The sequence below is a fragment of the Sminthopsis crassicaudata genome, chromosome 1 (genome assembly GCF_048593235.1).
Source record: "Sminthopsis crassicaudata isolate SCR6 chromosome 1, ASM4859323v1, whole genome shotgun sequence".
Taxonomy (NCBI): domain Eukaryota; kingdom Metazoa; phylum Chordata; class Mammalia; order Dasyuromorphia; family Dasyuridae; genus Sminthopsis; species Sminthopsis crassicaudata.
In genome coordinates this window covers 609924321-609996325 of record NC_133617.1, presented here as the reverse complement: position 1 = coordinate 609996325, position 72005 = coordinate 609924321, and the positions used below count along the sequence as shown (strand labels likewise).

The window sequence follows — 72005 nt, the reverse complement described above, 5'->3', positions numbered from 1 at the left end:
AGTAGTAGTAGTAGTAGTAGTAGTAGTAGTAGTAGTAGTTGTTGTTGTTGTTACTGAAAACTATGGCAAGCATTTAAATTGAAAGAATTCATCCACCAAAGAACTAGTCAGGCTGACACAAGATTAATTTGCAGCTACTATAAAGGAAAACAAATTTTAGAATATAAGGTACAGTTGAACCTTTGCATGGCTCTGCTTCAAAATTCACCATGTTCAGTATTTGATGAATTTCCCTGAGGTTAAAAAAAAAAAAAATTGCTCAGCACTCATAGCACTTGGTTGTTGTCTTTTTTGAGCAGTAGGACTATGAGATTGATAATTCATCCACTGTTGCAATTGCTTCAACGATGAGCAGCTGAGGTCATAAGGCAGTTCCTGTGGGATGGCATGACTGAAGTATATAGTCTCCTAGCTCCTAAAATAGTAGTACTGGCAGGGGCACAAAAAGACCAGCATTCTTAGCAGGAGTAGAAGCAGTAGTGACAGTGAAGGTGGTATGAACAGCATGTACAAAAGGCTGAGACATGTGGAAGCAGGGAAGGACCCAAGATTTCTGACGATTCTGAGCCCAGGCAGTGGCCAGACTCCTTGGCTATGGAGAGTGGAAGATCATAGCTTCTGCCTCTACATCCAGCTTTCCCCACTTCAAAGAAGTTTGGATAGCATGGAGTGATAGGAGAGCATAAAGGTTGGGGCTCCTCTCAAAAAGTGAGGTGGATCAAGAAGGTAGGAGACTGGGGCTGGGTTAGGCTGATTTTTTTTCTCCAAAAAAGGAAGTTCCACTTGCCCTTTTGGAGAATTGGGTGAGGAGGGATATTTAGGATGCAAAGTGGAAATGTACTCCTTATAAGAAAAATTCATTTGGTACTCATCATTTTCACCACTCATCATGCCTTCTGGAATCAATTAACAGTAAGCACCAAATGATAAGAAATGAAGAAGAAGGATGCATAAACAAAAGACACATAAATAGAAAAAGTAGATAACTTTTCCCTCATCTTTCATTTTGTCATGTGTTTTTATTATGTAAGTTTATTTTTTCATTCTTTTAAATTTAAATTTTATACTTTGAATTTAATTTTTAGTTAACAAAAATCTATTTCTTCACCCTCTCATGAGCCCTACTCTATGAAAAAGAAAAAAGAAATAAAATACTCAAATTCATACTCAAGATAATTTGGCTCCATTGGTCATGTTGAAAAAAAATGAATTTATATACATATATATATATATATATATATATATATGAATTCTCAATAAATCAAAACTCTATTGTAAGGTATGTAGCATGTTTCATTAAGAGTCCTCTGAAATGGACTTACAAGGATTTGTATTAGAATACTATCAAATGTTCAAGTAACATACATATTATTAAAATATTTGGAAAAATAGAGAAAAAAGAAATAAATAAAAATAAAAATATTCTGTAAGATTAAAATGTTAAGAAATAATCTCCCCCAAAATAAAGCAAAGAAAGAAAAGTTAAAACAAACATCTTACTAATAAATAACAAAGGGGCCTCTCTCTCTTTACATATATATATATATATATATATATATATATATATATATATATATACATACATACATATGTATATGTATATGTATACATACATGTATATACACACAGAAAAATATATTTTTAAAAATATAGACCATAACAAGATTAAATGTATACCATAAATGCAAGTTTGTTCAACATAAGGAAAAGTATAAACATAGAAACCATATCAGTTGTGAAAAAAGTATATGATTATATGAATAAATCTGGAAAAAACTTTTGAAAAAAATTTAACTTTTATTTATGTAAAAACAAAAAGACAAAAAAGCCATGGCAGCAGTAGATTTAATTTATTAAATAAGTAATCTATCCAAACCAAGAATAAATATATCTTATTGAATTTTTTATTCCCCAACTTTTATACTATCTTCCCAATCCTACACTTATCTGAAAAATCTCCTCCCTTTGTTTATGATTTTCCACTCCCCTGGTGCCAGGTAACCTAAAAGTTTCTAGTACCCTTCTACTTCAGGACAAGTGACTTCTCAAGTATTAAATCCCTCAAACTTTATTCAGTAAGTCCTCATCTATTGCCAATCATAGTAACATTCATTAGTAGAAACATTCCAATTTTCAAATAAGACTTTTTTTCCCTTTTCCTCTTTCTTTTTTTCAACATTTTCCCTTCTAATTCACCCTTGCCCTATGACCTTTTCTCTTTCTGAAACTGCAAATACTACCTTTCCTTCATTAATAGCCCTTGATTAGACCTCAGCACAACACAATTCCTAAATCCTTCTTGTCATGTAAATGAAAACAATTCTGAAGTATCACCTCATACTTCTTAGATTGGCTAAGATGATGGGAAAAGATAATGATAAATGTAGGAAGAAATGTGGAAAAACTGGAACACTAATGTATTACTGGTGGAGTTGTGATACGATCCAATTACCTTAGAGAGGCAATTTGGAATTCTGGCCAAAAGGCCATATTATAAATTATAAAATTATATATATTCTTTGACTCTACTAGGTCTGTATCCCAAAGAGATCCTAAAAGAGGGAAAAGGACTCACATCTGCAAAAATGTTTGTAATAGCTCTTTCTGTGGTGGCAAGAGACTGGAAATTGAGTGGATGCCCATTAGTTGGGGAATGGCTGAATAAAATGGTATATAAAAACAATGGGATATTATTGTTCTACAAGAAATGCTAACTAGGCTGATTTCAGAAAAGCCTGGAAAGAGTTTCATGAAGTCATGCTGAGTGAAGTGAGCAGAAGTGGGAGCACATTGTCCACAGTAACAACTGATAATGTAATGAACAAGTGGATTTTCTGAACAATGCATTATTTCAAGGCAATTTTAATAGACTCAGTATGGAAAACACCAATTAAATCCAGAGAAAAAAATTATATAGATTGAATATGGATTAAAATGTTGAGGTTCAGAAAGTTTGGGGGTGGCAGACTGGTGTCATGAGGTGTCTCAAAAGAATTTGCAGACTTGAACCCACATCCAAGCCAAGGGGCAAAGTTTAATGTAATTTTAACTAAATTCCAAAAGAATTTAGCAGAGAACCAGGAGCAAGATGACAAATTTATCCAGTTTTTCATGGCACTTATTTGCTAATTTTATAGCTTACAGGTAGGTTTGAGGGAAGGTCTATTCACTATTCCCAGGAATGTGGTTATCACTGACCAAAAGATTAAATATTTGTCAGTAAGTAAAGTGTGTTAGGACAATTATAAGGCCAAAAGACTTTAGAATCATTGATAAATTGCTAAAACAGAAGCACTCTAAGATCAGGGGACCTTAAAATTATTTTGATATTTGCCCTAGATACTGTACCCTATCAGAAGCATAGTATTTTCAACTTTTTGTTTGTTTCTTCCCATTCATCTGTTTTTTGTTTTTGTTTTTTTTTTTAATCACTTTTGGTCTGATTTTTTTTGCACAACTTGACAAATAAGGAAATATGTTTAAAAAGGATTGTACATATTTAAGCTATATCATATTGCTTCTGTCTTGGACAGGAAGGAGGTGATGAAGGGAGGGAGGGAAAAAACTTTAGAACATAAAGTCTCATAAAATAAATGTCAAAAGTTATCTTTACTTGTATTTGGAAAAGTAAAATACTATTGGGGAAAAAATACTTCTTTCCTTGAAACTCTCATGTTTTCTCCCACAAAATAATATAGTCCCACAAAAAGAAGCATTCACTTGTCAGTAGAGTATCACTAGATTCTGTCTAAAATGTTATTATCTCTCTATTCACTATTACCCATATAGATTTCTTTATTCACCCCTTTCTCTTAGAAATAAGTTTCTTTATCTTCCTGTTGTCATGCTATTGCTGCTCTTCCTACATTTCCATCATTTGAAATGTTCAAAAAGCAAATGATTTTAGTTCTGGGTTTATTTCTAAAATGTTTATTTTTTTTCTTTTATCTTATATGCATCTGTGTGTGTATAATATATAGACATATATATTATATCTATGATTGATGCTGTTTAAGTGCTCTAGATTCCTGGTGGTCTAGAGGTTAGTGGCTATAAGAGTTATTAAGAATCCCCTTTAAATCAGCCGCAGGTTCTAGGAGTGAAAGAATTCACTCATTCCCGAATTATTAGTTGCAAAATGAAAAGTTATTGTAAGATAGAAATCAGTTTACTAAGAGACTGACTTCTATAGTGGCAGATCTATGGAAAATGGAGTTTTGCACTGAGAATGCAGTTTTCAGTGGACAGAAAGTCCTGGCAGTTGAATAGAGTTACTGAGGTCCATCTGTAAAAGACCTTCCTTGAAGGACACTATTATATTTAGTCTTAGTGGGATCTGGGACAGCCCAAATTGGCTCATCTACAATCTGAATTTCAGCTTGAGTTAGAATTTGAATAGAAATGAATTTATTTCTTTGATTCAATAGGGTTGGAATTCTTTTGCTCAGGATTGAATCAATCCCATCTAGATAACAGAATGACTGTCTTCTCCCCCCCCCAGAGGTCCCTCACTGAGGCACACTTGAAGATTTTCTCCTTCAAGGAGTTTTACAGTTTTATAGGTCTTTTCTTCATTCCCCTCTCAAGCAATCACCTCCAAATTCATTTGGGATAAAGGGGCAAAGATCTCTTCTTCATGTAACTGCTTCAAGCTGGCAAGGATCATAGAGATTTTGGGGAGTTCATTCCAGGAGGTGAGGTGTGAGGTGTGGGGTCTGAAAACGGCAGCAGGTCATCTAAGAGTTGTTTGTCCCCATCAGTTGTCCCATGTTCTCCCAGCTGAAGGGCAGTTGAAAATCCAAAGCTTGAAACCTAGAGAAAACAGATCTCAGGAGCAGATTGAAGGTGGGGTGCCCTCCAAAGTTGAAATGAGGATGTTTAGGAATAGGGCCTTTTGCAGAAAAATGCATCAGATCCCATCTGTGGACTGCCTTAAGAATGCTGATAGGCCACCTAACAAGACTGAATACCCCTAGAACTTCCTTAGCTGAAAGTAGTTAAGGTGTTTTCAAAGTGAAAGTTAAGGAAATTTCAAATAGTTTCAGTCTCTCCCTCTAACTCCTCATTGCCCTACCACAGTCAGGCAACCAGAAGAGAAAAGAAAGAAGCTATCTTTACTCTCTTAACAATTTAATTGAATTGCTTTGGAATTGTATTCCCCAACCATTATTCCAAAGGATATTCCTAAAGCTGCAATTTTGGCCAAACTTGGAGCTTATAGGAAAGAAACCTTTAATTGCTGGCAGAGTATAAAATGCCAATCCAGAAAATTAGGAGAGAATGTGCTAGGAGCAAAAAGTTATTGGGACTGAGAAAGTTAGGAGCCTGCTTTCCTCAGAGTGCTCACAGGAGTAATTTCAAAAGCTAGGCTATTTATCTCTCTGCAAGGAGAGCAAAAAGTTCCCACTTTTAAAGTTGGATAGGAGAGTGAGAGAAAGGACATAGCTTGCTTTCCCCAGGGGCTGTTTTGAAAGCTAAGCTATTCAGCACTCCACAAATTGCTAAGGAAGTTTAAGCAAGTGATTTGAGGCTATGAAAAAAACCGAGAGCAGTTTGGAATCCCCTGTTTTTTCGTGTCTGTTCTTGATGATATATACATTATATATAATGTGTGTATATAATATATAATATATATATATATATATACATATATATATATATATATATATATATATTATATATTATACACATCTTGTTTCTATTTTCATTCCATTATTCTCTCTTTTGTTTCTTTGGGGAAGTGGGCCATTCATTGCAGGGCGAAGTTTTTCTATTCTGCTTATTTTTGTTGTTCAGAACAAAAATATGGAAGAATAAGTCACCTTGGGTTGCATCCTGAGCTCCATTGCTTTTCAAAACACATTATTCTATTCTTTATTTTTTTTTTCTGGTGGGTAAGGAATAATTGTGCATTATTCTGATGTCCTTTCCTTTGTATTTAGAGATCTTTCTACTAATGCTTTGCATAACTTATTGTTTCTAAATGGAATTGTAAAATTCAACTACTGTGTATCTGGCAATTTTCAGCCTTATATTTTCTGGAGGTAATCTGTGAATTCCTTCAAATAGAAGGTGTTAGGATTACAAGGTGATAACTCAGGTTGTCTGAGCAATTTTCTAGCTAAGAATTCACACCTTTAGAGCATGAAAGGCTGCAAGTGCCAGGGACCCTCAGCAGCAGAGTCAGGCTGGAGATGCACTGGACACAGGTGAGAAGGAGGAACAACAGGAAATAGAAAATAAGGAAGTTGAGACAGAAACGTCGAGGATATACATAATTCTGAGAGACAAACTCTGTGACTTCAATCTCCCAGCCTAGCCTCTCTCCTTAACCAACTGCCCTCCTCTTTTATCCTAGAAGAGACTGGGCTATTTAGAACTCAACGGGGCTTGTGGGAAGTACTTCAACCAATGAACTTGCTCCTCTTAAAGGTGCAAACTCTTTTAAACATTTAAACTCTCCCCCAGAAGTCCAAAGATGCAAACTCCTTTCAAAGGCCTGAACCAAAGGTGTGAATTGTGAGCTAGAGAATTACCCAGACAACATGAGTTATCACCTTGTAATCCTAACAAGAAGGAATTCTGGAGTGTTCTATTTTTTCTTCCTTCATGTTGGGGTTTGATGGTTTTGGACCTCAAGAGTATTTTGGGATTACGGGGTGGTGATATGAAGTGTCTCAAAATAATTTATAGAGTTAGACCTTCTCTAAATCAGGAGGCAAGGATTTTGTCACTCTACTTGATGTGGACTTACTCTCTTTCCTTGTCAGGAAGAAGTCCTATCAGCTTTTACAGTTATAACCAAATCCTAGACTATCTCATTTGTATGAAGTTATTGTGAACATAGGAATCTATATCAACCTCTCCTGTCTATCCCCCAACCCTTGGGTATATGACATTGATGAGCATATCTATAAACAGATCTAGAACCTGATCTACCAGGTGCATTCCATCTAGCTCCTCCCTGACGCTTCTCTCTGGGCTACCAAATTCTTCCCTGGTTCCCCTGAGAAATCCCCAAGACTGTACTTTCTAAAAGATGTGCTGACAATGAAAATCTTTCTTAAGTCCTTTTCAGGACTAAGCCCACTGTGAGATACTCTCTTTCTCTCCCTTAGAATGCCTTCTATTGAAAGGCATCTTTCCACTTACTATGGCCAACTCTGGATAATCTGCTAAATTCCTTTATGAATCTAACTGGCCAGTCAATGTCATACTCAGACTTCATGCCATATTCCTTTATTGGATTCTTCCAAATTATTTTCCTTGATAATGATAACCCTGTTGCTCTCCAAACTGTTTCATATTTGCCACTCCTGGAGTCTATTTTACGTCTTATTTTTGTCTGTGACCTCTTCTCCTAAATAAATCTCCCTTTTGGCAAAGGGAATAGCCATTGTGAATTTGTTACATCATCACTACTAACAGCAGGATTCTCAGAGCCTCAGAGCACAGATTCAGTACAGACATTGCTGTTCTGTTAGTGGGTCTCTGCTGCCCTACCCCCAGTCTGTAGAGGAAGCCCATTAATACCATCCAGCCCCATCCCCCACAAAACAGACCTTGTTTCTCTTGTCAGTTTGTTTTCTTTGATTCCTACTCTGACAAAATGAACAAAAAATGCAAAAGGGCTCTAACCATTGACAGCTTCTGTGTGGAGAGGGAGCAGACTTCAAATGCTGAGGAGACTAGGAACAGACTGTCCCCAGATGTATCCCCTGGGAGGGATATAAGCTGCTCCTCAATACAAAAGAATCTCATTGAGGAAATCAAAAAGGCTCTCACAAGAGAGCTGGAAGAGAAATGGGAAAAGGAAAGGGAAGCTTGGCAAGAGAGCCTGGAGAAGTCATCCCATGCATTCAAAGACAGAGTGCATAAAGAAATCAAATCATTGAGAAACAAGATTAGTGAGCTGGAAAAGGTAAACAACTCCAAGGAAAACAGGATTAGTGAGCTGGAAAAAGAAAACAGCTCTCTAAAAAATAAAATGGATAAAATGGAAAGAAATTCCATAGAAGATAAAAACTCAATTGGACAATTACAAAGAGATATAAAAAAAGTGAGTGAAGAAAATACATCATTGAAAATTAGACTGGAACAAGTAGAAATGAATGACTCAAGGAGAAACCAAGAGGGAGTCAAGCAAAACCAGAGAAATGAAACAATTGAAAAGAATGTCAAGTGCCTTACTAGAAAGACAATAGACCTGGAAAACATATCCAGGAGAGAAAATTTGAGAATAATCGGACTCCCTGAAAAATGGGAGGAAAAAAAGAGCTTGGACACCATTTTCGAGGAAATTATCAAAGAGAACTGCCCAGACATTTTGGAAACAGAGGGTAAAATAAACATTGAAAAAATTCATCGATCACCTACTGAAAGGGACCCTAAAATCAAAACGCCAAGAAATATAGTGGCCAAGTTAAAGAACCATCAGACAAAGGAAAAGATATTGGAAGCTGCTAGAAAAAAGCAATTCAGATATGGAGGATCCACAATCCTGGAGGATAACCCAGGATCTAGCAGCGTCCACATTAAAAGAACGCAGGGCCTGGAACATGATATTCCGAAAGGCTAAGGAACTTGGTATGCAGCCAAGAATAACGTACCCAGCAAGAATGAGCATCATTTTCCAGGGAAGATGGACATTTAATGAAATAAATGAATTCCATCTATTTTTGATGAAAAAACCAGACCTATATAAAAGGTTTGATCTTCAAATACAGAACTCAAGAGATTTCTAAAAAGGTAAAAAGAAATCTTGAGAACTATACTTCTGCCAAAAAAAAATATGTAAAGAACATATGTACAATTTGTCTAAGAAACTAGAGGTGGAAAGGAAATTATATCATAAAAAAGTGTAAAGTGGTGGTACTACATCTCATGAAGAGGCAAAGGTAACCTATTATATCTGAGAGAAAGAAAGGAGGGAGATGAACATAGTGTGTATCAATAGACATATTCAATTTATGGTGAAACTTCTTCCACTTCATTGAAAAGTGAAAGGGAAGGAGTAAGCTAAGGGGAAGGGAAAACAGAAATTTTGAGGAAAAGGGGTAAAATAAGGGGAGGATCTTTAAGGTGGGGGAGGGATCCTAAAAAGGGAGGGCTGTGAAAAGCAAGTGGTGTCACCAGTTTAATACTGGGTAGGGGGGTAAAAGGGAACGAAAGGGGAAAAGCATAAGCAGGGGTTAACAGGATGGCAAGAAATATAGATTTAGTCCTTCTAACCATAAATGTGAATGGGGCAAACTGCCTCATAAAGAGGAAGCAGTTAGCAGACTGGATTAAAAGTCAGAATCCTACTATATGTTGTTTACAGGAAACACACCTGAAACAGGGTGAGACATTCAAACTAAAAGTAAAAGGGTGGAGCAGAATCTATTATGCTTCAGGCAAAACCAAAAAAGCAGGAGTAGCCATCCTCATCTCAGATCAAGCAAAAACAAAAATTGATCTAATTAAAAGAGATAAGGAAGGGCATTATATCCTGCTAAAGGGCAGCATCAATAATGAAGCAGTATCAATATTAAACATATATGCACCAAGTGGTGCACCATCTAAATTCTTAAAAGAGAAATTAAGAGAGCTGCAAGAGGAAATAGATAGCAAAACTATAATAGTGGGAGATCTCAACCTTGCACTCTCAGAATTAGATAAATCAAACCACAAAATAAATAAGAAAGAAGTCAAAGAGGTAAATAGGATACTAGAAAATTTTGATATGATAGATCTTTGGCGAAAGCTAAATGGAGACAGAAAGGAATATACTTTCTTCTCAGCGGTTCACGGAACCTATACAAAAATTGATCATATACTAGGGCATAAAAACCTCAAAATCAAATGCAGTAAGGCAGAAATAGTAAATGCATCCTTTTCTGACCATAATGCAATCAAAATTACATTTAATAAAAAGCCAGGGGAAAATAGACCAAAAAATAATTGGAAACTAAATAATCTTATACTAAAGAATGATTGGGTAAAACAGTAAATCATAGACATAATTAATAACTTCACCCAAGAAAATGACAATAATGAGACATCATACCAAAATGTGTGGGATACAGCCAAAGCAGTAATAAGGGGAAGTTTTATATCTCTACAGGACTACTTGCATAAAATAGAGAAAGAGAGGGCCAACGAATTGGGCTTACAACTAAAATTGCTAGAAAAGGAGCAAATTAAAAACCCCCAGACAAACACAAAACTTGAAATTCAAAAATAAAAGGTGAGATTAATAAAATTGAAAGTAAAAAAACTATTGAATTAATTAATAAAACTAAGAGTTGGTTCTATGAAAAAACCAACAAAATAGACAAACCCTTAGTAAACCTGATTAAAAAAAGGAAAGAGAAAAAGCAAATTTTTAGTCTTGAAAATAAAAAGGGTGAACTCACCACTAATGAAGAGGAAATTAGAACAATAGTAAGGAGCTACTTTGCTCAACTTTATGCCGATAAATTCGATAACTTAAATGAAATGGAAGAATACCTTCAAAAATATAGCTTACCCAGATTAACAGAGGAAGAAGTAAGTAGTCTAAATAGTCCCATCTCAGAAAAAGAAATACACCAAGCTATTAACCAGCTACCTAAGAAAAAGTCCCCAGGACCAGATGGATCTACAGGTGAATTCTACCAAACATTTAAAGAACAACTAACTCCAATGCTATGTAAACTATTTGAAAAAATAGGGATTGAAGGAGTCCTACCAAATTCCTTCTATGACACAGACATGGTACTGATACCTAAACCAGGTAGATCGAAAACTGAGAAAGAAAACTATAGACCAATTTCCTTAATGAATATTGATGCTAAAATCTTAAATAAGATATTAGCAAATAGAATTCAGAAAATCATCCCCAGGATAATACACTATGACCAAGTGGGATTTATACCAGGAATGCAGGGCTGGTTTAATATAAGGAAAACTATTAGTGTAATTGACCATATTAATAATCAAATTAATAAAAACCATATGATCATCTCAATAGATGCAGAAAAAGCATTTGATTAAATCCAACATCCATTCCTACAAAAAATGCTTGAGAGTATAGGAATAAATGGACTATTCCTTAAAATAATAAGGAGCATATATTTAAAACCTTCAGTAAACATCATATGTAATGGTGATAAACTAGAACCTTTCCCTGTAAGATCAGGAGTGAAACAAGGTTGCCCATTATCACCATTACTATTCAATATAGTACTAAAAACTCTAGCCTCGGCAATAAGAGCCGAGAAAGAGATCCAAGGAATTAGAGTAGGAAATGAGGAAATCAAATTATCACTTTTCACAGATGACATGATGGTATACTTAGAGAACCTCAAAGACTCTGCTAAAAAGCTATTAGAAATAATTCAGAATTTTAGCAAAGTTGCAGGATTCAAAATAAATCCACATAAATCCTCAGCATTTTTATACATTACCAACACAATCCAACAGCAAGAGATACAAAGAGAAATTCCATTCCAAACAAATGTTGAGAGTATAAAGTATTTGGGAATCCATCTACCAAAGAATAGTCAGGAATTATATGAGAAAAATTACAAAACACTTGCCAAAAAAATAAAGTCAGATTTAAATAATTGGAAAGACATTCAGTGCTCTTGGATAGGCTGAGCGAATATAATAAAGATGACAATACTCCCCAAACTAATCTATTTATTTAGTGCTATACCAATCAGACTCCCAAGAAAACTATTTTAATGACCTAGAAAAAATAACAACAAAATTCATATGGAAGAATAAAAGGTCGAGAATTGCAAGGGAACTAATGAAAAAAAAGTCAGAGGAAGGTGGTCTAAGTGTACCTGATTTAAAGCTATATTATAAAGCAACAGTCACCAAAACCATTTGGTATTGGCTAAGAAACAGACTAGTTGATCAGTGGCATAGGTTAGGTTCACAGGGCAAGATAGTGAATAAAAATAGCAATCTAATCTTTGACAAACCCAAAGATCCCAAATTTTGGGATGAGAATTCATTATTTGACAAAAACTGCTGGGAAAACTGGAAATTAGTATGGCAGAAACTAGGCATGGACCCACATTTAACACCACATACTAAGATTAGATCAAAATGGGTCCAAGATTTAGGCATAAAGAATGAAATCATAAATAAATTGGAGGAACATGGGATGGTTTACCTCTCAGACTTGTGGAGAAGGAAGGAGTTTGTGTCCAAGGGAGAACTAGAGACCATTATTGATCATAAAATAGAAAATTTTGATTACACCAAATTAAAAAGTTTCTGCACAAACAAAACTAATGCAAACAAGATTAGAAGGGAAGTAACAAATTGGGAAAACATTTTTACAGTTAACGGTTCTGATAAAGGCCTCATCTCCAAAATATACAGAGAATTGACTTTAATTTATAAGAAATCAAGCCATTCTCCATTTGATAAATGGTCAAAGGATATGAACAGACAATTTTCAGATGATGAAATTAAAACTATTTCCACTCATATGAAAGAGTGTTCCAAATCACTATTGATCAGAGAAATGCAAATTAAGACAACTCTGAGGTATCATTACACACTTGTCAGATTGGCTAAGATGACAGGAACAAATAACGCTGAATGTTGGAGGGGCTGTGGGAAAACTGGGACATTGATGCATTGTTGGTGGAGTTGTGAAAGAATCCAACCACTCTGGAGAGTAATCTGGAATTATGCCCAAAAAGTTATCAAAATGTGCATACCTTTTCACCCAGCCATACTACTACTGGGCTTATATCCCAAGGAAATACTAAAGAAGGGAAAGGGACCTGTATGTGCCAAAATGTTTGTGGCAGCCCTTTTCATAGTGGCTAGAAGCTGGAAGATGAATGGATGTCCATCAATTGGAGAATGGTTGGGTAAATTATGGTATATGAATGTTATGGAATATTATTGTTCTATAAGAAATGACCAACAGGAGAAATACAGAGAGACTTGGAGAGACTTACATCAACTCATGCTAAGTGAAACAAGCAGAACCAGAAGATCATTATACACTTCAACAATGATACTGTATGAGGATGTATGCTGATGGAAGTGGATATCTTCAACATAGAGAAGAGCTAATCCAATTCCAATTGATTAGTGATGGACAGAATCAGCTACATCCAGAACACTTATATTATTATAGAACTGTTATTTTTACCTTCTGAATCCAATTCTTCCTGTGCAACAAAAAAATTCGGTTCTACACACATATATTGTATCTAGAATATACTGTAATATATTTAACATGTATAAGACTGCCTGCCATCTGGGGGAGGGGGTTGGGAGAGAAAGGGAAAAAATCTGAATAGAAGTAAGTGCAAGGGATAATGTTGTAAAAAATTACCCATGCATATGTACTGTCAAAAAAAAAAAAGTTATAATTATAAAATAAAATAAAAATTAAATAAAAAAAAAAAAGTTATTGTCTGGAGAGCTAACAATAAGGAGTTAGAATCCTAATAAGTATTAGGAACCTAGTAAGGTAAAATAGGTTATTTTATAAGGGAAATACAACTTTGACATCATCACTTGACTTTCTGATTAGATACAATAAATTGTGAGGTCATAATTATCTTATCCAGATGAAGTATTTAACAAGGGTCAAAAGGCCCAGATGATTTTATCAGTACTCCTCCCTGTTTGAAGTAGCTAGGTTTTCAGATTGTTTACAGTAATCTATGCTCTCTCCAGTTGCCACTCCCTGCTATCTTGCTTGTATAAATAATAATAATAATAATAATAATCTGTTTCCATCTTCATCTTTATAGTGTTGAGTTTTTGTTTGTTTGTTTTTTTGTTCTGTACTTCTCAAAGGCCCAGGATCCTTAAATTGTCTCAGCATATTCTGTTTTCAAGATCAGCCTTGGTTTATAGTGTGAACATATTTTCTTTGAGCTTTTTTCCCTTTTTAGTAATGTTTTGCTTTGCTTATTTTTTTTCTTTATTTTCTAGGTCATCTTCAATTATTTTTGTTTCTATTTTCATCCCATTGTTCTTGTTGGGGATGTGCAGGCTTTTGATGAGACAAGGCTCGGGTGAAGTAAAAGAATTTACTAAATTATAAGTAAAAGTAGAAGTTTAAGTTTATTATAAATCATCAAGAGATCTCAAATGGAGCAGAACTCTTTGATGGAATTAGAGTTCTGTCCTTTCTGCTCATGTGCCCATTCTTCCCACCCTCTGTATATAGGATTTGAGACAACTCAGAGCTATTGGGTTTGAATAGGCTTCAGTAAGGATATAGAAAGTTTGATTAGTGATAGTTCAAATTGTATAAAGCTTAAGTGGAGGTACTTAAGGTGAATTCAGTTCTATTGATAATTAAGTAGATTATCTTAACTACTTAGCTTTAGTTCAGCTCTATAGAAAACTTGGGTGGTGTCTGCTGAACTCTATAGAAAGGTAAATTAGTGGTACTTAACAGAGGTGGGGTTGGGCTGGCTTCTAGGTCATGATAAGGTGAGAAATTATTCTTTTTGGGGTTTCCAGCCTCAGTTTCCCTTGCCAGATTCCCATCATTCTCTCCCTTGTTTCTTTGGGGAAGTTGGCCATTGCAGGATGGAGTTTTTCTATTCTGTTTATTTTTGCTATGCAGAACAACACAGCTCTCATCAGTCTAATTTGTCTTTGAACCATTCAGAAACAGTGCATTGTGGTTCCAAATTCCCCTCAAATTTCAACAGGTTCTTTATCCTATTAAGTTCTAGATAATTCCCCTTTATTTTGAAGCACTCATTCATAAATTCCTATCCTTATTCTGTTTTCCCTGTTCTTACTATTCATTTTTCTGTTTCTGTTCAAGGTCTTTGAAATTTAATTCCTGAAATCTTCGATCTTTTTAGACTTTACCCTCCCCTTATATGCATTAATATTCATTCCTCTACTCTTGATTTTGTTTTCTTCAGAGTCTGAATCAAAGCATTATTACTTTTTCCTACACGGACTAATTCATGACTAACCAGCCTAGGTTTCTGCACCAAAAGAATTTTTTTTGACATATAATTTGCAAATTATGGAAAGATTTAAGAGGTTTTGAAGATCAGAAAAGAAAGAAAGAAAGAAAGAAAGAAAGAAAGAAAGAAAGAAAGAAAGAAAGAAAGAAAGAAAGAAAGAAAGAAAGAAAGAAAGAAAGAAAGAAAGAAAGGAAAGAAAGAAAGAAAGAAAGAAAGGAAAGAAAGAAAGAAAGAAAGGAAAGAAAGAAAGAAAGAAAGAAAGAAAGAAAGAAAGAAAGAAAGAAAGAAAGAAAGAAAGAAAGAAAGAAAGAAAGAAAGAAAGAAAGAAAGAAAGAAAGAAAGAAAGAAAGAAAGAAAGAAAGAAAGAAAGAAAGAAAGACAGAAAGAAAGAAAGAAAGAAAGAAAGAAGCCTAGCTTCCCATTTTATTGCTCACATGATCCAGAAATGAGTATTATCTTCAATGGAAAAATGCTAGACAACTCCATGAGGTTAGAGAGAAAAAAATATGCACATTATCCCAACTTTGATTTGGCATATTTCTAGAAATAGCTGCAGTAAAAGGCAACAAATAGATAATAAAGAAATAAAGAAAAAGCAAAAACAAAAGAAAATGATCACTTTTGCTAATGTGATCATTTCCTTAGACCAACACAATTCAACTAAAAATTTAAACAATTAAATTCTGAAAAATCACAGGATGAAAAACATCTACCAGAAATAAATAGAAAAGTAATTTTCATTCACAATGATTTTATACAACACATATGAAATACCTGTGAAGATCCCTCCCAAGAGACTCCTGGGATTTATATGGATACAATTATGAAATACTTTTTGTAGAAATAAAAAAAAAAAGACAAACAATTGGAAATTGGCAACTTCTCATTTTGTCATACTAAAATGATAAAAACTAATTTTTAAATATACTGCTACTGAAGCTATTCAACCTATAAAACATATTATTTTATTGAATTGGACAACATTAGATAATAATGTAAGTAACAAATTATAGGGGCAGCTAAGTGGTGCAGTGGATAGAGCACCAGCTGTGAAGTCAGGAGGACCTGAGTTCAAATGTGGCCTCAGACACTTAACACTTCCTAGCTGTGTGACCCTGGCAAAGACATTTAATTGTGACTTGCCCCAGCAAAAATAATAATAAATTACATAGAAGAACACAAAGTTAATGATATCAAGGAAAATATAAAAAGTAAGAGAATGGGAACCCCATAGTGCCAGATTATAAACTTTATTACAGTAATTGTCAAAAATTGTTAGTTAAAAATTAGAAAAGTTGGTTAATGGAAGATATTAGGTAAATGTGATATAGAAATAAATTATCTAATAGCACAATGCTTAATAAATAAAAGGATAACAAGTATTGGGGAAAAGAATATAGAAAAAAAAACCAAAATCTTCAGGGAAAATTGGAAAGTAGTATAAAAGAAATTAACTTTAAACTATTATCTCACATTGGAGAAGGGAATGAGCCAGTTTTCATAACCATGCTGAAAAAACAAAGAAAAAAATGAGGAAAACAATTTAAATAAATAACAATGATACATAAAATTGGGCAAAGAGAAGAAATAGCTTTGCAGGAACAAAAACCATGCATTGAATAATTAATTAGAAGTAACACAATTTATGGGGGGGGGGGGGAAACTATGCAGTTAATTACTCTGACAATAGTTTGATATCCTGACCTTGGTTTTATGAACCTAAATGATATTAGCTTAAACTCACCATTTTGTGCCCCAGCCATCATCATGTTACTATGTTCTTGTGGCCTAGTCCCCACTTTTTAATCTAAGTCTGCCAGGAGAAGTTGTTAAGTTGTGGTATTGATGGAAATACAAAATAAATAATGCATAGAAAAGAGCACCAAAAAAAAAAATCAGAATTCACATAAATCAGAACAAGTTTGTGTAGCATGTAAAATCTGATGTACTTTTTTTTTTTTAAAGTCATTGGAGAAGTTAAGTTTTATACATAATCATGGTTTCATTCTGTACTGAAATATTCATGTTTCCTAATTTCATAAAAAATTGAAAAAGATATGTGGTAAATTTATTTTTTTAAAATGAACCAGGACATGATTTTATTCCTCTGTAATTGCAATATTACATTTAAGTAAGACTAATGGAGGTGGGAAATAATGGGGAAAGATATGAATGGGAGATCTATTCTTTTGAAGGTAAAACTAGATGGCAACAAATATAAACTACTTTGTTAGACATAAATGAAATAGAGCTTTATGTAAATCTTTTCATATGAGGAAACTATATGTAATGCAATTTTCAAGTTGTTTTTTCCTCTATCCTATTCACATCTGTATATCACCCAATAATTATTTTTGCACTTTGAAATGAATATATTTTTCTGACATTTCAAATCTCCTCATCTAATCATAGATTTTATTTATACTCTCTTTGTCTAATGACCTAAAAGTCATCATTTTAACTTAGACTTTGAATGCCATTTTCCCATTAAATGGAATGTTCCTGTGGGTTTGCAGTAAGTTAAATCATACATTGTGGGAGAAAGTGTTTATTCACTCATAAGACACCAGTTTTTAGATTTGTACCATCAAACTCAAAATGAATTTGTAAAATCTCATTCTAGTTATATCTTTTTTTTTTTTTTTTTAATAAGTCAAGAGATTTGGCATTTACCTCCCCTTTCCTCCGATCTGTTTCATTTATTCGATAACACTTCTAGAGTTTTTGGTAAGTATAGAGGTTTACTATCTTTGTATTTTATTCTTACCTTTTTAAAGTTAAACAACTCAATTTATGACCTTATTTCATTAGAAACTGAAAATAGACTTCAAAATGAAATTATTTCTTACAATTGCCTGATATTGACCTATAATTCATTTCTGCTTAATGGACAGAGGATATCATTGATAAAAAGCAATGTGAATCCCATGCCTGTAACAGACAAGATCTGTTTTTAATAGGTTGGGGTGCAATGTTAATGAATCTTAAAAGCATTCACCTCTTCATTATTTGATTTTTCTTGTATATCATGATAATTGTGGAAATATGTACAGAAAAATTATACATGTTTAACATATATTGGATTATTTGCTGTTTAAGGGAGGGACTGAGGGTCAGGAACACAAGGATGGCAAAAGTGAATGTTAAAAACTATCTTTGCATATATTTTTAAAATAAAAAAACTTTTATTATTTTTTTTTTAAAAAGAAAGAGATCCCCAAATGAAAACTCCCAGGAATATTATAGTGAAATTCCAAAACCCCCAGGTCAAGGAGAAAATATTGCAAGCATCCAGAAAGAAACAATTCAAATATAATAGAGACTCAGTCTGGATAACACAAGGTTTAGCAGCTTCTACATTAAAGGAGCAGAGGTCAAGGAAGCTAGGATTACAACCAAAAATCACCTACCCAGCAAAACTGAGAATAATCCTTCAGAGGAAAGGTGGTTATTTAGAAAGAAAGACAGAGAGAGAGAGAGAGAGAGAGACAGGGAGAGAGAACTGAATTGAATTGAATATGGAGGGACAATATCTTTTTTAGATATGTTGAAATTAAGGGGTGAGAGAGGAACTGCTGGGAGCAAGGGAAAGGGAGAAGAGGAATGATGCAAATTATCTACCATATAAAAAGGGGCAAGAAAAACCTTTATAGTAGAGGGAAAGAGAAGGATGAGAGGGTGAGTAAATGTACCTTACTCTCATTAGTATTGACACAAAGAGGAAATAATATGCATACTTAATATGGGTATAGAAATATATCTTATCCTGCATGGAAATAAGAAGGCGATAGGATATGGGAAGAGAGGTGGTAATAAAAGAGACTGCATATTGGGGAATGGTTAGCAAAACACTTTGAGGAGGGACTAGGAGAAATACAGTTAGCAGTAGTAATTGTAGAAATAAATTTGAAGCAAGTTTCTCTGATGTTAAGTAACATGCCTAGGTGAAGGGGCAGGTCAATTCTCCAAGAGCCTCCACAGCTGTGAATCATGACATCTGATGGAGTTGCAAAGCAGCCTTTACTGACACAGGTGTTGGTTGTGGACTGGGAATGAAATAAATTGGAGGCAGAGGGAATAGAAGAGGGGTCAGACAATGCAACTGCCTCTCAGTGGAGTTATCAGAGAACAGCAATTCCCACTCAGTCTCCTTGATCTGTTCACATGAAGAAATCCATTCTACAGGTCTGAGTTAGACTTCCAGCAGCATTGGCAAGTGGGTCCTGTATCACAAAACTCTGATAAAGTCTCATTTCTCAAACATAGAAGGAACTGAGTCATATTTATGAAAAATGTCAGACCCCAATTGATAAATGATCAAAAGATATGATTTATACCCAAAGGGCCATAAATACATGCTTATCTTTTGATCTAACAACACCATTACTAGGCATGCATGCCAAAAGCGATTAAAAAAAAAGAATATAACCTATATGTACAAAAATATTCATAGTAGCTCTTTTTCTCAGGGCAAAAACAAATGAAAATTGAGGGTATCCTCATAGATTGGGCAATGGCTCAATAAAATGTGGTATGTGTTTGTTATGAAATAAAAATTTTGTGCATACTTTTTGACCCAGCAATATCACTAATAGATCTGTCTCTCAAAGAGATCAAAAAAAAAGGAATATTACTTTTATGTACCAAAATAGTTTTAATAACTTTCTTTGTGGTGGCAAAGAATTAGAAATTGAGGAGATGCCAATTAATTAGGGAATGATTGCATAAGTTTGTTATATCATTGTGAATTAACACTCTTCTACAATTAGGAATGACCAGCAGAATGCTTTCAAAAAAACCTAGGAAGACTTATATGGACTCATGCAAAATGAAATTTACAGGATTAAAGAATCTTGCACTTGCACACAGTAAAAATAATATGGTAAGGTTAATTAAGTGTGATCAAATCAAATCAAATCAAATAAAAAAATAAATAGCAATAAAACAACAAAAAAGCTGATGAACATTCAATTCCAACAGTTCTCTTTCTGGATGCAGATGGCTCTGTCCATCACAGATCTATTGGAACTGGCTTGAATGACTTCATTGTTGAAGAGTCACATCCATTGGAATTGATCATTACTTAACTTGTTAGGTTCTTACTAAGGGCTAATGAGATAATTAGATATTAGGTTCTTACTAGGTGCTAAGTTGGTACTTAACAATTCTCTAGTTCTGGCCTTTGGGGAGAATTTTACCTCTTTGAACTTCTGGGGAGGAGCTTGCATGCTTAGGAGGAGCAAGTTCATTGGTTGAAGTATTTTTTCCCAGAAGCCCCGGAGTTATTCCATGCCCATTCTCTGGGAGGATAAAAGAAGCGACATTGAGCAAGGGAGAGAAGTGTCTACTCTAGGTCAGAGTTGGAAGCAGTTGAAACAGTAGATCTCCTCCCAGAGAGCAATCTGCAATTTCTGGAGACAACAGGACTTTACATTAATTAATCAATACCACATTTTATTTTTCCTTAAAATCAGCCACTAATTCTATATTTCAGTAAAAGTTTCCTTACTTTAATTGCATTAATCTCTCCTTTGATTTTCAGAATATACAACTTAGTGTTTAATTGAAAATTTAAATTGTTCTTTTTCTAGGTTTTTTTTTTTTTTTAATTGTATGTCCAATTCATTGAATTGTTCTTTATGTTATTGATATGTGTTTAGGGATATAGATTTTTCCCTTTAGTAATACTTTGATCCCATCCCATGAAGTTTGGTAGGTTTCTCATTATTCTCATTTTCTTTATTGTAATTATTGTTTCTGAGACTTGTCATTTTACCCAATCATTGTTTAAGAATAGTTTCTTTAGTTTCCATTAATTTTAATTTATATTTTCATAACCCTTCATAGAATACATTTTCTTTGCCTTATGATCTGAGGACATATTTAATATTTATTCTTTTTTTTTTTTTTTTTTTTTTTTTTACTGGTTTGTCAGATATTTTGACCTAATGTATGGTCTTTTTTTGGAAAGGTCCATAGACCACTGAAATTATTTTATATTATTTTTGTTCTCATTCAGTTTTCTTCAAAGGTTTATGTAGGCTAAATTTTCCAAATCTACTTTTCTCCTAAATTTATTTTTGATTATTTTTGTTGTTTGATTTTTCTATTTTTGAAAAGGAAAAGTTACTATTTATTTTTGTAACTCATTTTTTTTCTTTAAGAATCTGTATGCAACATAAAAGAAACAATTTAAACATATGTATAATCTATATCAGATTGCTTGCCTTCTTAATGGAGCTGGAAGGAAAAGAAAGGGAGAGATCTCAAATAAAATTTTTAAAATGAATGTTAAAATTTATTACATGCAACTGCAGAAAAATAAAGTATTAAATAGGGAAAAGAGTATTAAAAGAATAAATCATAGAACAAATTATTTGAAGAATTTGTATGCTACATAAAGTAGAAATGAAGTTGGAGACACAAGTAATGCTTTAACTTCACTCTCACTGGACTTGGTTCAAAAAGGGAAGATTATATATACACATTCAATTATGCATAGAAATATGACTTATGTAATAAGAAAGTAGAAAGAAAAGACAGAAATAGAAAGTATAGCTCATAATGTGGAAAGCAAATTAGTGTCTAAAAGCAAAATTATTGTTTTTGGAGAAACAGGATGAAAAGAAAGGAAAAAACAGAAAAGAGTGGGATGGAGGGAAATATGCAAATAGCAATCTTAACTGTGGGTGTGAATGGGAGTATAATTTTCTCATTCTCTTTATTATATTTGCTTTCTTTGAAATATGGCTAATATACAAAAATGTTTTTCATGATTTCATATCTATATTTGAAATTATATTGCTTGCTTTCTCGGTGGCTTAAAGGGGTGAAATAATTTAGAACTCAAAAATGAAAAACACATAATATTACTAAATAAATATATATATTTTTAAGAAAAGAAAAACAAGAAAAATGGATGCTATACTATTTGGTTCTTATATTTATTTTCTGAAATCTGCATCATATTCACGGAAGTCCTGTGTCATCTGCTTCTGTATATTCCTTCTGACTATTTAGTGAAGATAAAGTTTTAGTACAAAAAAATCTTCCAATGTAGAAATTAAAAGTTTAACCTTATTGAAAATAATTCCTTAAAAATTAGGATGGAGTAAATGGAAGCTAATGACTTTATGAGAAATCAAAATAGAATAAAGTGGATTCAAAAAAATAAAAAGATAGGGGGGAAAAGTGAAATATTTCATTGAAAAAAACCTGTCCCAGAAAATAGATACAGGAGAGATGATTTTTTAAGTTATTGATCTACCTGAGAAGAGTGATCAACAATTCTTATGGACATGGCTCTTGTCAACAATGAGATGATTCAGACCAATTCCAATGATCTTGTGATGAAGAGAGCAATCTGCACCCAGAAAGAGGACTGTGGGAAATGAAAGTGGTTCATAACAAAGCATTTTCACTCTTTTTGTTGTTTTTTGCTTGCATTTTATTTTCTTTCTCATTTTTTTCTATAGTTTGATTTGATTTTTCTTGTACAACAAGATAATTGTATAATTATATATGCATCTACTGGATTTAACATACATTTCTATCATGTTTAACATATATTAGACTACTTGACATCTGGGGGGAAAAGATGGGGGAATTGGAACACAAGCTTTTGAAAGGGTTAGAAATCTATGATCAGAAAACAAAAAAAAAGATTCTGGGCATCATTGTTCAAGAAAATATTAAGGAAAACTGTCCTGATATTACAAAATCAAAGGGCAAAAAAGAAGCTGAAAGAATTCACTGATCACCCTAAAACAATCCCAAGAAGAAAACTCCCAGTAAGAATATAGCCAAATTCTAGAACTCACAGGTTAAGGAGAAAACACTGTAAACAACCAGAAAACAAAAACAAAAACAAAAACAAAAGCAACAACAACAAAAAACTCAAGTACAGTGGAGCCACAGTCATGATAACACATGGTTTTTTTTGCAATTTTTACATTAAAGGACTGGAAGAAATGGAATCCAGTATTTCAAAGACCAATGGAGCTAAAATTATAATCAGAAATCACCTACCCAGCAAAATTGAATATAATCCTTTAGGGGAAAAGGTGGGTATTTAATGATATAGAGGATTTTCAAGCTTTCATGATGAAAAGCCCAGAACTAAATAGAAAATCTGATTTTCAGATACAGTACTCAGGAGAAGCATAGGGAAGGAGGCAATCAAGAAAAGGAAATCTAGAAACTTAAGAAGGCATATTCTATTTAGATTTCTACATGAGAAGATGATACTTGTAACTCATAAAAACTTCCTTATTACTATGGATGTTAAAAGTAGATATATAGGGGCAATTAGGTGGTACAGAGGATAGAACACAAGCCCTGAAGTCAGGATGAGTTCAAATCTGGCCTCAGACATGTAACACTTCCTAGCTGTGTGATCCTGGGCAAATCACTTAACCCAATTGCAAAAAAAAAAAAAAAAAGTTTTATATATATATATATATATATATATATATATATATAAAGAAAGAGGGGAGGGTCCACAGGTGTGAGTTAAATATCAAAGGATAATATCTAAAAAATAACATAAAAGAAATGAAAAGGAGCGAAAGTTATATATACTCAGAAAAAGAAAAAAAAATACAGATGGAATGGTTTAAATTTTCTGTGCCCTAAAGAAGGAAAGAAAAAGCTTTTACAATTGAGAGGAAGAAGAGATGGAAAGGGGAAGTGAGTGAACCTTATTCTCATCAGAATTGGCTCAAAAAGGAAATAACACACACATTCAATATGAGTATAAAAATCTATCTTACTCTGCAGCAAAGTAGGAGGAAAAGAAGATATAAGAAGGGGAGAAAAATGATAGAAAAGAGGGCTAGTCAGAAACAAAATACTTTCAAGGAATGAGAGAAATAATTCATTTTTATTATTAAAGTTTTTATTTGCAAAGCATATGCATGGGTAATTTTTTCAGCATTGACCCTTGCATAACTTTTTGTTCCAAAATTTCCCTTCCTTCCCCCCACCCCCTCTCCTAGTTGACAGGTAGTCCAATACATGTTAAATATGTTGAAATCCATGTTAGATCCTATATATTATACATATTTTTACAGTTTTCTTGTTGCACAAGAAAACTCAGATGAAAAAGAAAGAAAAAGAAAAACTGAGAATGAAAATAAGATGCAAACAAATAACAGAGAGAGTGAGAATGCTATGTTGTGTTCCACACTCTGTTCCCATTGTTCTTTCTCTGGATGTAGATGACTCTCTTCATCACTGAACAAGCAGAACTGGTTTTAATCATCTCAATGTTGAAAAGAGCCACATCCATCAGAATTAAATATCATATAGTCTTGTTGTTACCATGTATAATGATCTCCTGGTTCTACTCATTTTACTTAACATCAGTTCATGTAAGCCTCTCCAAGCCTCTCTGAAATCATCCTGTTGGTTGTTTCTTACAGAACAATAGTATTCCATAATATTCATATATCATAATTTACCTAACCATTCTCCAACTGTTGGGCATCCATTCAGTTTCCAGTTTCTTGCCACTATAAAGAGGGCTGCCACAAACATTTTTGCTCATACGAATCCCTTTCCCTCCTTTAATGTCTCTTTGGGACATAAGCCCAGTTGTAACACTGCTGGATCAAAGGGTATGCACAGTTTGAATACTTTTTGAGCAAAGTTTCAAACTGCTCTCCAGAATGGTTGGATCCATTCACAGTTCCACCAACAATGTTTTCCCACATCCCCTCCGACAATTGTCATTATCTTTTCCTGTCATTTTAGCCAATCTGGCAGGTGTGTAGGGGTATCTTAGAGTTGTCTTAATTTGCATTTCTCTGATCAATAATGATTTGGAGCACCTTTTAATGTGGCTACAAATAGTTTCAATGTCTTCATCTGAAAATTATTTGTTCATATCCTTGGACCATTTACCATTTGGAGAACGGCTTTAACTATTCTAAATGTGAATCAATTATATATTTTATAAATGAGGCCTTTATCAGATCCTTTGGACTTAAAAATGTTTTCCCAGTTCATTGCTTCTCTTCTAATCTTATGTGCATTAGTTTGGTTTGTATGGAAATGTTTTAACTTAATATAATCAAAATCACCTATTTTATGATCAATAAAGATCTCTAGTTCTTCTTTGGTCACAAATTCCTTACTCCTCCACAAATCTGAGAAGTAAACTGACATGTTCTTTTAATTTGTTTATAATATCATTCTTTATGTTTGTATCATGAACCCATTTCGACCTTATTTTGGTATACGGTGTTAAATGCGGGTCTATGCCTACTTTCTGCCACACTAGTTTTCAATTTTCCCAGCAGTTTTTGTCAAATAGTAAATTTTTATCCCAAAAGATGGGGCCTTTGTGTTTGTCAAATACTAGATTGTTATAGTCATTGGCTGTTTTGTTCTATGAACTTAATCTATTCCACTGATCAACAATTCTTTTTCTTAACCAGTACCAAATGATGTTGATGACTGCTTATTTATAATATAGTTTTAGATCTGCTACAGCTAGGCCACCATCATTTGCTTTTCTCTTCATTAATTCCTTTGAAATTCTTTTGTTCTTCCAGATGAATTTTGTTGTTATTTTTCTAGTTCAGTAAGATGGTTTCTTGGGAGTTTGATTGGTATAGCACTAAATAAATAGATTAGTTTAAGGAGTATTGTCATCTTTATTATTTTCCCTTGACTAATCCATGAGCACTTGACATTTTTCCCATGGCTTAGATCTAACTTTATTTGTGTGGAAAGTATTTTGTAATTTCACTTATATAGTTCCTGACTTCCTTAGCAGATAAATTCCCAAATATTTTATGTTATCAACAGTTATTTTAAAGGAAATTTCTCTTTGTATCTATTGCTGCTGGATTTTGTTAGTGATATATAAGAATGCTGATGATTTATGTGGATTTATTTTGTATCCTGCAACTTTGCTAAAGTTGTGGATTATTTCTAATAGCTTTTAGTTGATTCTCTGAGGTTCTCTAAGTATGCCATCATATAATCTGCAAAAAGTGATAATTTGGTTTCCTCATTACCTACTCTAATTCCTGAAATAATTCATTTTTAACCCTACTCTAATTAGTATTAATCAATTTGATAAGAATCATGTCAAAGTTCTTTATATAAGACCCCTGAGTTGAAGGAGCAGATTCAAGTTCACTTGCTTATTTATAGGAAGTTAATTAAAGCTCCTCCACCCTTGCTCCATCTTGTGATGATGACCAAGCCCAGCTTGGCAGAGGTGACAATTGCATGGAAAGTTCACCAAAATATTTTTCTACCTCAGATACAATCACTTATATGAAGATAACCATTTTATGACCTCTTAGGGCACTGACTCTGATAGCTTGTACTATTTCCTCCTGCCCAAATTAAGCAGAAGCTTGTTCATTATACAATTTGTAGTAGTAATTATGAATAGAATTCTGAAACAAGTTTGTCTGATGAAGGTCCCCTTTCTCAATGCAAAGAGAACTGAATCAACTTATTAAAAAAATATCAAGAGCCATTCCCTAATTGACAAAGCATCAAAAGATATGATCTATGCCCAAAGCATAATAAAATCATGTACGTACTTTGACGTACCAATACCACTATCAGACACGAATCCCAAAAGACATTTAAAAAAGAACCTGAATGGATAAAAATATTTCTAGCAACCCTTTTCTCAAGGCAAATAATTGGAAATTAGAAATTGAGGGGATGCCCATCAATTGGAATGTGACTGAATTATGGTATGGAATTATGCAAAGAACTCTATGAGTTCAAGCAAAGTGAAATGTACTATGTACATAGTAATAATGAAGTTGTGGGATAATCAGCTGTGAATGACTTTGTTATTCTCAGCAATACAATGATCCAAGCCTATGAAAAAATGTTATTCATACCCACAGAAAAACCTCATTGTGTATTTTTTTCTTTTGCAACATGACTTTTATGGAAATGTTTTGCACAGCTACACATTCTCAATAGAGAAGGAAGAGGGAGAATCTGTAACTCAAAATTTTAAAAACAAATGTAAAAAATATATTTTTTTACATGTAAGTGGGAAAGTAATATTTTAAAATATTTTTCTTTTCAGTGGATTTTTATCCCTTTTATCAATCTGTTGATTTTTTTTCATGATTTCCTTATATTACTCTCATTTATTTTTACTATTTTGTTCTCTACCTCTCTTATTTGATTTTTTTAAACCCTTTCTGAGCTCTTCAGAAATTTTGGGAACCTATGACCAATCCATCTTTTTATTTGAGTCTTTACATGAGGCTCTATTGACTTTATTATTTTCTGAGTGTTTATTAATCTTCCCTGATACTATATTAACTCCTTTTGGATAGGCTTATCCTATTTTTTGTCTTTTAATAATATGTTAACATCGACTCCAAATATAGGACTCAAGAGAAATCTAAAAAGGTAAAAAGAAATCTTGGAACCTATATTTCTGTTATAAAGCTATATAAAGAACACATGTATAATTTGTTCTAGAAACTAGAGGTGGAAAGGAAATTGTACCAGATAAGGGATAAAGTGGTAGTATTACATCTCACAAAGAGGCAAAGGAAACCTATTATATTTGAGATAAAAATGGAGGGGGATGAACATAGTGTGTATCTTACTGTCATCAGAATTGTCCTAAAGAGAAAATTAGTAAACATATTTGATTTAAGATGAAACTTCTCCCACATTATTGAAAAGTGGGAGGGGAAAAGTGAAAAGGGAAGGAATAAGCTAAGCAGAAGGGAATACAGAAATTGTGCATAAAAGGGATAAAATAGGGGGAGGAACTCTAAGGTGGGGGAGGGATATTAAAAAGGGAGGGCTATGAGAAGCAAGTGGTGCTCACAAGTTTAATACTGGAGAAGGTGGCAAGGAGGAAGGAAAGGAAAAAAAGCATAAGCAGGAGTTAAAAATATGGAAAGTAATACAGAATTAGTAATTTTAAATATAAATGTGAATGGGGTAAACTCCCAGTGAAGCAGTGAGCAGACAGGATTAAGACAGAATCCTACAATATGTTGTTTACAGGAAACACACTTGAAGCAGGGTGATACATACAGAGTAAAAGTAAAAGGTTGGAGCAGAATCTACTATGTTTCATGTGAAGTAAGCAAAGCAGAGATAGCCATCCCAATTTCAGATCAAGCAAAAGCAAAAATTGATCTAATTAAAAGAGATAAGGAAGGGCACTATATCTTGCTAAAGGGCAGTATAGATAATGAAGCAATATAAAACATCTATGCACCAAGTGGTGTAGCATTTAAATTCTTAAAAGAGAAATTAAGAGAGCTGTAAGAAGAAATAGACAGCAAAACTATAATAGTGGAAGATCTTAACCTTGCACTCTCAAATCAAACTACAAAATAAATAAGAAAGAAGTCAAATAGGTAAGTAGAATACTAGAAAAGTTAGATATGATAGATCCTTGGAGAAAACTAAATGGAGACAGAAAGGATTATACTTTCTTCTCAGAAGTTCATGGATCCTATACAAAAATTGACCATATATTAGGACATAAAGATCTCAAATTCAAATGCAGTAAGGCAGAAATAGTAAATGCTTTCAGATCACGATGCAATGAAAAATATATTCAATAAAAAACCAGGGGAAAATAGACCAAAAAATAATTGGAAATTAAATGATCTCATACTAAAGAATGATTGAGTGAAACAGCAAATCATAGAATTAATAACTTCACCCAAGAAAATGACAATAATGAGACATCATACCAAAATGTGTGGGATGCAGCCAAAACAATAATAAAGGGAAATTTTATATCTCTAGAGGTCTACTTGCATAAAATAGAGAAAATAACAGTCAATAAATTGGGCTTGCAACTAAAAATGTTAGAAAAGGGACAAATTAAAAAGCCACAGACAAACACTAAATTTGAAATTCTAAAAATAAAAGGAGAGATTAATAAAATTGAAAGTTAAAAAAAAAACTATTGAATTAATTAATAAAACTAATAGTTGGTTCTATGAAAACAAAAACAAAAACAAAAACAAAAACAAAAAATAGACAAACCCTAAAGAAAAGAGGAAAATCAAATTGTTAGTCTTAAAAATGAAAAGGGAGAACTCGCCACTAAGAAGAGGACATTAGAGCAATAATTAGGAGTTACTTTGACCAACTTTATGCCAATAAATTTGATAACTTAAATGAAATGGAAGAATACTTTCAAAAATATAGCTTGCCCAGATTAACAGAGGAAGAAGTAAATTTTAAAAAGCTATTAATCATTTCCCTAAGAAAAAAATTCCCAGGACCAGATGGATCTACATGTGAATTCTACCAAACATTTAAAGAACAATTAACTCCAATGCTATATAAACTATCTGAAAAAATAGGGATTGAATGATTCCTACCAAATTCCGTTCATGACACAGACATGGTACTGATACCTAAACCAGGTAAGTTGAAAACAGAGAAAGAAAATTATAGACCAATCTCCCTAATGAATATTGATGCTAAAATCTGAAATAAAAAATTAGCAAAAAGACTACAGAAAATCACCCCCATGATAATATACCATGATCAAGTTAGATTTACACCAGGAATGCAAGGCTGGTTCAATATTAGGAGAACTATTTGTGTAAGTGACTATATCAACAACCAAATTAACAAAAAACATCTGATCATCTCAATAGATGCAGAAAAAGCATTTGATAAAATACAATATCCATTCCTAACAAAAACACTTGAGAATATAGGAATAAATGGACTTTTCCTTAAAATAGTCAGGAGCATATATTTAAAACCATCAGGAAGCATTATATGTAATGAAGATATACTGGAACCATTCCTAATAAGATCAGGAGTGAAACAAGGTTGACCACTATCACCATTACTATTCAATATTGTATTAGAAATGCTGGCTTTGGCAATAAGAATCGACAAAGATATTAAAGGAATTGAGAGTAGGTAATGAGGAAACCAAATTATCACTCTTTGCAGATGATATGATGGTATACTTAGAGAACCCAAAAGATTCTACTAAAAAGCTACTAGAAATAATCCACACCTTTAGCAAAGTTGCAGGATACAAAATAAATCTACATAAATCCTCAGCATTTTTATACATAACGATTAAAATCCAACAGCAAGAGATACAAAGAGAAATTCCATTCAAAATAACTGTTGATAGTATAAAATATTTGGGAATCTATCTACCAAAGGAAAGTCAGGAATTATATGAGCCAAATTACAAAACACTTTCCACACAAATAAAGTCAGATTTAAATAATTGGAAAAATATTAAATGCTCTTGGATAGGCCAAGTGAATATAATAAAGATGACAATTCTCCCTAAACTAATCTATTTATTTAGTGCTATACCAATCAGACTCCCAAGAAACTATTTTAATGACCATAAAAAAAAAAAAATCCATATGGAAGAACAAAAGGTTGAGATTTTCAAGGGAATAAATAAATAAATAAAAAATACATAAATAAATAAAATGTAGGCAGCCTAGCTGTACCTGATCTGAAACTATATTATATTGTTATAGATATAATATAGCTATATAATATGCTTATATTATAAAGCAGTGGTCAACAAAATCATTTGGTATTGGCTAAGAAATAGATTAGTTGATCAGTGGAATAGGTTAGGTTCACAGAACAAAATAGTCAATAACTATAGCAATGTATTGTTTGACAAACCCAAAGATCCCAACTTTTGGGATAAGAATTCATTATTTGACAAAAACTACTAGAAAAGCTGGAAGTTAATATGGCAGAAATTAAGCATGGACCCACATTTAACACTGTACACCAAGATAAAGTCAAAATGTGTCCATGATTAAAGCATAAAGAATGAGATTATAAATAAATTAGAGGAACAAAGAATAGTTTACCTCTCAGACTTGTGGAAGAGGAAAGAATCTGTGATCGAAGAAGAACTAGAGATCATTATTGATCACAAAATAAAAAATTTTGATTATATCAAATTAAAAAGCCTTTATACAAATAAAACTAATCCAAACAATATTATAAGGGAAGCAACAAACTAGGAAAACATGTTTACAGTTAGAGGTTCTGATAAAGGCCTCATTTCCAAAATATATAGAGAATTGACTCTAATTTATAAGAAACCAAGCCATTCTCCAATTGATAAATGGTCAAAGGAGATGAACAGACAATGCTCAGATGATAAAATTGAAACTATTTCCACTCATATGAAAGAGTGTTCCAAATCACTATTGGTAAGAGAAATGCAAATTAAGACAACTCTGAGATACCATTATATACCTGTCAGATTGGCTGAGATGACAGGAACTAATAACGATGAATGTTGGAGGGGATGTGGGAAAACTGTTACACTAATGCATTGTTAGTGGAGTTGTGAATGAATCCAACCATTCTGGAGAGCAATCTGGAATTATGCCCCAAAAGTAATCAAACTGTACATAACCTTTGATCCAGCAGTGCTACAACTGAGCTTATATCCCAAAGAAATACTAAAGAAGGGAAAGGGACCTGTATGTGCCAAAATGTTTGTGGCAGCCCTTTTTGTAGTGGCTAGAAACTGGAAAATGAATGGATGCCCATCAATTGGAGAATGATTATGGAATATTATTGTTCTGTAAGAAATGACCAACAGGATGAATACAGAGAGGCTTGGAGAGATTTATGTGAATTGATGCTAAGTGAAATGAGCAGAACCAGGAGATCATTATACACTTCAACAACAATGCTGTATGAGGATGTATTTTGATGGAAGTGGATATCTTCAACAAAAAGAAGATCTAATTCAGATCCAATTGATCAATAATGGACAGAATCAGCTACACCTAGAGAAGGAACACTGGGAAATGAGTGTAAACTTTTTGCATTTCTGTTTTTCTTCCCAGGTTAATTTTACCTTCTGAATCTACTTTTTCTTGTGCAAGAAGAAAATTGTATGGTTCTGTACTGGATGTACTATAGCATATTTAACATGTATAAGACTGCCTGCCATCTAGGGTAGAGGGTAGAGGGAGGGAAGGGTAAAGTCGGAACAGAAGTGAATGTAAGGGATAATGTTGTAAAAAATTACCCATGCATATTTTCTGTCAATAAAAAATTATAATAATTAAAAAAAAATTAAGATCGAGTTCAGTTTCCATAGTGCAGAAGGCATTGCCTAAGCTTCAGGTGTTTCATGCTGCTATTTTGAGTTAGTTCTCGATGTGTGTAATTTTTTGTTTTTCTAGATTGTCTGACCCTCTTAGCATCTGGCGTCTGCAAGCTCCTGAAAATGGTGCAGCTATTGATGCAACTGCCACCATATCCTGCTCTTGATTTGCACAGAATAGCTTGCATCAAACTGAAGTCAAGGCCTCCATGAGACAGACCTGTCCTATTGATCTCCTAAACTTTGTCAGACTGCAAAATTGTACACCCCAATATTTTGTTAATTCTGCCATTACAGAATTCAACTTAAATTGTTATTTCAAAATTGTTTCAAGGATAATTTGAGAGAGCTCAGAAGAGTTCTTGCTTTTATTTTGCCATCTTAGCTCTAGTTTCCCTTTTTTGTTAGTTATCCTTCATTTTCATTTTTTTTTTTTCCTGAGACAGTGAGGTTGGGTTTATTAAAAAAAAAAAACATGAATGGTTCAAGTTTTCAGAAATCAATTTGGATTGGAAGCTAGTTATTATAAGGAGTTCATACAACACTTGATTATCTTTGCCAATAACCATAAAATGAATAAATATGTTTGCTCATAAAGCAATTTGTTAAATTATCAATAAATTCAGGAGGCAGATCTGTGATCTGACAATACATCACAGAAGTTTAACACTAAAGGATGAACTACTGTGTTCCAGGGTGATATGATCCAAGCTTATGAGAAGTTGGGCTCAGGTCCCAAATACAGTGTGATCAGGTTACCAAATGCTACCATGGAGAAAGTATACATCTCCTTCTGCTAGCATTAATTAGATGGAAATTCTCTATAGCTTCCTTTTAAGTCCCAGTGAATAAGATAGACCAAAGCAAATTACTCTGGTTGACTATATCTCAGTACTTTGGTTGACCCGCAGCATGGATACCCATATTTCTGCATATCTACCAAACCAACCCTATCTAGTATCCTAACAAGGAGTATAGGCAGAACCAGAGAGGCATGAGGCAAACAGATAGTGCTGAACCAGTTTTTGAAATGGAATAAACCCCACAAGTCCCAGTGATTTTGCCTTTTAGGCAGCATAAAGATCTTTTTTCATTCAAAAGGATTTTATTCCGGGTTTAAAAGCTGGCATCCCAAGGTAGGGACAGCTGGCACAGCAGAAAGCATCACCTAAATAACAATTTCCACAAGCTGACTTGACCTGGGATCTCTTTTGCTCCTTAAATTTTTCCTGCTCCAGCTCTCCTGACAAGCCACACATGCAATTTTTGCAGTCTTCTTTTTTGCCCCTTCCCCACATGAAGCAGTTCATAGGGAAGCTGAATCTGGCTTCTTAAAATCCTCTGAATCCAAGAGTTCATCAGAATCAATGAGATCCATACTATCATCATTCATGTCATTGGCTGAAAGTGTGCACAGCTTGGCAGCATTAGGGTCCACAGCAGACTTCTTGGGAAAGAAATGTTTAAGCAGGGTAGAACATCTTACTTCAAAGTTTGGTTTTTCCCCTGTGACTTTAACAGAGACAGGTCTATCACTCTGGTAATCCAAGTGCTCTTGTACTATCTCCTCCTGCAACTCCTTGATTTCCACAAGCCCATAAAGTTTCAGGGGTGAGCACGGCTTAGCTGGGGTCTTCACTTTACTTTCATGAACTGAAGTTCTTTCCACTGGCTCTTTCAGAAGGACTTGCCCAAATAGCTGAAGGATCCTAGCAATTTCTGCCAAAATTTCAGTAGTAAGCAATGTTGTACTTCTGGAATCAGACCCTACTGAACAACATTAAAGAGAGATTCTTTGTGAGCAGATTGTTAGAATTGATTGATATTTTCCTGACATGTGACTCATCACCAGCCAATTTCTGTATTTTATCCCCAGACTTTTCAGACGTCCACAGGAAATGATTTATCCCAGATCACTGCTACAAGCTGACAAGTTGAGATTCTATAATGTCTCATTACTGCAATGTCACCAGTCTGAAACCAGGATACTCGCCTACTCGGTACCACCAAACGCAACCCAGAACTCACTCTTTAGCAGCCAATTCCTCACTGTACAGACTCTCATGAGAAGATGAGAGAATAACTTCGTGGGGATTCAGAGTAGACTCTTTGATTTGAGGAGGGAAGGGAAGGAAAGGGAAGTGAGGGGGAAAGGGAATGGATCCCTCTAGCGCACATGGGCTTAGCCCCTGGAGGAGAAATGGAGTTTCCTGATTCTTCATTTTCAGAGGAACAATTGTATCACTTCTTGGTCTCTTAACTTGCATATTAATTCGAAATAAATGAGGCAGAGTTGCACAATGTTGTTAGCCTCACTATTCAGTCATTAAACTCTCGTGGCAAGAAAAAAGAAAAGATGACTGGTGGTAGTCTAGGATGTAATGGATGATCTTGACATCTTTGATGTCTGACCAAGTTTTAGCACTCCACAATACTTGCTTCAGCTGCCTTTAGAGTTGTTGGAGCATTTTTTTTCCCCCATCAACACATTCCTCTGAAGTAAGCCTTCATATGTAAACTCATAAATAGGTTTAAGTTCTCAACACATGGAGGTTTACCCTGGTTTAGCCTGACTGTTTAGATGGTTTTACCAGGGCATTATCACGGCACATATTACAGCTTTTTGCAAATATTTATTTGAAACTTTTCCATTACTGTGTTACTGTGGCATAAAATATTATAGTATTCTCTTTTCTTAACCATGTGACATGAGAGTTTTCCTCATTTTTTTTTTTTTTAATAGAGTACTTAGTGAGAGCTTAGTAGTGACAGAGAGTAAGCTATTAATCAGAGGTCCTCAAATTGGTCCCGCGGGCCAGATGCAGCCCACTGAGGATGTTTATGCGGCCCGCCCGGTTATGGCAAAATCAGACCAGAAGTGACTTTCCACCTAACTCACCTTAGCAATACACACTTCCGGCACTGGGCTGAGGCGGCAGAGACAGAGTGTGAGGCAATACTGAGGTGAGGTGAGTTCCCAGGCCGGGGTGTATGGGGTGGGGAAGGGAGAGAGATGCAGAAGATGGAGAACCGACGGCCTCAGCCTTGTAAAGTAATGGAAGCCACCACAACAGACAGGCACCAGGGATGTACAGTGCATGCTGCACATGTCACGGCTGCTACAGGGGGAATATATAGGCTGTGTCTGGTGCGTGGGTATAGTAACAGTTAGTACTACAAGTCCAAGTTTGGCTCTATCATTGTCATTATGCTGTAATGACAATGTAATGGCTTCCTCTCTAGTGCATGTTGTGGTACTGACTGCTATTGTCACCCAGAGTGAGGCTCCTGGTACCAGGCTGTGGCCCTGTATCCATAGTAACCTCATGTCTGGCTGTTGTGGTCATCAGTTTTTTATCATTGTGTGTATATTCTGTAGTTTCATAAAGAGATGGACTATTGCTAACATATGTCATCACCTTATAATCACTGGGGGTCTGACCTTAGTGCCCCCCCCACTTATCCTGAGTATGATGGGGTGCAGAGCTGGTGTACTGCTTCATCCCCTCCAGATTCTTAAGGTCCCTATATATTTGTGCAGCTTCAAGTCATGTGATGACCTCCTCCAGAAGCCCCAATGTACTATTTGTCACTGTAGCTCCTTTCGCACATACAATATATCGCACAGTTACATACATATATGCACAGTCTTGCCTGCGATTATGATAAATTAGGAGTGCAGCACATATCATGCAGCACTGAATCATGAGAATTGATCCAAGGACTCAGAGGAAGACAGGGCATTTGGGAGGGCCACCTGAGTGGTGACTTGTGTGCAGTGAAGGTCTGAAGCAGTAGAGAGAGTGCAGGAAATGAAGGCATCACAGCACGGAGGCATCTTGGAGAAAGTTGGGCATGGCAGTCTATCTGTTTCTGTGAAGGCAAAGTAATTGCTGGTATATTGTTTTTGTAGCACTGTGCATTTTACATATATTTTAAATATATTTTACATATTTTATATATATTATATATATATATTTATATATATATATATATTTTATATTTTTTTATATATTTTACATATGCATTTTACTAATAACAATTTGGAATCCCTTAGAAATAATGATGTCAAGAAAAAGAAAAATTGACTTGGAGTGTAGGGTATTCAAAGAACAGTGGATTTATGATTACTTTTTCATGCAATACAAGGAAAGAACTGTATGTCTGATATGCCAGAATATAGTGTCTGTCTTCAAAGAATATAGTTTTCATTGACACTATGAAACTCAACATAAAGATAAATATGATTGTTTGGTTGGAGAAGTGAGAAAAGATAAAATATTAAAACTGAAAAATACATTGACAACTCAGCAAAATATTTTTGTGACGCAGAAGCAGCTAAATATTTCATCACTGTGAGCAAGTTTTCAAGTTGCCACACTAATAGAATGCACTGGCAGACCATTTGTGGAGGGAGAATTTGTTAAAGAATGCCTTCTTTCTGTTGCAAAAGAGATTTATTTAGTATAGTGAGTCTTTCAGGACCTACAATTACATGGAGGATTGAAGAAATGGGAGAAAATCTGCATCAGCATTTGCAAAATTCCACCAAAAAAAAAAAAAATTCATATTTTTCCTTGGCACTCGATGAAAGCAATGATGTTCGTGATTCTGCACAACTTCTAATTTTTATTTGTGGGATGAATGATTATTTTGAAATCATATAAGAGCTTGCTGCACTGCAAAGCATCAAGGAACAACTACAGGAGAGGATATCTATGAAAAGGTTTGCCAAACTATGAATGGTTTGGGCTAAACTAGCCAGTGTGACAACTGATGTGCCCTTAGCATGGTGGCATCTAAGAAAGGAGTAATTGCTTGCATTAATCAGGAGAGAGACAAACATAACCATTCTCATCCAATAGCCATACACTGCCTCATCCACCAACAAATGCTATGTAGTAATTCACTGAAGTGGGATTCGATTATGAAAATTGTGGTATCTTGTGTTAACTTCATTAGAGCTAATGCAATAAATCAACTTCAGGAATTTCTGTCTGAGCTAAATGTTGAGTATGAAGATGTTCTATATCGCACAGAAGTCCGTTGGCTGAATCGAGGGAGAGTTTTGAAATGTTTCTATGATTTACTTCCACAGATTACAACTTTTCTGCTTTCAAAAAAGAAAGAAGTATCAGAGCTCAATGATGCAGAATAGAAATGGCACCTTGCCTTTCTGACAGATGTAACAGAGCCACTCAACAATTTCAATATGCAACTTCAAGGAAAGGGAAAGCTCATCTGTGATATGCAATCACATGTCAAAGCATTTGAAGTAAAATTAGGTCTCCTCATCAAACAAGTGAAGGAGAAAAAGTTCTGCCATCTCCCAACAACTCAAAATCTGCTAGCAGAAAAACCACTGATTGCATTCCCAAACAAAACATGTATGGATTCATTGGAAAAATTGCAAAAGGAGTTCCAATTTAGATTTAAAGGGCTTCATCTCCATGAACAGGACATACAGCTTTTCCATAACCCACTTTCTGTTGACATTGAAAATGTGCATACAATTTACCAAATGGAACTGGCTGAACTGCAAAATTGTGACTCTCTAAAAGATGCATTCAAGTCAAGCAGCTTTCATAATTTTTATGCATCTCTCCCCTCTGAGACATATCCTCATCTCAGGAACCATGCACTAAAAATGGCAACCATCTTTGGCAGCACTTATGTCTGTGAACAGATTTTTTTCTAGAATGAAATATTTGAAATCTCCAACCAGATCAAGACTAACGGATGTACACTTGCATCACTTGTTGTGACTAGCAGTGACAAATATGGAACCAGACATTGACCATTTCATTAGCCAAAAGCAGGTCTATAATTCCCATTGAAATACTGGTAAGTTTGTCGATTTAACTTTACTTCATTTTAAATATTTTATTTGTTCCCATTTTGTTTTTTCACTTCAAAATAAGATATATTCAACGTGCATATTTATTTGTTAATTGTTTTTGTTTTTACTATAGTCCAGCCCTCCAACAGTCTGAGGGACAGTGACCTGGCCCCCTATTTAAAAAGTTTGAGGACCACTGCTGTTAATAGTGAGCAATCCTCAAAGGGGCTCATCAAATCTTCACATCAAAGGTGCTCTACATTTTTAAACATCTGATATACTCCCTACATATTCCCAAGCAATAACCCCTTTCACACTCTTTTTACAAGGTTGTTTGGGTGTCAGTAAAATCCTAGAGTCTGTGATTTTGATATTTGACTTAGCTACTACTTTGAAGGGTTTCTAATATGAAAAAAAATTCTCAAAGAAAATAAATCTGTTCACATAATGCTTCCTCCCTCCTTGGTTAAGCATTCCCAGGAAAAATGTTTACAAAAAAGATTGCACAGACTTCCATATTGTTCTCCTCCATGATTAGTCCACCTTCAGCCTGCAATTCATAAATACCTCCAAGGTGCTTGTGGTCTGTACTTAGGATACCTTGCAGAGAGGTGGAGGAGGATGTATGTGAAGCTTTGAAGAGAGAATTTCCTAGAGAAGAAAAAAGTCATATAATTTGTATTTAATTAAAATGCAGGATTGCTATTAAAATTATGTGATCTTAATGGAATGTTACTGTGGTAGGCATTTACCCTGTTTTCATAGTGGTCAATCCAAATATCTCATTTTTTAAAAAATTAGATATCCTCTTCTTTATTTTATCCATACATAGCTAACATAGCCCTCAGATCCCATTTAGCTGTGCAATGCAAATATCTAAAACTAGCTTTGCAGAATGCTTTCCAGATGTGATTATAATTAAGAATTTGAACATACAAATATAACTGTAATGTTCAAATGCCATGAACCTCATCTCAACTCTCATTATAGCTCTCCACAGCTTTATTTTAATCTCTTGTATTTAAAGGATCTACAAGCACTGACTCTCATTGGGCTTTGGCTTCTAGGACCATCCATATGCTTACTATTCATCTGATGTGTCTGGTTCAGGGATCTTACATCTGGACAAGATGAAAAGAACAGCCCAAGGTGTTTTGCTAGAAGCCAAGAGTTTTATGGGACCTATAAACAATTCTTGCAAATAAATATAGCAAATAAATTCACATCAGGAAAATGCATTTGAGGTAATTGATTTGAGAACTTGTGTACCCCAAGCCTGACATTTCCATTCCCATCTTCATTTTGTTTTTAAGGAGACTTTCATTTCTTGACATATTTATTATTTTGACATTGATCCAGTTATCTAGATGCAGTTTCACTCTCAGGCACCTAATCTGATATAATAAATATTACAGTATGTTTTTAAATCACTTCTCTTTTTCCTTATAAAACTACCATTTGAAAGTGAAGGGAATTTGCACATTGGATACTACTTAGATAAGCCCCTATAAACTGAGGATATGTCTAATAAGACTGTGACTTTAAAAGGTTTTAAGTTATTCTTTTCATCATTGTAGGTAGTAGAAGCATGTTTGTTTCGACTCATTGAAATCTTCCCCAGAAATGGAATAAGGTCTGTTGTTGTGTATTTATTTGAAACTTTTCCATTAGTGTGGCATAAAATACTATAGTATTTTCTTTTCTTAACCATGTGACATAAGGGTCTTCCTCATTTTTTAAAATAGAGTACTCAGTGAAAGCTTAGCAGTGACAGAGAGTAAGCAATTAATAGCTTGTTGATTGATTGGTTGTCTGTTTTCTATATATCAGTGGTACTTGCATGGATTTAGTTTCTCTGAAACCCTATTTACAATTATCAACCAAATCCAGCTTCAACAAGTACTATATGACTGCAGTGCATCCAGTAGACCATCCTTTAAACAAACAGCATGAACAGAATAGTGAAAGTATTAATGGGCTTCAAAATGATGCTGACAACCACAGAGAACTTGACAAACTAAGTTTTCAGTTTTATAACTATAAATTCATTCTCTAAACATAATTATTTGATAATATCCCTTATGTATTTTCAAAAATGTTCAATATTTTTACTATTTAATGAGTAAAGAGAAATGAGAAATAGGAGAAAGCTGAACTGGGAAGACTCATGTGTGCTAAGTTTAACAACAAACATCTTTAGAAATATTTCTGTTACTAATAACAGATTATAGTATTTCAAGGTCTTCATCATGGCAAATAGTATCACAGCATTTTTCCCTTTTGGACCACCTAGATGTTTTCCTTCCTTTTTTCCTCTCTTATTTTGGAGAACTACATGTTAGTCATTGTACTATTAATAGACCCTTCCTTCAAAAACAAGTTTTCTAGTAATACCACAATATCATGGGAAAAGATCCACAGACAACATTAAGAAATTTTTAACAATTTGTTTCAAATTATTTTAAGAGATGCAAAAAGATACAATGGTATTTGATTCTATAATGACTAATATGCATGATATATATTGAGTCATTTTCCCTACTCTATACTCTTGCATTTGAATGACTACATATTAGGTTTTATCTTCTTGTTATTGTTGTTACTATTTGTCCTTTATACTCAAAAAGAACTATGACATCAGGAAAGAGAAACCATGACATGCAAGTAAATTGGATTTGAGGGAGAGAGGGCTGTGCAAGATCACCTGCCTCACTTTCCCCACCAGAGCTATCTGGATCCAGTAGCCAGGGATGACTGGAGATGACACTGGATGCAATGAGAGACCTTGGTCGTTTTAAGTCAAGGTCTTCAAAAGGTCACAGTTTGACTGAAGTTACATCCATTTAGAGATTAAAGCTCGGTATCAAGGGAAAGAATCTCCTCATTCACCTAGTTGAAAAAAAATTCAGGGTTTCTAACCAAAGCAGAAATGATTGCTATTTACATTCAATCTGAGTAAATCAGGACCCAAACCAGGACCAAATGGGGCTTGGCCTGAGATCTATTGATGGCCAATCAATGAGAATCAAAGAGTTTTAAATCATGATAGTTAAGAATAAATCTAACCTTAAACCTCCAAAAATCTTGAAATTGTTCAGAGATCCATTATTGTTTCCTTTGAAATATAGGAAAGACTCAGAGTAAAATGACAGTAGTAAGAGTCTTCTAAATTGGGGCTGGAGTGCTGGGCCTAGATTGAGAAAGACTTGATATGCAATCCTGTCTCTAATAGTATATGACTATTATATATTACTTTTTTGAGTCTGTCTTCTCACAGATAGAATGGCGATAATTATACTTTTAGTATCTATCATTCATAGTGGCTGTGAAGTTCAATGGAGATACTCTGTATGAAAAGTATTCTACAAACCTCAAACCACTAATGAAATATCAATTGCTATTTTCAGTCCACTTGGAGATATCATTTTATCTATATCTAACTATTATACATACATGAACATGCTAATATATTATATAATTATTTGGCACTATATCTTGAGATAGATTTATGTAACCAAGTAGGCAAATAATAGCAATTATGCACACATACACATATATCCATATGAATATATGTAAAAAAATATAAAGATATGCATACATGTACATATATGTGTATATGAATGTGTAATTATCTGCTCATATATATGTGTGTGTATATATATATATATATATATGTGTGTGTGTGTGTATGTGTATATATATATATATATATGTGTGTGTGTGTGTGTGTGTGTGTGTGTGTTTTCAGGTAATAATTATGTAGAATAATAAGCATATAATATGATAATATATATGCATATGTGTGTGCTGCTTAAGGAAATTTCTATGTCTTTTCACCTCCTATTATTGTAATTTTTCCATCAGTTCAACTTTCTTAGGAAGTGGCAATAATTACAATCATTATCTTTTCTTTTTATCTGTTTCCAAGATTTTTAAAGTTGATAACTTAATTAAACAGCTTGAATTTGATTGGCAATGATGAAATGAAAGTAGCTTAGTGTAACAGTATTATAATCAAGAAGGCTTGAGTTCAAATCCTCAATTATAGCAGTTACCAGTGCAGTGTTACCATAGCTGCCTATCCTTTCATTGCTCTAGGCAGCTCTCTAAAATTGTTACAGAGTAGTTTTATAATCTGTTTTACTTTTCTTATTGAAAGTTCCTTTCATCAATGAAAACAAAGAGTGAAGTTTCTTTAAAAAAGCATGCAGTGCATCTCCTTGTTATCCTTTCTTCCAAGTTTATATTGACTTTGTTCTAACTAAACACAAACTAGCTTAACTTCACAGACCACTGATTCTAAATTAATGGCTATTTTGGTACTATTTTCCATTATCAAGATATGATCATTTCCCACATAATTATAAATTTGGCCTAATTTTATGATGTCACTTGATGCTTGCCAAATCTAGTAACTCCTAATTAACTTTTTGATGATTTTTTTGGTTTGCACACATAATACTTCTGAATGCTCTACAAGCTATTGGCCTCTTTCACTCATATTGCTAAATAATGTTTTGTAGCATTGTTTTCATTGTCAAGGTTAAAGAAGGCTTTACTATCAGTAAATCAATGTGGAAAAGATGGGACTTAGTGCTATTGTTATTGGGAAAGGGAAGAATCAGGAGCCTCGAACTACTGCCATTTCAAGACTCGGTTCTCCGGACTTGAGTGCTTGCAGACAAAGTAGGATGCTGCAACAACAATGCTGACATTAATGTGGGACAGAAGATTCATAACTGAACATATGAATGAGTTTCCCTAGTCTCATGCTGTTTTGAGCTAGGACACAAGATTTAAATAATGTCACCAAGCAGGATTTATTAGACCTCAAGATTGGGCAAGATTAAATAGCTTTAGTTAGGCCAATAACTTAGAGACAGACTAGAGAAACAAAGAATTTTGGCAAACAAGTCTGAAAAAAGGTAAAACAAGAATAAAGGATAGTTGGAGACCAATTTGAGAGCTAGCCAGAGTTTCTAGTCACATGGATTGAGCAGAATTAGATATGACATAAACTCTGAGTTGTAATGAGCTCAATTACCCAAATTAGCACTTTTGGCAAAGTCTGGGCAGATAGAAGACTAATATAAGGACAGTGAAGTGACACTAGCTGGGAATGAAGGAAAAGTTCTCAGGATTGAGGCAAAGTGTTGAGTGGACTTAAGAGGAAAGTTTTCAGAGCTATAAAAGGTCTATTTTCTTTATTTTAAGAAAGGATGTTTTGGAGCTAGAAAGTGATAGGAAAAGGCTGGGTCACTCAGAAAGCCAATAATTCTTTTGGAAGACACTGTCTGAATATGATATGTATATATATATATATATATATATATTTTTTATTATGCCTGAATATAAGTGCATACAGTCCTACAAAACATTTGCATTATTCATGTTACCAAAAAAGGAAGAAAAAATAATATAAGTTTTAATTTGAACTCTGAGTTCTCAATCTGGAGGCAAATAGGTTTTTGTTTGTGTTTGTTTGTTTTTATTTTTATTTATTTATTTATTTTTATTTTTAAAATATAATTTAATTTTTATTTTATTTTATAATTGTAACTTTTTTTTTTGACATTACATATGCATGGGTAATTTTTTACAACATTACCCCTTGCACTTACTTCTATTCAGATTTTTTCCCTTCCTCCCCCAACCCCCTCCCCCAGATGGCAGGCAGTCTTATACATGTTAAATATATTACAGTATATTCTAGATACAATATATGTGTGTAGAACTGAATTTTTTGTTGTACAGGAAGAATTGGATTCAGAAGGTAAAAATAACAGTTTACACTCATTATCCAGTGTTCCTTTTCTGGATGTAGCTGATTCTGTCCATCATTAATCAATTGGAATTGGATTAGCTCTTCTCTATGTTGAAGATATCCACTTCCATCATCATACATCCTCATACAGTATCATTGTTGAAGTGTATAATGATCTTCTGGTTCTGCTTGTTTCACTTAGCATCAGTTGATGTAAATCTCTCCAAGCCTCTCTGTATTTCTCCTGTTGGTCATTTCTTATAGAACAATAATATTCCATAACATTCATATACCATAATTTACCCAACCATTCTCCAATTGATGGACATCCATTCATCTTCCAGCTTCTAGCCACTATGAAAAGGGCTGCCACAAACATTTTGGCACATACAGGTCCCTTTCCCTTCTTTAGTATTTCCTTGGGATGTAAGCCCAGTAGTAGTATGGCTGGGTCAAAGGGTATGCACATTTTGATAACTTTTTGGGCATAATTCCAGATTACTCTCCAGAATGGTTGGATTCTTTCACAACTCCACCAACAATGCATCAGTGTCCCAGTTTTCCCACATCCCCTCCAACATTCATCGTTATTTGTTCCTGTCATCTTAGCCAATCTGACAGGTGTGTAATGATACCTCAGAGTTGTCTTAATTTGCATTTCTCTGATCAATAGTGATTTGGAACACTCTTTCATATGAGTGGAAATAGTTTTAATTTCATCATCTGAAAATTGTCTGTTCATATCCTTTGACCATTTATCAAATGGAGAATGGCTTGATTTCTTATAAATTAAAGTCAATTCTCTGTATATTTTGGAGATGAGGCCTTTATCAGAACCTTTAACTGTAAAAATGTTTTCCCAATTTGTTACTTCCCTTCTAATCTTGTTTGCATTAGTTTTGTTTGTGCAGAAACTTTTTAATTTGGTGTAATCAAAATTTTCTATTTTGTGATCAATAATGGTCTCTAGTTCTCCCTTGGACACAAACTCCTTCCTCCTCCACAAGTCTGAGAGGTAAACCATCCCATGTTCCTCCAATTTATTTATGATTTCGTTTTTTATGCCTAAATCTTGGACCCATTTTGATCTAATCTTAATATGTGGTGTTAAATGTGGGTCCATGCCTAGTTTCTGCCATACTAATTTCCAGTTTTCCCAGCAGTTTTTGTCAAATAATGAATTCTCATCCCAAAATTTGGGATCTTTGGGTTTGTCAAAGATTAGATTGCTATTTTTATTCACTATCTTGCCCTGTGAACCTAACCTATGCCACTGATCAACTAGTCTGTTTCTTAGCCAATACCAAATGGTTTTGGTGACTGTTGCTTTATAATATAGCTTTAAATCAGGTACACTTAGACCACTTTCCTCTGACTTTTTTTTCATTAGTTCCCTTGCAATTCTCGACCTTTTATTCTTCCATATGAATTTTGTTGTTATTTTTTCTAGGTCATTAAAATAGTTTCTTGGGAGTCTGATTGGTATAGCACTAAATAAATAGATTAGTTTGGGGAGTATTGTCATCTTTATTATATTCGCTCAGCCTATCCAAGAGCACTGAATGTCTTTCCAATTATTTAAATCTGACTTTATTTTTGTGGCAAGTGTTTTGTAATTTTTCTCATATAATTCCTGACTATTCTTTGGTAGATGGATTCCCAAATACTTTATACTCTCAACATTTGTTTGGAATGGAATTTCTCTTTGTATCTCTTGCTGTTGGATTGTGTTGGTAATGTATAAAAATGCTGAGGATTTATGTGGATTTATTTTGAATCCTGCAACTTTGCTAAAATTCTGAATTATTTCTAATAGCTTTTTAGCAGAGTCTTTGAGGTTCTCTAAGTATACCATCATGTCATCTGTGAAAAGTGATAATTTGATTTCCTCATTTCCTACTCTAATTCCTTGAATCTCTTTCTCGGCTCTTATTGCCGAGGCTAGAGTTTCTAGTACTATATTGAATAGTAATGGTGATAGTGGGCAACCTTGTTTCACTCCTGATCTTACAGGGAAAGGTTCTAGTTTATCACCATTACATATGATGTTTACTGAAGGTTTTAAATATATGCTCCTTATTATTTTAAGGAATAGTCCATTTATTCCTATACTCTCAAGCGTTTTTAGTAGGAATGGATGTTGGATTTAATCAAATGCTTTTTCTGCATCTATTGAGATGATCATATGTTTTTTATTAATTTGATTATTAATATGGTCAATTATACTAATAGTTTTCCTTATATTAAACCAGCCCTGCATTCCTGGTATAAATCCCACTTGGTCATAGTGTATTATCCTGGGGATGATTTTCTGAAGTCTACTTGCTAATATCTTATTTAAGATTTTAGCATCAATATTCATTAAGGAAATTGGTCTATAGTTTTCTTTCTCAGTTTTCAATCTACCTGGTTTAGGTATCAGTACCATGTTTGTGTCATAGAAGGAATTTGGTAGGACTCCTTCAATCCCTATTTTTTCAAATAGTTTACATAGCATTGGAGTTAGTTGTTCTTTAAATGTTTGGTAGAATTCACCTGTAGATCCATCTGGTCCTGGGGACTTTTTCTTAGGAAGTTGGTTAATAGCTTAGTCTATTTCTTTTTCTGAGATGGGACTATTTAGACTACTTACTTCTTCCTCTGTTAATCTGGGCAAGCTATATTTTTGAAGGTATTCTTCCATTTCATTTAAGTTATCAAATTTATTGGCATAAAGTTGAGCAAAGTAGCTCCTAACTATTGTTCTAATTTCCTCTTCATTGGTGGTGAGTTCACCCTTTTCATTTTCAAGACTAACAATTTGCTTTTTCTCTTACCTTTTTTTAATCAGGTTTACTAAGGGTTTATCTATTTTGTTGGTTTTTTCATAAAACCAACTCTTAATTTTATTAATTAATTCAATAGTTTTTTACTTTCAATTTTATTAATCTCACCTTTTATTTTTTGAATTTCAAGTTTTGTGTTTGTCTGGAGGTTTTTCATTTGTTCCTTTTCTAGCAATTTGAGTTGTAAGCCCAATTCGTTGGCCCTCTCTTTCTCTATTTTATGCAAGTAGGCCTATAGAGAAATAAAACTTCCCCTTATTACTGCTTTGGCTGTATCCCACACATTTTGGTATGATGTCTCATTATTGTCATTTTCTTGGGTGAAGTTATTAATTATGTCTATGATTTGCTGTTTTACCCAATCATTCTTTAGTATAAGATTATTTAGCTTCCAATTATTTTTTGGTCTATTTTCCCCTGGCTTTTTATTAAATGTAATTTTGATTGCATTATGGTCTGAAAATGATGCATTTACTATTTCTGCCTTACTGCATTTGATTTTGAGGTTTTTATGCCCTAGTATATGATCAATTTTTGTATAGGTTCCATGAACTGCTGAGAAGAAAGTATATTCCTTTCTGTCTCCATTTAGCTTTCGCCAAAGATCTATCATATCAAAATTTTCTAGTATCCTATTTACCTCTTTGACTTCTTTCTTATTTATTTTGTGGTTTGATTTATCTAATTCTGAGAGTGCAAGGTTGAGATCTCCCACTATTATAGTTTTGCTATCTATTTCCTCTTGCAGCTCTCTTAATTTCTCTTTTAAGAATTTATATGCTGCACTACTTGGTGCATACATGTTTAATATTGATACTGCTTTATTATTGATACTGCCCTTTAGCAGGATATAATGCCCTTCCTTATCTCTTTTAATTAGATCAATTTTTGTTTTTGCTTGATCTGAGATGAGGATGGCTACTCCTGCTTTTTTGGTTTTGCCTGAAGCATAATAGATTCTGCTCCACCCTTTTACTTTTAGTTTGAATGTCTCACCCTGTTTCAGGTGTGTTTCCTGTAAACAACATATAGTAGGATTCTGACTTTTAATCCAGTCTGCTAACTGCTTCCTCTTTATGAGGCAGTTTGCCCCATTCACATTTATGGTTAGAAGGACTAAATCTATATTTCTTGCCATCCTGTTAACCCCTGCTTATGCTTTTCCCCTTTCGTTCCCTTTTACCCCCCTACCCAGTATTAAACTGGTGACACCACTTGCTTTTCACAGCCCTCCCTTTTTAGGATCCCTCCCCCACCTTAAAGATCCTCCCCTTATTTTACCCCTTTTCCTCAAAATTTCTGTTTTCCCTTCCCCTTAGCTTACTCCTTCCCTTTCACTTTTCAATGAAGTGGAAGAAGTTTCACCATAAATTCAATATGTCTATTGATACATGCTATGTTCATCTCCCTCCTTTCTTTCTCTCAGATATAATAGGTTACCTTTGCCTCTTCATGAGATGTAGTACCACCACTTTACACTTTTTTATGATATAATTTCCTTTCCACCTCTAGTTTCTTAGACAAATTGTACATATGTTCTTTACATATTTTTTTTTGGCAGAAGTATAGTTCTCAAGATTTCTTTTTACCTTTTTAGAAATCTCTTGAGTTCTGTATTTGAAGATCAAACCTTTTATGTAGGTCTGGTTTTTTCATCAAAAATAGATGGAATTCATTTATTTCATTAAATGTCCATCTTCTTCCCTGGAAAATGATGCTCATTCTTGCTGGGTACGTTATTCTTGGCTGCATACCAAGTTCCTTAGCCTTTCGGAATATCATGTTCCAGGCCCTGCGTTCTTTTAATGTGGGCGCTGCTAGATCCTGGGTTATCCTCCAGGATTGTGGATCCTCCATATCTGAATTGCTTTTTTCTAGCAGCTTCCAATATCTTTTCCTTTGTCTGATGGTTCTTGAACTTGGCCACTATATTTCTTGGCGTTTTGATTTTAGGGTCCCTTTCAGTAAGTGATCGATGAATTTTTTCAATGTTTATTTTACCCTCTGTTTCCAGAATGTCTGGGCAGTTCTCTTTGATAATTTCCTCGAAAATGGTGTCCAAGCTCTTTTTTTCCTCACATTTTTCAGGGAGTCCGATTATTCTCAAATTTTCTCTCCTGGATCTGTTTTCCAGGTCTATTGTCTTTCTAGTAAGGCACTTGACATTCTTTTCAATTGTTTCATTTCTCTGGTTTTGCTTGACTCCCTCTTGGTTTCTCCTTGAGTCATTCATTTCTACTTGTTCCAGTCTAATTTTCAATGATGTATTTTCTTCACTCACTTTTTTTATATCTCTTTGTAATTGTCCAATTGAGTTTTTATCTTCTATGGAATTTCTTTCCATTTTATCCATTTTATTTTTTAGAGAGCTGTTTTCTTTTTCCAGCTCACTAATCCTGTTTTCCTTGGAGTTGTTTACCTTTTCTAGCTCACTAATCTTGTTTCTCCATGATTTGATTTCTTTATGCACTCTGTCTTTGAATGCATGAGATGACTTCTCCAGGCTCTCTTGCCAAGCTTCCCTTTCCTTTTCCCATTTCTCTTCCAGCTCTCTTGTGAGAGCCTTTTTGATTTCCTCAATGAGGTTCTTTTGTATTGAGGAGCAGCTTATATCCCTCCCAGGGGATACATCTGGGGATAGTCTGTTCCTAGTCTCCTCAACTTTTGAAGTCTGCTCCCTCTCCACACAGAAGCTGTCAATGGTTAGAGCCCTTTTGAATTTTTTGTTCATTTTGTCAGAGTAGGAATCAAAGAAAATCAACTGACAAGAGAAACAATTGGTCTGTTTTGTGGGGGATGGGGCTGGATGGTATTAATGGGCTTCCTCTACAGACTGGGGGTAGGGCAGCAGAGACCCACTAACAGAACAGCAATGACTGTACCGAGTCTGGGCTCTAAGGCTCTGAGAACGCTCTGAGTCAGTCCATGTGGGGGTTGGGGGTGGCCAGGTTCCGAGAGATGCTGGCCTTCTGGGGCTTTAATCTTCACCTCCGGTGTTCACACCCTCTCTGCTGCTCCCGGCTTGCTGCCAAGTCGGAATATCCACACTGGGGTAAAAGCCCCTTTGCAGAAAAGGCAGAGATCGTACCCCTCCCCCTCCAGTTCGAGCTGTGTGAGCTGCCTGTCTTGCTCTGGCTGCCTGCCCTCAGTCTGCACCCAGTCTGATTGACCCTCCCCCAAGCAAACACAGACCTTTTCTGGCGACTTTCAAGGATGTCTTCTCTTGGTGATTTATCTGTGGTTTTCTTTCTGGGTCAAGCCTTAAGTCTGAGGCTTGTCATGAAGTAAATTCTGAGAGAAAATGAGGAGCTCAAGCAGTTGTCTGCCTCCACGCTGCCATCTTGGCCAGAAGTCTGTTTTTATTTTTATTTTACGAGCCCTTGGACTTGTGGTCATTCAGAGTTACTTGATCTTTCACAGTTGGTTTTCTTTATAATATTACTGTTACTATGTAGATCATTCTGGTTCTGATTATTTTGTACCAGTTCATATAGGTCTTCCTAGTTTTGTTTTGTTTTGTTTTGTTTTCCATGATGCATAAAATAAGTTTTGGCCCTAGTACTTTCCCTTCACTGTGGAGGCAGTAAGTCACAGTAGTCAAAGTTTTGTACCTTAAGTATAAGAAAACTTGACTCTGATGTTAATTAATTGGATTCTTTGGTCAGCCAAAAGCCATAGGATCTCAGTTCCATTTTTCTCATCTGTAAAATGGGGGTTAATACACATGTAATGCCTAATTTACTATATTGTTATCATGTTCATACTGGCTGTAAAACAAGTTACAAACTATAAAACTCTATATTTTAGTTTTTATTATAAACACATTGATGAATTAAAAAAAAACAAAAGAAAAATCTTATATGTATATGTGGATAGATGCAGTTAAATGTGTGTGGGGGGAAAAGTTTATTCATTATTATTCATTCATTGTTGTCAGATGGAATACTCTGGAACTAAAAAAAAATAGAGATAAATGTTGACCCTTATAATTTATATCAGACTATAAGCATGTATTAAGTACCAACTATATGCCAAGAAGCATACTAGCAAAATAATTGCCCATAATCATCTATTGCCTTTTATTTCAGATATCCTGGAAAACACTTTTGCTTATACAAAAGTCAATATGTGCTTCTGTATGGGTGAGGGAGAGGGAATTGCATAATCTCATTAAAAATAATAATAATAAACTGGCCAGGAATGAATGAAAGATGTTTTTGGTTGTTTTTTTTTTTTTTTTTTTTTTTTTTTTTTGGATTGATTAAAACCAAGGAAATATTTTAGTACTTAGTCAGTAGTGCTATACTTGATCACTGACCAATTAGACCAATTTTAATCATTTAATTTAGAGGAACTATGAAGTCTTGGTGTCATAGGCAGACCATGTTTCCTAAGTAAGGGACATATTAACTTTGTTTAATCAGTCAAAAAGGGTTTGCGTAGTGCCTACCACATACAAAGGTCTAGGAATATAAAGACAAGCATGAAAGAATTTCTATCCTCAAGGAGTTTATATTTAAAGGAGGAAATAGGTACACATATAAGCACATCAGAGTACATGTAAAAGTAATTATTGTATTAACACTTTGGTTTTAAATTATAGAAATTAAATTTTAATTAATCCAAAATATAATCATTAAATTTTATTTTAGGTTCAGGCCAACTATATACAGATTTCAGATTAAGTTTAGGCCTCATGAAACTGGCTAGTACTTCCCCATATCCACCATATCTCCACACTTATTACCAAATTAAAATTTTGAGAGCCTTCTTGTAAATACAAATTTTAATGGCACTTTATCCCAATGGTTTCACTCCTGAAGAAGTCTCTTTTTAAAAAGTGAATAGAATTTTAAGCAAAAGGGATAAATTTCAATGGAATCTAGATGATGTTCCTACCACACATTTTATCAAATTGTATAATTTATCTATAGTCTTGATTGTCAGTTTTTACCAAATTTTTTCTACTATTGCCTTACAGATCATCTTTTATTCTTTTAAATAATTTTATTGGTATTTTCTTATATTTCATAGTTATCTCAAGTATCTCTCTCCATTCTCTTCCCAGAGAGCTATGCATACAACAAAGAGTATATTGTAGAAAGGAAAAAAAAATCAGTATAACTGTTTAAAATAATGAGAAAAATCCAAAAACATATGAAATGCAAAACAGATGTTTACCTCAATTGGGAGTGGCCTTTCATATTTTTTAATTAGAGTCCTACATATTCTTTATAATTGTGTTACATTCATTTTAAATACTTTGATATGTAGTTATTTTTTCTATTTACTATATTGAAGTTGTTAATTTTAAAGTGTTAAGGACTAACACTTCTGGTAAGGGCTTACTGAGCCCTTTTCATGGATGCTCATCAATTTTTTGTATTCACCTAATCTACCCATCCTAAAATATGGCTCTGAGAAGCTATAACATGCTCCCCTGATGACATTCCTGTAAACTCCCTTGGCAGACAGTCTAAACCAGGTTGAGAGTAACCAACAGGACTCAAACACAACAATGTGTTAGGGTTGTGTATGTGTGTATGTATAGATATAGATATAGATATAGATGTAGATGTAGATATAGATATAGATATAGACATAGACATAGATATAGATATAGATATAGATATAGATATAGATATAGATATAGATATAGATATAGATATGGATATAGATATGGATATAGATATATACATATATAGATATATGAGAGAGAGAGATTGCCTTCTTATTCCTGGATTCTCTAGATTACAAACACTGTAATAGAATTATTGATTCAATATGACATTTTAGTCACTTTATTTGAATAATTACAAATTGTTTTCCAAAATGATTATAAGATTTCATAGCTCCACCAAGAAAATACTCCTTTACATAGAAACATATCCCACAAATCCTCCAACTTTTACTATTATCATCATCATTTTTTGTTATTTTTGTTAATTTCCAATTTGCAGAGTATGGTATAAAACTTCAGTGTTGTTTTTTTTTTGCATTTCTCTTGTTTCAATTTGGAACATTTTTTAATGTGGTTTTGAATACTTGGTAATTCTTCATTTGAGAACTAGTTCTTCATTTCCTTTGACCACTTATCTATTGAAGAATGGTGATTAGTCATACATACATTAATAGATAGATGACAGATAGATAGATATGGATAGAGATTTATTGACTTCCCTTACAATCTTAGAAAAGAGCACCTTTTGGGGGAAAAAAAGTAACTAGTCATAGAAACTAATTCCATGTAATTACTCATGTAAATTACAGTCTCTTTTTTCTCTAAATTAAGAATGGTGCTTCATAATCTTTTCTTCCAAACTTTCAGTCATATTTCATTCAAATACTTGGATATACACATACATTAAAACATATTTTAAAATAACAACTGTTTTCAACATCTTGTTTCTTATATCATGACTTAGCATTTTTAAACCAATATTTATTCCAATAAGATCATAATAAAATATTCATGAGCCCAGGTTTCTCTTTAATACCCTCAGCCTACCATGAAGGTGATTGAAGTCCTCTTCTGTATTAAAATGGGTTCTGAGAAAACAAACTGAAACCAATCATTTATGCCTGAGTGAATTTGACAATTTGTTAGTCTGCTGTCCTTTTTTGTTTAAATCATCTTTATAATTATGGCACAAACTAATTTTCTGAGTAGGTAAAAAAAGGAAGTTTGAAGTAGGAAGGCTGGGGATGGTGGAGGATGTTGGCAGGTGGAAGTTTTCCTTTACCCTGAAATTATAGGAGTAAGTAAGGATCTACTGCATCTAATATGATGCCAATAATAGTTAAAAGTACAAATACACAAGGAGGAAAAAAAAATAATTGTTTCAAGGAATACATCAAATTCACACCTTCTTAAATACTAATTACAGTCTAGAAGAATTTCAAGTTTGTGAATATCTTATGGGAAAAATAGATATCCTTAGTCATTCTCAAAGGAACATTATTGTACACTTTTAGAAGAAAACAATAACCTTGAAAAATATGATTTATGTATTAAAAAATCAGTATTCAAAGGAGTGGGATTCTTCACTTACTAATTTTGAATGCCTATAAAATCATAACAAAAAGAAAGACTATCATAAGATGTCATCTTTCTAATCCATAATTTAACATGAACAATACTATTTATATGTTTGGGGCCCAGCAGTACTAGAATCTAATAATAAATTGATTTACTTATATTTTTACAGTTTCACATTGATTTCCACACATGGTATAATAATACAGTCTGAAAGGAAATAGGGAAACAAAATAAGTTCTTTGTTCTTATCTCAACTTCAGTTTTTTTTTTTTTTTCTGTAAACAATACAATATAGCTCATAAGTTTACAGAACTTTATATCACAAAGCAGTCTATTTAAACTGCTAGTATACCTATGTTATTTGCTTACACTGGCACCAAATGATGTTAACCTGTAAAAAGCCAAAGGGAACTCCTATGGAGGAGTCAGAAAGTGACGGATGGAACTAAGAACTACTTTTATCCAATTCTTTCAAAAGAATAAAGTTAATTTCAGAAGGGTAGTGAATTGCTCAAACCCCTATATTTATAGATAAAAACTAAGAGATTATATAGTTAACTTAGAAATTAAAGTAGTACAAGAAGAGAGGGTCTTAAAAACAGCAAGATTAAAATTAAAGATAAAAATATATTCACCTCATTACAGAAACATTATTTCTCCAATTAAAAAAAAAATGTGGAGGAGATTAATCTTTGCCTTTGCGAAGGCATTTATTGACATTATTTGATTGGGGGGGGCAAGGGGAGAGTTGGGAGTCATGATCAAAGAATTCATGGAAAAGGAATAATTATTTTGGTATTTAAATGTTGGTCCTATTGATACTATAGCTTGGAAAAGCTAGCATTATGTTGCAAGCAGCACACATACATTATTTTAGATTATTTACAGACTTTGATCAAAAAGGTTTGAAATCTGACTATTGATTTTATTTTAAAAAATCTTTAAGTGGTATTTATCATCTACAATATTGTGGTCATGTGCATAAGAACCAAAAAAATAATCTGACATGGCTAAAGTGACTTTATATGGTTACTGCTGCCAGTGATGTTTAATCAATTTAAATGGCAAAGATGTTATACAGATGCATATTTAAGGATTATTACTGGATCTGTTGAGTGTACATTCCATTCCCCACCCCTATCAAAGAATACATAGATTTGAGCCATTCCTTACACAAATCAGCATAAGGTTCAGCTAGACTTATGTTTCTCCAGAGAAGTACTCATCCTCAGTATTGTATTATAATATTGGACTATATGATATCTCTGTATTATATTTCCATCTCAATTGGAAAAAAAAAACATAATTTCAGACATGCCCCTTAAAATGAAATAATAGGATTAACTGCTTTACAAAGCCCTTTCTACAGTGCTTGGCACATAATAAGAGCTTAATAAAAGCTTGTTCTCTTTAACCCCTTGCTTCCCCACAAAGATTACTTACAATACAAATAACAACATGACTTATTCATGAACATTATTTAAAATTTTTATTTTTCAGACTTACATTCAAGACTTTAAATAAAACTTTTACTCTACTAGAGTTATTCAGGAGTAATTTCACAAGAGAGTTGCTTTCAAAGAGAGTTCAGTTGGAAATGAGGACAATGCTGCTAATAATCAGTCCATTCATTTTGCTACCCTGAGGGAACACAAATAAATCAATACCTTAATAGTCAACAGATAATGAACCAAATATCCCATAGGTAATGGGCACACATACAAGGAAACATTTATAACAGAGGATAAATTTCAGTTCATTTGTTTCCCCTGGCATATTCTTCTTCCTTTTGAGCTGATTAAATAACCCTACTAAGAATTTTTCTCCTTTAGTGGTGATATCTTTTGTGCAAACTAAGTGAAATATCGTCCCCTACTGTCCAGTAATGATACATTTATTATAACAAAGTCCTTTCTGTAACCTATCAAAGTTGTGCTATTACCTGTGAACTGTGTGTGCACTACAGATTAGAAAGAATGGAATTCACTGTTGTAATTCTAATCACATATTCATTAAACTATCTATTTTCAATTAATTCAGTTTAGTCATTATCTAATTTAGTTGATTGCTATGATTTCTGGATAGTCTCAACTATCAAAATAGCTAAAAAAGAGTATAATATTTCATCTATCCTTTGTAGAATTAAGAAATATAAATTTAATTGGTAAATAAATGCATTGCATTATTTAAATTTTAGTTAGCAATTTTGTATTCCCCTTCATTCACACTCCACAAAGCTGTGTCCACTAGAAAGCCTGTCAGCCATGCATCCTTTGGATGAATAGTAAATAAGTAGAAAGGTTTACTACAATTTTAATTTTTAATTCAGATGTTATGTATTTTTTAAATATGAGAAACTTCATTATAGTTGTCAAACCTCACTATAGGAAGTAATCTTTCTTAAGAGAGAGAAAAGAGGGGAAATAGCTTAAGAGATCATAAAAAATCATTTTTCCCACTACAAGAATTATCTGTCATATTGATACCTGTTTTTTGATGAGCGAGATGGCATCAGATGGGGCTAATTTAGTTACTAGTTACTAATGCATAGTTTTCTGTGGTTTTCTCATGTCTATCACCTAAAGATTTAAAAACAAAAAAGACTCTAAATAAGTGTGTAGCATCAGGTCCAATTAGAAAGCCTAGACTAAATTCAGAGAAAACATTAAAATTACAAAAAGAGCAGGGAAAATGTCTCCCTAGATTCATTATTACCCTCTTCCTTCTTTGCAGATAATCCCATCATGATTATCTGCAAGAGAATGGAAGAAATGAAGGAATCTGGGACTCATTTTATTTGTTACAGTCAGTTTTCAAATAAAATAACTATTTCTTTCCATTTACTTTTGTTTCTGAGAAAACTATATGAAACTGTTTTATCTTCAAGACACAATGAATTTTTGCTTTTTATTGGAAAATTTGGGATGGGAGTGAGGAATGTGAATAAAAAGCAAATACATAAATCAAAATTATAGTTTTTCTCTAGTATCCCTTCTAGACTAACGTAAAAAAAAAAAAAAAAGGTTTAAGGGAAAAGATTGGAAAAAGTAATACTAGATGAAACCTTGACTAGGCACATGTCAACAAAATATACAGACAGAGAAAAATTCAATGTGGGTCACCTCTCCTGTTCTTAACAATCGATACAGATCTCAACAAAATCAATATGTTTGCAATGATGCAGTGCACTGTAGAGGGGAAAATACTGGATGTTGAATTAGGATACTTAGTTTTTATTCTGGAAATTCCACTGCTAGCAATAAACTTCAAGGAGGTCACCATGAAAAGAAAAAAGTCTATATATATGCAAATATTTGTATCAGCACCTTTTTTTCCTTTTTTTTTATTTTAATAGTTTTTATTTACCAAATATATGCATGGGTAAATTTTACAACATGGACAATTTGCAAACCTTTTGTTCTAATTTTTCCCTTCCCCCCCCCCAAGATGCCATGTTGACCAATACATGTTAAATAGGATAGAGTGTAAATTAAATACAATATATGTATACATGACCAAACAGTTGTTTTGCTGTACAAAAAGAATCGGACTTTGAAACAGTGTACAATTAACCTGTGAAGGAAATCCAAAATGAAGGCAGACAAAATTAGAGGGATTGGAAATTCTATGTAGTGGTTCATAATCATCTCCTAGAGTTCTTTTGCTGGGTATAACTAGGGTTCTTGGGTTTGTCAAATACTAGGTTATTAGAGATATTGATTATTTTGTCCTTTGGACCTAACCTATTCCACTGATCAATTAGTCTATTTCTTAGCCAATACCAAGTGGTTTTGGTAACCGCTGCTTTATAATATAATTTTAGATCTAGTACAGAGAGGCCACCTTCATTTAATTTTTTTTTTTCATTAATTCCCTTGAAATTCTTGACCTTTTGTTTTTCCATATGAACATTGTTATTTTTTTTTAGGTCATTAAAATAGTTTTTTAAGATACCAACTTTTGGGATAAGAATTCATTATTTGAAAAAGACTGTTGGGAAAACTGGAAATTAGTATGGCAGAAATTAGATATGGACCCACACAACACTATATACCAAGATAAGATCAAGATGGGTCCATGATTTAGGCATAAAGAATGAGATCATAAATAGATTAGAGGAACATAGGACAGCAAGGATTTTGCTTATCCTGACAAGGACTTATTCAGAGACCTTCAGAGGAGTTAGCCACAGAGGAAAAGAGTTTATAGATCTCCTCCCAGAGAAGGATTATTATTGAGCAAATGACCAGACCCTCACAATTCAAGAACTTTACATACTTCTCAGACATGTTGAGGAGGAATGAATTTATGACAAAATGAGAACTAGAGATCATTATTGATCACAAAATAGAAGATTTTGATTACACCAAATTAAAAAGCTTTTGTGCAAACAAAACTAATGCAAAAAAGAATAGAAGGGAAGTAACAAATTGGGAAAATATTTTTACAGTTAAAGGTTCTGATAAAGGCCTCATTTCCAAAATATATAGAGAACAGACTCTAATTTATAAGAAATCAAACCATTCTCCAACTGATAAATAGTCAAGGAAATGAACAGACAATTTTCAGATGATGAAATTGAAACTATTTCCACTTATATGAAAGAGTGTTCCAAATCACTACTGATCAGAAAAATGCAAATTAAGACAACTTTGAGATTCCACTACACACCTGTCAGATTAGCTAAGATGACAGGAAAAAATAATGATGAATGTTGGAGAGGATGTGGGAAAACTGGGATACTGATGCATTGTTGGTGGTGAAAGAATCCAGCCATTCAGGAGAGCAATTTGGAACTATACCCAAAAAGTTATCAAACTGTGCATATCCTTTGATCCAGCAGTGCTACTTTGGGCTTATATCCCAAAGAAATACTAAAGAAGAGAAAGGGATCTGTATGTGCCAAAATGTTTGTGGCAGCTCTTTTTGTAGTGGCTAGAAACTGGAAGATGAATGGATGTCCATCAATTGGAGAATGGTTGGGGAAATTATGGTATATGAATGTTATGGAATATTATTGCTCTGTAAGAAATAACCAGCAGGATGATACAGAGAGGCTGGGAGAAACTTACATGAACTGATGCTGAGTGAAATGAGCAGAACCAGAAGACACTGTATGAGGCTGTATTCTGATGGAAGTGGATATCTTCAATATAGAGAAGATCCAACTCAGTTCCACTTGATCAATGATGGACAGAAACAGCTACACCCAGAGAGGGAACACTGGGAAAGGAGTATAAAATGTTTGCACTATTGTCTTTCTATCTAGGTTACTTATACCTTCGGAATCCAATTCTTATCGTGTAACAAGAAATTTGGTTTTACACACATATATTATATCTAGGATATACTGTAACATTTAACATGTATGGAATTGCCGGTCATCTAGGGAAGGGAGTAGGTGAAGGGAGTAGAGGGAGGGAGGGGAAATTTTGGAAAAGTGAATACAAGGGACAATGTTGTAAAAAACATTACTCATGCAGATGTACTGTCAAAAAAAATAATTATAAAATTAGTATAAAAATAAAAAATAAAATAAAATAAATATTTTTTTAGGAGTCTGATTGATAAGAATGCTGATGATTTATGTGGATTTATTTTGTATCCTGCAACTTTGCTAAAGGTGTGGATTATTTCTAATAGCTTTTTACTTGAATCTTTGGGGTTCTCTACGTATACCATCATATCATCAACAAAGAGTGATAATTTGGTTTCCACATTACCTACTTTAATTCCTTTAATCTCTTTCTCCACTCTTATTGCCAAAGCTAACATTTCTGATACAGTTTCGAATAGTAATAGTGATAGTGGACAACCTTGTTTCACCTCTGATCTTAATGGGAATGGTTGCAATCTTTCCCATTACATATAATGCTTATGGATGGTTTTAAATAGATGCTACTGAATATTTTAAGGAAAAGTCCATTTATTCCTATACTCTTAAGTATTTTTAATAGAAATGGATGTTGGATTTTATTAAATGATTTTTTTGCATTTATTGAGATGATCATGTGATTTTTGTTAATTTGATTATTAATATGGCCAATTATACTGATAGTTTTCCTAATATTGAACCACCCTGCATTCCTGATATAAATCCTACTTGATCATGATGTATTATCCTGGGGATGATTTTCTGCAGTCTTTTTGCTAATATCTTATTTAAGATTTTAACATCAATATTCATTAGGGAGATTGGTCTCCATTTTCAATCTACCTGATTTGGGTATCAATACCATGTCTGTGCCATAAAAGGAATTTGGTAGGTCTCCTTCATTCCCTATTTTTTCAAATAATTTATACAACATTTATATAACATGTTTGGTAGAATTCACCTGTGAATCCATCTGGTTCTGGAGATTTTCTTAGGGAGTTGATTAATAGCTTGCTCTATTTCTTTTTCTGAAATGGGACTATTTAAGCAATTTACTTCTTCCTCTGTTAATCTGGAAAGCCTATATTTTTTGGAGGTAGTCCTCCATATCAGTTAGGTTATCAAATTTATTGGCATAAAGTTGGGCAAAGTAACTCCTTATTTTTTCTCTAATTTCCTCCTCATTGGTAGACAGTTCCCTCTTTTCATTTTTAAGACTAACAATTTGATTATCCTCTCTCTTTTTTCTAATCAGATTTACCAAAGGTTTACCTATTTTCTTGTTTTTTTTTCATAATATCAATTCTTAGTTGTATTTATTAGTTCAATACTATTTTTACTTTTAATATTATTAATTTCTCCTTTTAATTTTAATTTTAATTTTTAAAATTCAGTTTAGTATTTGATTGGGGGGGTTTAATTTGATCTTTTTGTAGCTTTTTAAGTTGCAAACCCAATTCATTGATCTTCTCTTTCTCTATTTTCTTCAAGTAAGCCTCCAAAGATATAAAATTTCCTGTTATTATCGCTTTAGCTGCATTCTATAAATTTTGGTATGATGTCTCATTATTAATTGTGTCTATAATTTGCTGCAACCCAATCATTCTTTAAGATGAGATTACTTAGTTTCCAATTACTTTTTGATCTATTTACCCCTAACTTTTTGTTGAATGTAGTTTTTATTGCATCATGATCTGAAAAGAAAGCCTTTACTATTTCTGCCTTACTGCATTTAATTTTAAGATCTTTATGTCCTAATATATGGTCAATTTTTGTATAGGTTCCATGAACTGCTGAGAAGAAAGTATGTCACAGATATGGTACTGATATCTAAGCCAGGTAGATAGAAAACTGAGAAAGAAAACTATAGACCAATTTCCTTATTGAATATTGATGGTAAAATATTAAATAAGATATTAGCAAAAAGAATTCAGAAAATCATCCCCAGGATAATACACTATGATCAAGTAGGATTTATACCAGGAAGGCAGGGCTAATTTAATATTAGGAAAACTATTAATATAATTGACCATATTAATAATCAAATTAATAAAAACTATATGATCATCTCAATAGATGCAGAAAAAGCATTTGATAAAATCCAACATCCAATCCTACTAAAAACGCTTGAGAGTATAGGAATAAATGAGCTATTCCTTAGAATGATCAAGAACATATATTTACAACCGTCAGGAAGCATAATATGCAATAGAGATAAACTGAAACCTTTTGCAGTAAGATCAGAAGTGAAACAAGGTTGCCCACTATCACCATTACTATTCAATATTGTACTAGAAACTCTAGCCTCGGCAATAAAAGCCAAGAAAGAGATTCAAGGAATTAGAGTAGGAAATGAGGAAATCAAATTATCACTTTTCACAGATGACATGATGGTATACTTAGAGAACCCCAAAGACTCTGCTAAAAAGCTATTAGAAATAATTCAGAATTTTAGCAAAGTGGCAGGATACAAAATAAATCCACATAAATCCTCAGCATTTTTATATATCACCAACAAAATGCAACAGCAAGAGATATAAAGAGAAATTCCATTCCAAACAAATGTTAAGAGTATAAAATATTTGGTAATCCATCTACCAAAGAATAGTCAGGAATTATATGAGAAAAATTACAAAACGCTTGCCAAAAAAATAAAGTCAGATTTAAATAATTGGAAAGACAGTGCTTTTGGATAGGCCGAGCGAATATAATAAAGATGACAATACTCCCCAAACTAATCTATTTATTTAGTACAATGCCAATCAGACTTCCAAGAAACTATTTTAATGACCTAGAAAAAATAACAACAAAATTCATATGGAAGAATAAAAGGTCGAGAATTGCAAGGGAACTAATGAAAAAAAAGTCTGATGAAGGTGGTCTAGGTGTACCTGATCTAAAGCTGTATTATATAGCAGGAGTCATCAAAACCATTTGGTATTGGCTAAGAAATAAACCAGTCAATCAGTGGAACAGATTAGGTGCAAAGGACAAAAAAGGGTACAACTATAGCAATCTAGTGTTTGATAAACCCAAAGTTACCCAAATTTGGGATAAAAATTCATTATTTGAAAAAACTGTTGGGAAAACTGGAAATCAGTATGGCAGAAATTAGATATGGATCCACACTTAACATCATATACCAAGATAAGATCAAAATGGGTCCATGATTTAGGCATAAAGAATGAGATCATAAATAGATTAGAGGAACAGAGAATAGTCTACCTTTCAGAACTGTGGATGAGGAAGGAATGTATGACCAGAGGAGAACTAGAGATCATTATTTATCACAAAATAGAAGATTTTGATTACACCAAACTAAAAAGTTTCTGTACAAACAATACTAATGCAAACAAGATTAGAAGGGAAGTAACAAACTGGGAAAATATTTTTATAGTTAAAGGTTCTGATAAAAGTCTCATTTCCAAAATATATAGAGAACTGACTCTAATTTATAAGAAATCAAACCGTTCTCCAATTGATAAATGGTCAAAGGATATGAACAGACAATTCTCAGATGATGAAATTGAAATTGTATCCATTCATATGAAAGAGTATTCCAAATCACTACTGATCAGAGAAATGCAAATTAAGACAACTCTGAGGTCTCATTACACACCTGTCAGATTGGCTAAGATGACTGGAACGAATAACGATGAATGTTGGAGGGGATGTGGGAAAACTGGGACACTGATGCATTGTTGGTGGAGTTGTGAAAGAATCCAACCATTCTGGAGAGTAATCTGGAATTATGCCCAAAAAGTTATCAAAATGTGCATACCCTTTGACCCAGCCATACTACTACTGGGCTTACATCCCAAGGAAATACTAAAGAAGGGAAAGGGACCTGTATGTGCCAAAATGTTCATGGCAGCTCTTTTCATAATGGCTAGAAACTGGAAGATGAATGGATGTCCATCAATTGGAGAATGGTTGGGTAAATTATGGTATATGAAGGTTATGAAATATTATTGCTGTGTAAGAAATGACCAGTAGGAGTAGTACAGAGAGGCTTGGAGATACTTACATCAACTGATGCTGAGTGAAATGAATAGAACCAGAACATCGCTGTACACTTCAATGTTTTATGAAGATTTATTCTGATGGAAGTGGATATCTTCAATGTAAAGATCCAACTCACTTCCAGTTGATCAATGATGGACAGAAACAACTACACCCAGAGAAGGAACACTGGGAAGTGAATGTAAATTGTTAGCACTACTGTCTATCTACCCAGGTTACTTACACCTGTGGAATCCAATACTTAACATGCAACAAGAAAATGGGATTTACACACATATATTGTATCTAGGTTATATTGTAACACATGTAAAATGTATGGGATTGCTTGTCATCTAGGGGAGGGAGAAGAGGGAGGGAGGGGATAATTTGGAAAAATGAATACAAGGGATAATGTTATAAAAAAAATTACTCATCCATATGTACTTTAAAAAAATTATAAATAAAATTTAAAAAAATTTAAAAAAGCTATTAGCCTCTCAAAATGCTTTGAAAAGCATCAGTTTCATAGAAAAATGCTTCCAAGGCTTTTCCCAGTGGCAAGATAATTTTATATGTTTATAAATACATGCATATTTGTTTTGAATGATATATAATATATTGATATATATTATATATACATGCATTTATTTATGTATGTATACATTTAACTGAAATATACACTGAGTATTGAAACCCTTCGTCTCTGTATGTGTGTATATACACACATATATTAATTATGTATATATATGTATGTATATATATACATATACATATATATACATATACATATACATATATATATATATGTATATGTATCTGTATATGTATATATTGAAGCCATTCCTTTCAGTGTTTTACTCAAAATCCATCAATCAAAGCAATGTCATTTTCAAAAAAAAAAAAAGAAACATATGAAATTCATCTGTTTCATTAAATGTCCATCTTCTTCCATGGAAGAAAATGCTCAATTTAGGTGGGTAGTTTATTCTTGGCTGCATTCCAAGTTATTTTGCCTTTCAGAGTATCAGATTCCAGGCCCTTCGATACTTTAATGTAGAGTGAGCCAGATCTTGAGTGACCCTTATTGTGGCACCTTGGTATTTGAATTGTTTTTTCCTGGCTGCTTCAAATATTTTTCCTTAGTCTGATAGTTCTGAACTTTGGCCAGAATTTCCCATGGAGTTTTTTTTTTTTTTTTTTTTTTGTTTTTGGGGGGTATTTTTCAGAAAGTGTTTGATGAATTCTTCCAATGCCTATTTTACCTTCTGGTTCTATTATCTCTGGACAGTTTTCTTTGATGATTTCCTGTAAAATAGTATCTAGGCTCTTTTTTTTCATCATAATTTTTGGGACATCCAATAATCTTCAGATTATCTCTCCTAGCTCTATTTTCCAAGTTTGTTGTTTTGGCAAGTAGATAGCTGACATTTTTCTCCAAATTTTCAATTTTTTTTTGGTTTTGCTTGACTGATTCTTGGTGTTTCAGTGAATCATTCATTGCTATTTGTTCAGTTCTGAATTTTAATGAGTTATGTTCATCATTTGCTTTTTTAACTTCTTTTTTCTATGTATCCAATTGAGTTTTTAAATGAGTTGTTTTGCTCTATGGATTTTTTTTTCCATTTCACTAAATTTATTTTTTAGTGAGTTATTTTCTTTTTCCAATTCACAAATCCTATTTTCTTGGGAATTCTTCATCTTTTCCAATTCACAGATCCTACTTTTCTGTGATTTCTTTACCTTTTCCAATTTCTTAATCCTGTTTCCCTGCACTTCCTGTGAATTTTTTACCTTTTCTAATTCACATTTCAGGAAGTTATTTACCTTTTCTAATTCACATTTCAGGATATTGTTATTCTCTAGCAAAACTTCTCTTTCCTTTCCCCATTTTTCTTCTAATTCTCTCTTCAGATTTTTAATAGTTTCTTCTAGGAGAGCATTATTTGGGGTAATGTCTGCAGGCTGTCTGCTATTAGTCTCCTCAGGTTTGGAAACCTGCTCTTTTTCTCCATAGAAGCTGTCAATCATTTTCTTCATTTTTTTGCTCATTTTTTTTAAAGCCTTCAGGATCTGCCTCCAGTGCAAGGGAAATTACCAGCTTCCTCTGCAAAGCAAGGATGGGTTTATGGACAGTATTTGTCCTCTTAATCAGCTGCAAGGAATGGCTGAGCTGTGAAGTGAGTATGCCTGGGTATCACAGGCCAGGCTGTGTAAGTGCCCTGAGAGGAGCCCCACTGTGAGGATTAGTGACCACCTTGGGACTAGAGGTTAAGGAGCAAAAGTATCACTGCCTCCCCACAAACGCGTGCTTTGAGTATTAGCAGTCATCCTATCCCTCACCACACTGGAAGTGTCTCTGCCTGGGAAGCACAGTCAAGCTAAGCCACTCACTATGAAGATGAGAGGCTGCCCTGGGCTGTGCCCCTGCTGTGTGTGACTGTCCCCCACCATGAGCCCTAGCTGCAGAATGCTGTGAAGAGCTGTGTTATGGTCTGCGCTGAGTCACTTCCAGTCCTGGGTGGACACACCCAGATCCTCTTAGGCTCTGGCATCCCTCAGAGTACCCACTACCCTAGGCTCCAACTTCTTTACTTGTTCACTACTCCACCACCAAAGCAAAGCAATCAAGCTACATCAGAGAGCTCTATGTAAGCCTTCCAACCACAGAAGCCACCCAGCTCACATTTCTATCCCTGCTCTGCACTGGTCTATTCCAATCACCTCAGGTCAAACCTTTTCTGGTGATATTCCAGATTCTCTTCCACTGGTAAGTTTTTGTGTTTCCAATCTTCATGGGTTTTACCATTCAAGTGATGTTTTTGAGGCTGAATTAAATAGTTGGTAGAAAGGAAATTAGAGAGCTTAGAAAGTTCCATCTAGCTTTTCTGCAATCTTGGCTCCACCTCTCCAGCACTTTTATTGTAGTAAAAGAATTGAAAAAGTTAGATGTCAATTGATTGGATAATGACTAAAAAAAGTCACATTGAATGTAAAGGAAGAAACAATAAATGTGAGGAATACAGAAAGGCATGGGAAGACATCTGAATGGATGCAAAGTAAGCTAAAAAATATATGTCCAACCTGAGTTCTCACCTAGTAATCCTAACATAAATAGAAAGCTAAATAGAAATGGGAAGAACAATGACCACAAAATAATGAAAGAATAATTATCACCTACAATCATCCTAGTAGCTATAAAATTATAAAGAACAATCTTAGCTAAAAAGAAAAGACATGAGAAGGAAGGAAACAAATGTTTATTAATAATATTTATGCCAGATTTGTGCTGTTTTACCAATATTATCTCATTTGAATCCCACAAAAACCATGGGAGGTAGGTTGTTTTATAATTCTCGTTGTATTGAGGCAGATAGGGATATGCCTGGGATTTCACAATTAGTAATTTCCTCAGGCCATATTTGAACTCAATTTTTCTAGACTCTACACCATAGACTGCTCCATAAGCTACCTCAAGACTTCTACCCCTTTTTCATTTGTAAAGATTGGGGATCCATGAATTTGAAACACTCCATATAGCATGATATTTTTTCTAACTGTTCTTATTTTCTCTTTTTAAAAATATATTTGTATGTAATAGCTTTCTAGGAGGAAAAGGGGGAGTAATATATAGAGAAATCTAGAAAATGTAAGAGTTTGGAGACTAATTTAAGAAATCTGTCTTTAAAAAAAACTAGTAATTTTTGTATCCTAAATCCCAGTTCTGTAGAATAAATGTAGAGCTAATTTTATAACTGCAATTATCTGGACTTTAATCCTCTATGTAACACTATCTTCAATGTGTGACATTGAATCAATCACTAAATTTCTTTTTTTGCCACAGTTTACTCATTTGTATCAAAGAAGAGTTAAGCTTGATGGCTTCTGAGTGTCTTTGCACTAAATTTATGATCTTTAGTCACTTTACCTCGTTGGGCCTTCATTTTCTCATTTATAAGATGAAGGAGGGAAAGGTTATACTGAATATGATTTTGAAGAACTCTTTATGATTTAAACTTTATTATCTACATTCATATTCTGCATAAAAATAGTACCATTCATAAACTCTGTCATGATTGTTATAACTGTCATCCTTAACCCTTAAAAATTCCATAAAAAAGCACAGCTCCCTAAGATGAATAGCAAGAATGTTTCCAAATATAGTAGGTTAGTGAAGGTAGAGTCTTTGCAAAATTTCCTTGAGAACCTTATATCAGATAAATTATTACAGTGCTCTATAATTAAGTTCCCTAAAACAATGTTTTTGTTGTTACCATTGCTCACAAATCTTCACTCGTTTCATATAACCTAGATTCCTCAAACTAAATGTTAAAGCCTTCCTTAATCCAGGTTCATATTACATATAAAAATTTATTATCTCTGCCTGATATACTATTTTAATAGGATTTTATTTTACTTTTTTCCAATTATATGTAAGAATAATTTCTAACATTAATTTTTATAAAATTTTGAGTTTCGTAGTTTTCTCCCTTCATCTCCCCCTGAACTCTTCCTAAAATAGTAAACAATTTGATACATGTGCAAACTTGTAAAACACATTTCCATATTAGTTATAGTTGTAAAAGAAGAAATAGACCAAAATGAGAAAAAAAAATAAAAATAGTATCTTTTAATCTTCATTCAGAGTCCACCAGTTCTTTTCTAAATGTAGATAACATTTTCCATCATGAGTTCTTTGTAATTATCTTGGATCATTGTATTTCTTTTTTCCCAAATTTTTTTTTATTAAAGTTTTTTTTTTTTTTTATAACTTTTTATTTACAAGATATATACATGGGGTTTTTGATTTCCTTCACAGGCTAATTGTACACTATTTCAAAGTCCGATTCTTTTTGTACAGCAAAACAACTGTTTGGACATGTATACATATATTATATTTAATTTATACTTTAACATATTTAACATGTATTGGTCAACCTGCCATCTGGGGTGGGGGGAAGGAGGGGAAAAAATTAGAACAAAAGGTTTGGCAACTGTCAATGCTGTAAAATTACCCATACATATATCTGGTAAATAAAAACTATATAAAAAAAGATATATGCATGGGTAATTTTTCAGTATTGACAGTTGCCAAATCTTTTTTTCCAGTTTTTCCCTCCTTCCCCCCCTCCCTTCTCCCAGATGACAGGTAGACCAATACATGTAATATATGTTAAAGTATATGTTAAATGCAATATATGTATACATGACCATATACTTATTTTGCTGCAAAAAAGAATCAAACTTTGAAAGAAAATGAAAAATGCAGGCAAACAAAAATAGAGGGATTGGAAATTCTATGTACTGGTTCATAGTAATTTCCCAGAGTTCTTTCTTTGGGTGTAGCTGGTCAATTCATTACTATTCTATTGGAGGTGATTTATTTCATCTCATTGTTGAAGAGGGCCTCATCTATCAGAATTGATCACCATATAGTATTGTTGTTGAAGTATACAATGATCTCCTGGTCCTGCTCATTTCACTCAGCATCGGTTCATGCAAGTCTCTCCAGGCCTTTCTGAAATCATCCTGTTGGTCATTTCTTACAGAACAATAATATTCCATAATATTCATATACCATAATTTGTTCAGCCATTCCCCAATTGATGGACATCTACTCAGTTTCCAGCATCTGGCCACCACAAAGAGGGCTGCCACAAACATTCTTGCACATACAGGTCCCTTTCTTGTCTTTAAAATGTCTTTCGGATATGAGTCCAGTAGTAAGACTGTTGGATCAAAGAGTATGCACAGTTTGATAACTCTTTGAGCATACTTTCAAATTGCTCTCCAGAATGGCTGGATGTATTCACAATGTATTAGTGTTCCAATTTTCCCACATCCCCTCCAACATTCTGCATTGTCTTTCCCTGTCATTCCAGCCAATCTGACAGATGTGTAGTGGTATCTCAGATTTGTCTTAATTTTCATTTCTCAGATTAATGACTTGGAGCATCTTTTAATATGGTTTGAAATAGTTTCAATTTCTTTGAGAATCATCTGTTCATATCATTTGACCATTTATCAATTGGAAAATGACTTGATTTCTTATAAATTAGAGTCAATTCTCTATATATTTTGGAAATGGAGCCTTTATCAGAACCTTTGACTGTAAAAATGTTTCCAGGTTTATTGCTTCCCTTCTAATCTTGTCGACATTAATTTTGTTTGTACAAAAACTTTTCAATTTGATTTAAACTAATGTTTCTATTTTGTGATCAATAATGATCTCTACTTCTTCTTTGGTCATGAATTCCTTCCTCTTCCACAGGTCTGAGAGGTAAAGTATCCTATGTTCTTCTAATTTATTTATAATCTCATTCTTTATGCCTAGGTCATGAACCCAATGTTTTATAATATAATTTTAAATATGGTAGGTCACTGTCATTTGATTTTTTTTTTGTTTTTTGTTTTTGCATGTGAACTTTGTTTTATTTTTTCTAGGTCATTAAAATAGTTTTCGGGAGTCTGAGTGGTATAGAGCTAAATAAATAGATTAGTTTAGGTAGTATTGTCATCTTTATTATACTTTCTTGCCCTATCCAAGATCATTTAATATTTTTCCAATTGGTTAGATCTGATTTTATTTGCGTGAAAAAATTTTTGTAGTTTTGCTCATATACTTTCTCATTTTCCCTTGGCAGATAGATTCCCTAATAGTTTATATTATCGGTAGTTACTTTAAATGGAATTTCTCTTTGCAACTCTAACTGTTGGATTTTGTTAGTGATATATAAGAATGATGATGACTTAACGTGGGTTTGTTTTGTATCCTGCAACTTTGTTAAAGGTTTGCATTATTTCTAATAGCTTTTTAGTAGAATCTCTGGGGTTTTCTAAGTATACCATCATATCATCAGCAAAGAGGGATAATTTGGTTTCCTCATTACCTACTCTAATTCCTTTAATCTCTTTCTCAACTCTTATTGTGAAAGCCAGCATTTCTAATACAATACTGAATAGTAATGGTGATAGTGGGCAACCTAGTTTAACTCCTGATCTTATTGGGAGTGGTTACAGTTTATCCACATAACATATGATACTTACTGATGGATTTAAATAGATGCTACTGAATATTTTAAGGAAAAGTCCATTTATTCCTATACTCTTAAGTATTTTTTAATAGAAATGGATGTTGGATTTTATCAAATGATTTTTTTGCATCTATTGAGATGATCATATTTTTTTTTGGTAATTTGGTTATTGATATGGTCAATTAATAGTTTTCCTAATATTGAACCAGCTCTGCATTCCTGGTAAAAATCCTACTTGGTCATGGTGTATTATCCTGGGGATGATTTTGTGTAGCATTTTTACTAATATATTTTTATCATCATTATTCATTAGGGAGATTGGTCTATAATTTTCTTTCTGTTTTCAACCTACCTGGTTTAGGTATCATTGCCATGTGTGTGTCATAAAAGGAATTTGGTAGCACTCCTTCATTCCCTATTTGTTCAAATAGTTTATATAACATTGGGGCTAATAGTTCTTTTTAAAAATATTTTAATAGTTTTTATTTACCAGATATATGCATGGGTAATTTTACAACATTGACAATTGCCAAAAATTTTGTTCTAATTTCCTCTCCCCCCTCCCCAGATGGCAGGTTAACCAATACATGCTAAATATGTAAAGTATAAATTAAATACAATATATGTATACATGTCCAAACAGTTGTTTTACTGTACAAAAAGAATCGGACTTTGAAATAGTGTACAATAAACCTGTGAAGGAAATCCAAAATGCAGGCAGACAAAATTAGAGGGATTGGGAATTCTATGTGGTTCATAGTTATCTCCTAGAGTTCTTTTTCTGGGTGTAGCTGGTTCAGTTCATTACTGCTGTATTGGACCTGATTTGGTTCATCTTATTTTTGAAAATGACCACATCCATCAGAATTGATCATCATATAGTATTGTTGTTGAAGTATACAATGATCTGATGTCTTATCATTGTCAGTATTTTGAGTGAAATTATTAATTGTGTCTATAATTTGCTATTTCACCCAATCATTCTTTAAGATGAGATTATAGAGTTTCCAAAAATTTTTTGATCTATTTACCCCTAATTTTTTTTACTAAATGTAGTTTTTATTGCATCATGATCTGAAAAGAAAGCATTTACTATTTCCACCTTCCTGCATTTAATTTTGAGGTCTTTATGTCCTAACATATGGTCAATTTTTGTGTATGTTCCATGAACTACTGAGAAGAAAGTATACTCCTTTCTATCACCATTCAGTTTTCTCCAATAATCTATCATACCTATTTTTTCTAATATTCTATTTACCTCTTTAATTTCTTTCTTATTTGTTTTGTGGTTTGATTTATCTAATTCTGATAGTGTAAGTTTGAGTTTTCCCACTATTATAGTTTTGCTGACTATTTCTTCTTGCAATTCTCTTAACTTCTCCTTTAGGAAGTTAGATGCTATACCACTTGGTGCATATATGTTTAGTATTGAAATTACTTCATTGTCTATGCTACCCTTTTAGCAGGATATAGTTTCTTTCCTTATCTCTTTTAATTAGATCAATTTTTGCTTTTCCTTGATCTGAGATAAGGATGACTACCCCTGTTTCTTTTTTGTTTTTGTTTTTGTTTTTTACTTCATCTGAAGCATAGTAGATTCTGCTCCAGCCTTTTACCTTTACTCTGTATGTATCTGCCTCCTTTGAATGTGTTTCCTATAAACAACATATTATAGGGTTCTGGCTTTTGATCCAGTCTGCTATCTGCCTCCACTTTATGGGAAAATTCATCCCATTGACATTTACTGTTAAAATTACTAATGCTGTATTTCCTGCTATCTTATTATCCCTAGATTATGTTTTTTTTTTTTTTTTAACCCCGCCTTCCCCTCTACTCCAGTATTAAACTTATGGGCACCACTTGCTCATCCAGCTCTCTCTCTTTAGAATCCCTCCTACTGCCTTTGAATCCCTTCACCTTTCTTGTACCTTTACCTTATTTCTCTTTTCTTTTTTCCTTTTCCTCTCCCAAATGAGAGAGATGAGAGAAGTTTCTTTGAAAAACAAATATGTCAATTATTTTCTCTTTGAGCCAAATCTGATGAGAGTAAGATTTATACAATGTTCGTCCATATCTCTAAATTCC

The 72005-nt window shown here is 33.5% G+C and overlaps 1 pseudogene; it reads right to left on the bottom strand.

The window, feature by feature from the left end:
- Positions 1-33140: 33140 nt before the first annotated feature.
- On the bottom strand, positions 33141-34002 carry LOC141551030 (anamorsin pseudogene; annotated as a pseudogene).
- Positions 34003-72005: the final 38003 nt, after the last annotated feature.